Source organism: Coffea arabica, chromosome 10e, assembly GCF_036785885.1.
Source record: "Coffea arabica cultivar ET-39 chromosome 10e, Coffea Arabica ET-39 HiFi, whole genome shotgun sequence".
NCBI lineage: Eukaryota > Viridiplantae > Streptophyta > Magnoliopsida > Gentianales > Rubiaceae > Coffea > Coffea arabica.
Genome location: NC_092328.1, coordinates 7,053,471 through 7,106,319, shown reverse-complemented (window position 1 = coordinate 7,106,319; position 52,849 = coordinate 7,053,471). Strand labels below are relative to the sequence as shown.

Sequence of the window (52,849 nt, the reverse complement as noted above, 5' to 3'; positions counted from 1 at the left end):
TCTGGAGGTGCTTTCAGTGGGCATGGAAATCATTACCAGTCCTTTCCAAGTCTTTCTTTGCATAATAGAGTACGGGGTTTACTATTTAGAACCCAATGAATCATTTAAACTACCGTTTCCGGTCTGTTGACATTACAAGTTGTCAATAGCACAATAGTGGGACTGGTTACTAGCCCTATAAAGATGCGTTTGACTGGTTACTCTTTGGGTCAGTGATCACCATCAAAATTTTAAAGTTTGGTGCAGCGTGAAGTTAAGAATTCAATCCTTACCTCCTATTAATTATCACAATACATGACTTCTATAAAAAATTCAGATGGATACGTAGTGCACCCCGTCTGATTCGATTCTAATTTAATTTCCATCGGTAGGCTCAATTGGACCTTCCTTTTAGGTTAAGATAGAGTATAATTATATAGATAAAAAGTGACGATTAACAAAAATAAAAATACCGATTCTAGTCCTATCAATATGTAAATTGTATTAGTGAGTGATACCTGACGTGAGAATTGTGTTGATAAATAATCGTTACAGTTATCATTACTATATAAAAAAAGGAGTATGATGAGTTTTGGTGTGTAATTGTGTATAAGTGACTGTTGATCTAAGTTTTATGGATATTAAGATTGCCCTTAATACCAATAAATAGACAAATCACATTTTATTTTCTTAATAATTAATAAGAATTATGCTAACGGTTACAAAGAAACAATCTTTGAGTTATGTTGAATTAAGCCAACAAAAAAGAACAACTAATTCATTGCTTAGTATGACAACAATTACAAGAATGAAAAATATTCCCTTGAGTTATGGTTAATTAAAACGAAAAAAGAAGAACAAATTTTATTTATAAATTATAACAAAATATGGTGAAACATTAGTGGTTATAGTGTAAGCCAAAAAAAATGACATTAGTTTTTGCGATGTCAAAATTACACTCCTCTCTAATAAATGGATAAGCTACATTGCATTTCATTAAAAAATAATATCAAATATGCTTGCAATTACAAAAAAAAAAAATGGAAAATTTCTTACATTTTTATTTACCAAAAGAAAGAAGAACAAATTTTATTTATAAAATATCCAAGTTTAAATAATACTTCAAACATGAAACAAAACATAATAAATTGGCACTACGGATCTTTTAAAAAGTACCACGAGTATTTTTGTTTTTTGGATATAAGTAAGTTAAGCTTTAAGAGCAATTTTTTAGTATGCATATATTAGTATAGGAAATTTTAACACAAAATATATAATAAGAGATGGAGTACCAGGATAGGCAAAGAGTTTTATGTTGGAAATTTATTTATTTAAATTGCAACAAAAATTAAATTTGATGAACTTTATTAATGATATTCTAGTAAGAACTAATAGCATTAAACTACAACTAATGAATATTATATGCACCAATGTCAATCATAACAATAATTTCAAAGGTGAAACATCCCTTTGAATTATGGTGAATTAAACCAATACACACACACACACAATATCCAGTTTCAAAGAAAAAGGTGAATAGAAATACATATGAGTTCAATTTGACTATTATATAATAAATAATTTTAACGACTTATAATTTTTAATCATATAAATTTTATAATCATAAAGTATATTATCGATGAAAAATACAAATAAATTTCATCGTATCAAAACATTTATTTTTAAAGTTAAGCTATTTAAATTTTGAACAATGGAATTTCAACATATTTAAGCACTATTATAATTACAATAGCAATGTAGATTATTTTACAATCCACCATTGGCAAAAAAATAGTAATAATTAGACTTAAAAAGGAGTGATAAATTATTCATAAAATTCAAAATTTTAATTCAAATAACATAATCCAAATTTAACAGAAAAACAAAAACATTGATATCGTTACAAAATAAAAGTGCTCTTGGAACAAAAAAATATTTTATTGCTTGTGCATTTGTATTGGTCAGGAAAAACCAAGTTCACAAAATAAATAAAATAATATAAATATTAAATATCACTTTTTTTTGTCCCAATTACTTTTATTCCTTCAAAAAAACTGTTTTTCTAAAAAAAAAATTTAATGAAGAAATTTTAAATACATCATGTTCATGTGCAGGTGATCTACCGGTTTATAAAAATTCATGTAAGTGACTTATGTTTTTTGAGGCATAATCTGACCGCAACAGTGAATGGAGTTGAAACTTTCCTTTTTTTTTTTTATCAAAAAAATGTACAACAGTTTGTTACTAAGTAAATTGGAATTTGAAGCAAGGTTGGAGGGATTGTGTGTGAAAGTCATATACTACTATGCGGTGTGATGCTCTAGAACGAGGGAGAACCAAATTAATTACACCCTTTTTCTAGTTTCTTCTCCGCGCGTAAGAGGGTCCCCTGCAGGAGTGGTGCAGGGGGCAATGGAGTTCGGTAGAAGATTGTTCAGCGTGCATACGGTAGGGTGTGTTGTGGGACTGGGACCTCTCTGCTGTTTGCATAGCTGTGCCAAAAGCCAATAAGGTTCTGGTCTGGGACCATAAAATAACGTAAAAAAGCAGTGGTAGAAAAAACCACCCCATTTTCTGAATTAAATACTGTACCATTGCCGCCGATAGTAGAGTACAGCTTGGCTGCTGCTAGTCAATTGTATTGAATGCGTGGAAGAGAGAAAGAGGGCACGTGATTTGTTAGGAAATTGACTTAATTTCTTTTAGTCAAAATTTCTATTTGACATGGGAAGTAACTAATTTGTTAATTGGATTTAGTTACTTGAAGTAGTAGTCAAGTAAAGCCCTATTTAGTTAGAATTAGATGATATTTTCTACTATATATGAATTTAGGAAATAGTACTGATTTCTAATTGTTATTTGGTTTTTTGACAGTAATATTCTCTATAAATAAGTAGATTGACATACTACAGAAACATATAAGGAGACACAAGAGGCATCGTGTAACCTTATACATGGGGTGTGAGAGAGGGTTTTTGAGAGATTAGAGATGGTATACAAGGGTTGGGCTTGGGTTCAAGTTGTATTCTTGTACAGGGTTTTCCTCTCATAATAAAGAACATGTTTCTCTCCATAGACGTGGGCTCAATGATGGAGTCGAACCACGTTAAATATTATGTGTCATTTATCTTTCATGCTTATGACTTATTTGCTATTAAATTATTGTGCATTTGATATCTCAATGTTGTTTATTGCGCATTTAGATCCTAACATGATTTATGTAGCCATGGCATGACTGAAGACTGAGGACTGAACAGTTGTATGTATAGGAATGGCAATTTCCTGCTTGCATAGACTGAGAAAATCAGATGCTGAGAAAAATTAGAGCCCAGAAACCGTTGCAGTAAACGGTGCATGCAAGACTGTTATTAACAGTAGTCTAATTGTTTGTATGGTGCTGGCAATTTGGGGACCAGGTTAGACGACCGGGGGCGGGGGGGAGGGCGGTGGGTCATGGGTTGTGGGCGGTGATTTGCTGGCTTTGGCTTGGCATGGTTAGATGGAACCAGAATCAAATATTTTACTGTCAGTGGGGAAGTATTTATGTATGGTTATGATTGCTTCATTAGCTGTAGAGCAACGCAAGCAAATCCAAGTCTGCAACTGCAATAGTGCACTGCTGCAAAGCTGCACAAGGCAGTCCACACTTGTGGCTGGGGCAAATGTGAGGGTCACTGTCAGTTTCTTAGAGACAGCGACTGAGCCAGGGACTTTTTTGCATGTTGGCAAGGGAATTGAATTGCATTACTTAGATGTCTGCACCCCAAATTTCATATTGTGTTATTCTGCCTTCCCAAATTGCAAACTTATCTGAAACTGCCACTGACCATTGATCCAAATGCGGGATGCCTAATTTCTGACTCTACAACAAGCTCAGTGGCCACCAGGGAGCCCCTCCTCAACTGCAGAAAAAAAAAAAAAACGATTGTAACATTTTTTAATTCAATAGGATTTGTATATTCACTGGCCTTTAATACACAAGTCTTTTTAGATTCTTATTTTTTTTTAGATTAGGATAGAATAGATTATACAATGTATCATTGCTGGCAAAAAATAAAAATAAAAAAATAAAAAAGTCGCTCTCTTTCTTTTCCTATGTGCATTGTTGGTTGCTTGCTTAAGTAATCAAATATGTTGACACTGATCGATGACTGACCTAATTTGTAGCATTCTTGTTGATCACATGCATTAGTGCAATAATTTGATGCTCATCCAGCCCCATTGTAGATCAACAACTTCTTCCCTTGATTAAATCTCTATAGCTGTAACGTTTAGTGTTTTTGTATTGTTTTGTTTTCTTTTTTTAGACGCCTTCTAACCCCACATTTAACAGCCAGGCCCCCTCCTACAGACCGTCGTCGACAGATATACAAGACTAAAATGAAATGTTTCTATAATATTAAGGGTTAAAGCAACATGTTAACCCCATCTCAATTTCAAGATGAAGCTTAGCTGCCAAACTCCTTGCCCGATGGTCTAGGTCAAATAGACATTAACTAGTGGAGTAATGTATATTAGACGGTCACCCGATATGAAGTGGACTTGGTGTTGTTTTTTAAGATGAAAAAAGTTAGTGCAATTTAGAAAGTAGATGATGATAATTTAGACCTTTTACAGAAGGTCTGCTTCTTCTTCTTTTTTTTTTTTTTGCTCAACGTATTTGTCATGTGTCGCAAAGCAACGAAATGGAGGGGAGGGAATGAATTGAACGGCACAAGAAAGAGAAGAGGGAGTGCGATTGAGATATCTTAAATCTTTTACTTACACTTAAACAAAAAGGGCATCGAAATAGAAAAATCTTAATGTATTACTCTTTTTTTTTTCTTTGGTTTCCAATGTGTAAAAAGCTTACGTCATGTTCCGTAAAAGAACTTTCCTCACTGGCTTTTCACACCAAAAAAAAAAAAAGAACTTTTTTCCCTGATAAATGCTCAGATTGGTGTATGTAATCGACAAATATTGAGACATTGTACAACATTAATATGCATATTGAAGTACCTAAAACGGACAAACATTTTGTTACGCATCTCTAAATAACATGGTATAAATCATTTTCGATCAAATTGAGCTGAGATGTTGTAAGCTTGTAGGGAAATCTACACAATTTAACGTTATCGGGCGACCAATTTTCGAAACTTCATACAAATCCCGAGCTGTTTAGCATTTCTACTAGAAGAAAGTGTTCTTCATTAGGTCTATTTGCTGCAATTTCCAAGCGATCCCGCATGCCAAGATCTCATGTTAGCATGAAGGTTCTTACATTCTTTATGACCGTCCGCTTCGTATAGTATCATGTCTTGCCATACATATGCATTTAAATGACCAGCCAGTTCATATTTCAAGAAAAATTTGCCTACTTTTTGATTCCCTTCGTTCATGTAAGAATCAATTGTTGGCAAGGGAACTGAATTGCGTTGGGTAGTTACTCAACGCTGTCTGCTCCAATTAAATGCATTGTGTTATTCTGCCTTCCCACCAAATTGCAAAATGAAAACTTCGTCTGAAACTAAAAGCTCTACTGACCATTGATCCAAATGCGGGATGCCTAACTTCTGACTCTAGAGCTACAAGTCACCTCTCTTGTCCTATATGTATTGTTGGTTGCTGGGTGAACTAATCAAATACTACGTTGGTACTGATGGATGATTGACCTATTTCTTGTTATCATCATCGAAAAGTTGTATTAAAATAGTGGAAGAAATTGTTGCTCAGCCAGCCCCAAAGTGGATCAACAACTTCTTCCCTTAATTTCTATAGCTGTAACCTTTACATTTTTTCCCCTCTTTCTTTAAGCCCACGTTTAACAACCTGACACACTAGGCCTTAATTAAACCAAACTTCCAGCTTTCATATATAGTTTGTTTTTTCTGGGAAGTTGATAGCTCGGAAACTGTTAACAGAAGAAAATTAAAGGAGTGAAAGGGGAAAAAGATTGATTATGAAACTATATAGGAGTACGAGCATGAATAATAATTACTATAATACTCCCTCCGTCCCACTTTGATAGTCTTGTTTTCCTTTTTGGTCTGTCCCAAATTGAAGTCCACTTTCCCATTAAGAAATGTAATGATCTTTCAAATTGTCTACAATACCCTTATTAAATATCTTGTTATTAATACATTGTTATTAAATACTAACCCATTACATTGAATACATTGAGCTTTTCCAATGCACTCTTCGTTATTAGCATAAGGGTATTTTAGGAAATTATTAATCTAAATTTATGTTTCCAACCAAATTAATTACACTTTCTTAATCTGTGTGAAAAAAAAATCAAGACTAAGTAAATGGGACGGAGGGAGTACTAACTTGCCCTCAAGCTCAAGTCATATCTTGTGCAGTTTGAGAATAGAATACCCTTTGGCTTCTTGGTTTCTCTTGCATTCATGCGCCTTGGCAGTACACCAGTGACTATTTGGTCGATGGCCTTTGCTCCTATCGACCCAGTACAAGGCTGGCATTATTCCGCAGATTTAATAAAACTAGAAGGTTACAAACATTTAAGAAACTACACTGAAATAAATGTTTCCAAAGGACTAACGAACATATTAACTATCTCAAATTTCAAGATGAAGGTTAACTACCAAACGCTTCCTTGCCCCATGGTTCAAGTCAAATTCAAATCAATTGGTGGACTAATAATATACAATAGAAAATTATCAGGCATTAAGTTGTTTGGTTTATGAGTTCGGGTATTTAGGGCCCTAATAACTAGTGCACGACATGAAGTGTTGCAATATACTCCCGCTGTCCTACTTTAATAGTTCTGTTTTCCTTTTTTGTCTGTCCCAAATTGTAGTCTACTTTTCAATTGAAAAATCTAGTTGTATTTAAATTTTTCTAAAATACCCATATTTAATGTAAGTTGTTGTTACTATAAACCTACTCTATTTAATGAGAGTTTATTCTTTTTTTACCATCAATTCAAGTTCTCATAAAATTGTACTCTATTTAATGTGAGGGTATTTTAGGAAAATAGCAATCTAAATTTACTTTTCTAACAAAATTAACTACCTTTTTCTTAAACTGTGTGAAAAAAGAAACAGGACTATCAAAGTGTGACGGGGAAGTAAAGAGTAGAGGGTGTTGGTATAATAAATGAAGCTTAGCAGTTTCTATTTATTTATTTACTTACTAGTTTATTGGAGTCAGTTTTGTAACTGTTTTCATATTTACTAATTGGTATTTTAGTAGGTAATTACTTATATGATCATTTTTTAATCTCCAAGTATTGTTGGCTTAGGGTATGAGAGACGTGGGCTATTTTTATTATAGCTTGACTTTTTTTGTATTGTTTGAGATATTAATGATAGTGTGAGTTATTTACCCTTTTTCTCTCTTACATATACACTTTGCGTGATGATTTTAATTCCTCAATGCTATAACTTTGGGGAGTCAATATTATTAAAACCTTAATTTTAGGTTTTACATATGGTAATTTAGATTTTTTTTTATAGAGAATCGACCCTTTTTGGTTCATACACTCATCGTCATATGATGCAAGCACATCAAATAGAAAAACTTTAATATATTATTTTCTTTTTTTTTTTGGCTTCCAACAGTGTATAAATTAACTAAGCCATCTCATGTCAGCCTAAAAAAACTTCATTATGTGCCCTTCTTTTTCAATTTAGATATGTTCCACATGCATTAGATGGAAGAGAATGGGGAGGGGATGGGTTGAATGGTAAGATAGAAAAGATTGTAAATAAAAGATTCTGAATTTAAAACCTTTCACTCAAAAAAAAAAAGAAAGAGAATAACTAAAAGGAAGAGAATACCTAAATGCTTAGTGAGGAGGAAAAACCCTTTGACGACACGTGTCAGTGCTGAGATGTCTTGCTCGGGCGATTCCCAAACATAAGTGGAGCAACAAACATCCCAATTTGGGGCTCGCGTGATAAGGGCAGAGCTTGAATTTGATGAGGACTCTACCTCTAGTAATCTAAGAGATTCATACTCTCGAACGAGATAACTACTATGGGGTAAGAGGATAAATTTAATGCCTTCATAGCTTATTGGATAAGCTTAGAGCTGTTAAACGAACCGAACTGTTCGTTAGCTCAATTCATTTCAATTCGTTTGTGTTCGTTAAAGGCTCGTTCGAAACCTTAAACGAACCGAGTTCGAACGAAATTTTTTGTTTATTTAATAATCGAGCGAACACGAACATGTTCGCGAATTTTTACGAACGTTCGCGAACATGGATATAATTATCATTTGACAAATTTAGGGTTACTCATAAGAAATTCTAAGACTTTCCTCTTTCCAACCTCACTTTTGTTTTCATTCCCCGTTGGCCGCTGCTGTTCTAGGCTTTCTAGTTCCTATCGTCCAAAGTCCAAATTGAAACCGTTCATTTCCCGTTGGCTGCTGCTGATAAGCTATCTCCGATCACATAAGCTGCTAAGAGAGACTGGAGTTCAAGTTGCCCCAATCAACTTCTTTGGTGGCTGGCTGACTTCGGAGATCACGTGCCTCCTTCCTTTGATTCGGTATGATTTTTGACAGATCTATGAATTTGTGTTTCTCAATCTAGAATTTTTTGAATTCATTAGATTGAATTTGATTGCAAGCTTGAAGGCATCTGACTTCTTGTTACTTTAAGCTTATAATCAGCTAGCTTCTGAATATTTTGAGGTTGGAAATCACAAGAAGTTTGGAGTGAATATTGGGAAAAATGGAAAGGAAAATATTTGCAGTAGTTTCCATTTTCTTTTTTTTGTTTCTCTCCCCCAAAAAATTGTTTACTGCAAGGCAACCCAGAAAACAAAGAAAACAGAGGAATGAACCAACAAAAAATTCAACAAAATCTTCATCCTGACTTCTTGTTATCTGACCCTGGCCCAACAACCAACAACCAATAACAAGTGAAGAATCGAAAAATCTTCATACTAACTTCTTGTTCTCGGATGAAGAATCGAAACAAAATCTGGAAAAGTAGACCCAGCAACCAATAAACAAGTGAAGAAGAAACAGGGGAGTAAAGTTAGTAGCATACCTAGGAGTATTTATACGAATCACAAGCTTTTGATATTCATCTAAATAAGAAGGCCACTCCATAATTTCTTTCTCAGTAACCCTTCAAAGATTTGTCTACAAAATCTACTTTCTCTCTCTACAAAATCTGTTCAATATTTAAGCCTTCAAATGCAATTAAAGGTAATATATCATATATGTTATGTTTCTTTATTTCTACAATTTTTATAAATTCACCATTCTTACTTAATTCTAATTCATTTTTTCCTTTGGTAGGAATCATCAATTGTTGATGACTTCAAGACATATGAAGAAGTTATACTTCCAGATTGAAAGGATGTAGCTCATTGTACTCATTTTAATTTCTAAAGCTTGGTGGACAAATTACTTTGTTTTATTGGTTATTTTTATGTTAATGTTGATTATGTAGTTAATGAATAATGAAATTTAGTTATTTAGTATTTTAATTATTTTTTAGGATGATTAATGATTTGTGTTACATATTTAAGGTCTAGAATAATCTGGATTCGAACTATTTGAACGTGTTCGCGAACGGCTCGTTTATGTTAAATGAGCCGAATACGAACACGAACTCGAACGCGAACTTTTCTTAATGAGGTGAACACGAACACATGTTTGAAGTTCGAAAATTAACGAACGAACACGAACATTGTTCGAACAGTTTAACGAATAGAGCTCAAACATGAGATACTCGATTCGATTCGGTTCGTTTACAGCTCTAGATAAGTCCTATAAATTATAGAGGATTGAGCGATGGAAAGGTACACAACTGAATATATTTAACTCGTTTGAAACCCTTAAACTCTTGACTGACTTGAGCGTCAGAGTCACTACGAGGAGTTAGTACCGTGGTTCGGTTCTCTTGCAAGCCAGCCCGCTCTTTCTTAGTCGTATCACCCTATTTAGATCGCACTCGTCGATCTTAGCTTTGTATATGTGATCCACTAATAATTAGACATGTACCAAATTAATACGCAGAGGAACATTTTGTTAAGGTCCGTAAACAACATGATGTAAATCATCTTCAATCAAATTGAGCTGAGTTTGCCCTAAGCTTGCAGGGAAGTCTATACTTCCAACGTTATCGGGCAACCAACTTTCATAATCCCAATCTGTTTAGCATATCTAGTAGCTAGAAACGTGCCTCGTTTTGTCTATTCCTTAATTCTTTAATTAAGACTTGTTTGATTGTCACTTACACTAGAGCCTTCATCTCTTATTTCAAGAACGATTTGCATATCTTTTGATACTATACATTTATGTAAGCAAAAAGAATCTATGAATACATATAAAAACTAATGTGAATACCCGTGCTATGCACGTACTAATATTATTAAAAAAAATAAAAATAAAATGGTGAATTAAAAAGGTTAAAAAATTGTACCAACACGATTAAAATATAGTATCTGTCTAACAATAGTTTGAAATATGATAGAATGTGTATATTATTCAAAATTTACATTTTTTCGGAAGATAGATCCTGAAAAATAATAAAAATTTATATTAGAAAATGAATGATATATGAATAAAAATGAATGTAATTAAGTGTTGTTAAAATGAAATACTTAAAAAAATTATGCATTCGATTTGATAATTTTGTATGAATGTGCGAACATTCTTCACATCAATCAACTTTTAGAACGAAAGCTAAAATTGGTGATTTAATTAATTCTTTTAAATTTTGTGGAATGCGTATTACAAATGAAAATGCATGATCTTTGCATGAATTGATTCATTGGTTGAACAACCTATCACCATTGTCCTGAGAATTAAGTACGTGCGAAATTCAAAATTACTGTATTTTTTTTACATAATTTATAAATAGCATTATAAAAAATAAACATATATCAAGAAATTCTACCTTTTTTGTAATTCTCTGAGATAAGAAGCATCACAACTAAATACGAATCATGCATGTCTGTCATGTAGATTAAGATGCATGTTATCACTGGAATATCTGATTTGTATGTTAATATTGTACCTGTTTGACAAATAAAATGTTATATACAATACAGAAAAATTTGTTGAAGTTAAAGGTACATGAAATTAATTACCTAACAATAGTATCGACCACGTTATTACAATGCATACACACTGTTTTTGAAAAATGACCTTCACATAGTTGTTCATAATTTTTGTATAACTCATAGAACATGTTTTCTATGTTAATACTCTGAATGTAAGTAAGTATTCGAAAATATTTAACCTAGTAAGAATGAAAGAAGGTATAAGTTATGATTATAAATTTAAAAAATTTATGCAGTAATTAAATTAAATAGAATACGTTTACCGTATGCATGATTGTATATTCGGATATCCATATTCTCTTTGAATTTGCTATCAACAATACTTGTGATGTTATAAAATTACTTGACCTCAATCACGTAAATGACTTTTGAGCACATGTATCTTTTTCAAACCTATAATTTTTGAAACACATGTTGATAAGAGTATGAAACAACATTAAAAATTTAATGCAGTGTTACTGATGGAACTCACCAACTGCGCAAGTATCGAGCAAAATTTAAATTGTGATTGATATACAATTTGCCTGGTCCAATTGTACAAAGTGATGGTCCTATATAGTATGGTTATATTCGCTAAAAAACTATTCAAATTATATAGAATATAAGTAAAAACATTTGATTTACCTCTGAAATTTTGTACACAAATACCACATGCTAGTAAAATATTATTTTTTGTAGCAGACTAATATTATAGGATTTGTAGTATATTCAATAACTTCATACTCAAATCACTGATGAGGCAAAGTTTGCCTAAATAAATTTTACAGTGTCCTAACTCTTTGCAAAAGAAAAAAGACGCTAAATAGTGCTAATTGACATCGTAAGTTACGGCAACGTGCCAGTGGCATTTAGGCCTAGTTTTTTTTTTTTGGCTAAAACCTAGTCTTAATTGGTTCTGCTATTTTTGATCATGTCGTATGCCTCCGAATTAAAATTGTATTAAGATAACATGTGAATAAGTATTTGTCTTTAATTAAATAGTAAAAAGAATTTAAAATATAAACAACAAACTATAAACGGTTTATGAAATAGATTATGAAAAAAGTTTTAAATTTTAAATTTGACTGGTGATGGGGTTGGTTATAATCCACTACTTTTTATGTATTAAAATAAATACAAAAATCTATAACTCACTACTTGTTCTGTTCTTGAAATTTTTTTTAGAATTAAATATAGTAAGCCTTTCAACTTTAAATTTAGCTGCGCTTTGCTCTCTCAATTTTACATTTAATTGTACATTTGTGATTTTTTTGAAATGTGATTGTAATTGGCAAAACTCATTTGTAGGGATGGTTATAGGGTTAGTGTGGTGACAAATCTTTCTTAATTATAAAAATATAACATTGTATTAAAATAGCATGCGAATGAGTATCTATATCTATATATATTGCAGAAAGAATTTTTAGCAGAGACCCTCTCAATGGCTTTCAAATTTCTCATTCTTTTTTCTAAATTTTTGTATTTATTTTAATACATAAAAAGTAGTAGGTTAAAACCGACCTTATCACCAATCAAATTTAAAATTTAAAATATTCTCACTACCTATTTCATAAACCGTTTATAGTTTGTTATTTATACTTGAAATCCTTGTTACTCCTTAATTAAAGACAAATACTCATTCGTATGCTATGTTAATACAATGTTACATTTTTATAATTAAAAAATATTTGTCATCACACTAACCCTATAACCACCCCTACAAATGAAATTTGTAAATTATAATCACGTTTCAAAAAAATCACAAATGTGCAACTAAATGTAAAATTGAGGGGGTAAAGTGCAGCTAAATGTAAAGTTAAGGGACTTACTATATTTAACCCAAAAAAATCTAAAAAACGGAACAAGTAGTGGGATCTAGATTTTTGTATTTATTTTAATACATAAAAAGTAATGGGTTATAATCAATTCTATCACCAGTCAAATTTAAAATTTAAAACTTTTTCATAATTTATTTCATAAATCGTTTATAGTTTGTTATTTATACTTTAAATCATTTGTACTCCTTAATTAAAGATAAATGCTCTTTCACATGCTATTTTAATACAATTTTAATTCAAAACCATACAACATGATCAAGAAACAGCAGAACCAATTAGAACTAGATTTTGACCCCCAAAAAAAAATTAGGCATAGATGCCACTGACACGTTGCCATAACTTGCGATGCCAATTAGGACTATTTAGTGTGTTTTTTTTTTCATTTTTGCAAGGAGTTAAGATACTGTAAAACTTATTTAGGCAAATTTTGTCTCATCGGTGATTTGAGTATCAAGTTATTCAACATAATACAAATCCTATAATATCAGTCTTCTACAAAAAATAATATTTTACTTGCATACGAAATTTCAGAGGTAAATCAAATGTTTTTACTTATACTCTATATAATTTGAATAGTTTTTTAGCGAATATGACCATATTATGTAAGACCATCACTTTGTACAATTGGAGTTAGCAAATTATATATTAATCACAATTTAGATTTTGCTCGATACCTGCGCAGTTGGTGAGTTTCATCAGTAATACTACATCAAACTTTTAATGTTATTTCATACTCTTATTAACATGTATTTCAAAAAATTGTAAGTTTGAAAATGATACATGTACTCGAAAGTTAGTTACGTGGTTGAGATCAAGCAATTTTATAAAATCACAGGCATTGTTGATAGCAAATTCAAAAAGAATACGGATATTCGAATATACAATCATGCATACAGTAAATTTATTCTATTTAATATAATTACTGTACAAATTTTTTAAATTTATAATCATAACCTATATTTTCTTTTATTCTTATTAGGTTAAATATTTTCGAATACTTGCTTACATTTAGAACATTAACATATAAAATATTTTCTATGAGCTATGCAAAAATTGTGGATAATTATATGAAAGTCATTTTTAAAAAATAGTGTGTATGTATTGTAATGACGTGGTCAATACTGTTGTTAGATAATTAATTTCATGTACCTTTAATTTTAACAAATTTTTTTGTATTGTATATGACATTTTATTTGTCAAATAGGTACAATGTTAACATACAAATAAAAGATTCCAGTGGTAACATGCACCTTAATCTACAAGACAGACATGCACGATTCGTATTTGGCTGTGATGTTTCTTATCTTAGAGAATTACAAAGGAAGGTAGAATTTCTTGATATATGTTCATTTTTTATAATGCTATTTATAAATTATGTAAAAAAAATACACTAATTTTGAATTTTGCACGTACTTAATTCTCAGGACAATGGTGATAGATTGTTCAACCAACGAATTAATTCATGCAAAGATCATGCATTTTCATTTGTGGTACACATTCCACAAAATTCAACAGAATTAATTAAATCACCAATTTTACCTTTCGTACAAAAAGTTGATTGGTGTGAAGAATGTTCGCACCTTCGTGTAAGATTATCAAATCGAATGCATAATATTTGTAAGTATTTCATTTTAACAACATTTAATTACATTTATTGTTATTCATATATTATTCATTTTCTAATATAATTTCTATTATTTTTTCAGGATCTATCTTTCGAAAAAAGATAATTTTTGAATAATATACACATTCTATCATATGTCAAACTATTGTTAGACAGATATTATATTTTAATTGTGTTGGTGCAATTTTTTAACCTTTTTTAATTGACCCTTTTATTTTTATTTTTTCAATAATATCAGCACCGTACATAGCACGGGTATTCACACTAGTTTGTCTTTAATTAAGGAGTAAAAAGAATTTAAAGTATAAATAACAAACTATAAGTGATAACATGAAGTAAATAGTGTGAATGTTTTAAATTTTAAATTTGATTGGTGATAGGGTTGGTTATAACCCACTACATTTTATGTATTAAAATAAACACAAAAATCTAGAAAAAAAAATGAAAAGTTTGAAAGCCATTGAGAGGATCTCTGTTAGAAACCCCTTCTGCAATACATATAAACTAGTGGGAATACTCGTGCTACGCACGGTGTTGACATTATTGAAAAAAATGAAAATGAAAGGGTGGACAAATAAAGGTGAAAAAATTGTACCAATAAAATAAAAATGTAATATCTGTCTAACAATAGATTGAAATATGATAGAATGTGTATATCATTCAAGAACTGTCTTTTTTTGAAAGATGTATCCTGAAAAGGAAGCCGCTGGACTAATTTTATAGGCATGAACTAATGGACACATAAAAAAATTGAAGTGTGTGTCATCTCCCTCTTGCCAGACAATTCTAAGTCTTGATTTCGTCTGAGATAATTTAATAACAGTAATTCGTTTAAATTATGCTCTGGTTTATAGTAAATTCAAATGGTTATTTGCAGAGTAGTTTATTGAGAATTATTTATTTGTCTTTTTTTATTTTCTGATGGAGTATTCTGAATTAACTCTAGGCCGTTTTAGCATTATTTGTGGCAAGGCGAACCTCAGGAGTTGTTGTCAACATTGGTTTTAACCAAACATATGTTGTTCCAAGTAAGCTAGGCAAACTAAGTCAACTCGGCATGGAATATGGTCTAATCTGTTCAACTGATAAAGAAAACAACCGTACAACTCAGAAATGGGGCAGGAACGGTTGTCAGTGACAACCATTCTTGAAGGTTCACAGCCACGATATGGCCTCAAAAATTTATGCGGCTCAGATTACAGCATGTAACTCGATTTTCACGCTATGTGTAGAGCCCACAAAAAGTGTTATAAAATTACGTCGTGTGCAAAGTAAGTTACATCGTGTGCAATGGAAGTTACGCGCAGTGAAAAATGAATACAACCGGCACAAACGGTTGCACCGTTTGTGCCCCTTGTCCGTACAACTCATATCCAAAGCATATAAAAGAGCAGTAAATCTTACAGTACTAAAAGTGCACCAACAAAGTACATGATCAAAAGTAAGACGATGAAAACGCTAAATATTTCGAACATTTATTTTATTTTAGTCTTCATCCGTTTTAGAATTAACTCATTCTTCTAACCATGAAAGCTCTAAAACGTAAGAAAACAAAAATAAGCAGAGTGGTGAAGTGCATGGATCTTATGATCAAGGAATAAAAAATTTGGACGGTGAGATCGAATTAAAACTAATTCAATCAATATTATGAACATATTACAGTATTGAGAATAATCGAAAATAATAAAAAATACCATAGCGTAGCACGGGTATGCATGGGTTTCCCTACATAAATATATTTTGGTACACGGGCATTTCCATTGTATTTTCAAATATTATTCCCACAAACAATGTTATTGGGTCTTGCTTCTATTCCAGACTCAATGAGGTTCCCTGAACCCACTATGTTCTTGTGTGCAAGCATCCAATAGAGATTCCATGTAGAAGACTTACCAAAATGAAGTATGATTAACATCTAAAAGTATTAAGAAGCATGGGTCTCTCTATACGCAAATGGAAACACATAAATATTGACCTATCAGAACTCATATTCCCTACTACACGAAGGTATAGGATGACTTCATCCTAAGTGGCAGGACTCGAAATAACACATTGCAAATTTAAGTTTTAGAAATATGCTTTAACAATAGACATCAAAGTGGAGTAGCATCTTTGCAAAGGAATAGAGGCTTATCAAAATTGTGTTATGTTTGTCCTTATAAGTTATAACATGCATCATTAAATGTCAAATCATGTCCATGGAATCACTACGTGACAAAAAGGTTTTAATCAACTGAGAAGAATAAAAATACAAAAAATAAAAAATAAAGTAACCGCCATGATGAAATGAAGAAGGCCTGGTGGGATAGAAATCTTGGATGCGTCAAACATATCATAGAGTAACATGCATTAAGTTGGCAAGAGAGAGAAACTCTTTTATGTCACTGTTTTCATTAGCACACGAAAACTAAAAATGCATGTAAATGATAACACCTAGATTTTATCATTTAAGCAACACTACTATGGATTTTTGCACATTAATATCATGAATGCATTTTCAGGTGCATCAAAAGGTTAATAGATGGAAAGAAGCGATTCCTCTTCCTTGCATGCAAGTCATATCCTTGTGTTCAGATTTAGCCAAATTAATATCTAGTGATAGGAGGACATAAAATAACAAAAGGAAAAAAAAATTCGTACCTGAGAGAAAGAGAGAGAGAAAGAGAAAAGAAAAGAGAATGGATGTATCTTTCAAAACGTGAATATTCTTGCATGGCTGGACTCCCACATAGAAAAAGAAGAAAAGATGTCTGTAATGCAGGTTATCCAATGTATGTCACCGCTATTAGAAATCTAAGACACTACTATTGACAAAGTCATCAGTCGACCATATCAATTGGCCTAAAGAGAAACAGAACGCAACTGTTCACATGGCCTCTTTAAAGCATTGATTATGTATGCAATTAAAACCATCCGCCAGCCCCCAAAATAAAAGGTTAAAAAAAACAAAGTAAAAGGCCAAATCACCTCAAAAGAAAAGCAAAACATGACAAAAAGGAGGGGCAGAGGGGACCGACCTGGAAAATTAAGCCGGCAAGAATATATTTCCAGTTCTCTGCAAAAAGGTTGATTTCCGTTGATGTCTCTACACATAATCTTTTCCATAACTGCTCACAAAAAAAAAATAAAATCAATAGATAACCGAAAACAAAGAAAAACGACGGAGTTGAAATGAGGATGCTATGTTTGGAGGAGTTTTAATTGAGGTGAAATTCTTAATGGGAGGACTCTTAATTGGAGTGAGAAACGTGGGAGGAAACGTGAGAGGATGATTAGAGGATGGTAGATAGTGGGAAAGTTTTAAATTTTAAATTTGACTGGTGATAGAGTTAGTTATAACCCACTACTTTTTATGTATTAGAGGATTTGTAGGAGTGGTTGTAGAATGAGTTAAGAGATAGTGGGAATATTTTAAATTTAAATTTGATTGATGATAATGTTGGTTATAACCCACTACTTTTATGTATTAAAATAAATACAAAAATCTAGAAAAAAAAATGAGAAGTTTAGAAACCATTGAGAGGGTTTCTGCTAAAAACCCCTTCTAGAATACATATAGATGATCTATCGTAGTATAAATAGAAAAGATAAAAAAAAATTTTTGTTCCATTCTATGTTTCCATTTTTTTCCCACTCTTTTATTTGTTAAATCTCACAACTCTAGTATTTTGTAAAGGAACATAGAATAAACTCTCACATTCATTAGTAATAATGGATACGTCAGAAATTATACCTATTGTCCTTTTTTGTTCCCTCCCATTTCTTTCCAACTATGGAAGTAAAGCTATTTTAAGTTTGGAAGCAATTTGGCCTTCTTCCTCGATTTAACTCGCAAAGGAGAGATAAATGATTACTGAATCTTTTCTCTTGCCCCCTATTCTCACTTCCCAAGCAAGGTGTCAAAAGTGACCATAATCAAAAATCAAATTCCAAATTCACACGTTGTGGTGAATGGCATCTGGTTGGGGATTATTAAATGGCATAACCTAATTCCAGTACCAAATTTATGAAAATAAAGTAAAACAAGCCCATTACTTGAATTTTGCAAACAAAAAATTTTTTTTTAATGAGGGTAAAAGGAAAGCAAGAAATTGATGTAAATTGAGACGGGCCAAGTCCCAAATGGATCCAATACCATATATATACACGCACACAAATATTGTCTCAAAAGTGGACTTCAAGCCCACTTTGACAAGGCCTACCAAAAAATAACTGATAAAAGTCAACAACTTTAATTCCAGCAAAGAAAAGCAAATCTAGATTCTAGCCTACGAAGTAACTTTAGAAAAAGAAGCAGCCGTAGTACTACTGCTTTACACTAACTCAGTCCTCACACACACGAGCGTAGCCACAGACCCAGGGCAGCAGCGGCCAGAAACGGGAAAAGGAAAAGAGGGAAACAAAATTAAAAGAAGAAGAAAAAAAAAGGAGGAAAGAGAAGATGAAACTACTGGGATGGTGGTTAATGTTAGTGGGTTCACTTCGGTTGGCATCGGTATGGTTCGGATTCGTGGATATTTGGGCTCTACGCCTCGCCGTTTTCTCTCAGACAACCAGTTAAGCAAATAGCATAGCGCCACTCTTGTTCTTTACTTACTTTGTCATTTACACATTTCACAAGAGATCCCACTTGTGATTCCCATTTATTGGGATCGTGCAAACTGTAGTGTACATTTTGGTCAGCATGATTTCGTGAATCATATAATACTAGTGCTTGAATTTACGTACAAATTCAGCTCCTTCTTGGGATTGTGATGTGATTTCGTTTTGGGAAATTAAAGAACCCGTGACAGTAGTATATTTTTCCTTGAGATCCCAAAACAGTCAAATCCCTTCAGTTACGCCTTGTGTAGGGAGTGAATGTTTCCTCCGTGCTAAAAGCTTCTTGATTCTGTACTGGGATTTCTTTTCCTTCATTTGCTTTTGCTGATTTACCGGGATTTTGTTTCCCCTCGTAATGGAATAGGACTACTACTTGCTGGAAGAATTATGTTGTATCAGCGGCTTTCATTCAAAGGATTGATCTTCACTGGAAAATTATATTTTGAACGTTTTTCTGGGCTTCACTAATTTCCCTATGCAGTGAAATTGTGTGAACCAAATTGGTTTTTGTGCGTCTATTTCTTAGTTCATGATCCGTCTTAGTCTAATCCTAGAGGGACAAATGATTGATTTACTTTAAGATAGTGGATGAATGGATGGTATTGTGACGATTGGTTTTAACCATAAGATGTCTGATGTTGACGAAATTAAAATGCTAGAGAGTTTTTGTAATACTTAAAAAAGGGCTATTGAGATAGAGCATGGAGTGGTGCCAGAAACTTAATTGAGTCATGGACGATGGACTTAATTATTTGATTTGAAAGAATGCCAATGCTTTTGTTCAATGTCACGTAGTCTAAGAAGAATACAATCACTTCCTTGAGTACAACAATTCAGTTTTGGTAGGACAACAGAATTTGAGCTCTGACTGCAACATTTGGCAACTTTGTATGGGTTTCAATATGGAATGCAGGTCTGAACAAAGAAAAAGGCTTTTTGTAAATGGTCTGCTGTCACTGTAAACTTATATGCTTAAGCATTAGGTTAGCAGTCTACTAGAAATTCTCTAGGAGATGGACCTGTTAACCAGCAAATTGAAATGTTTTTATATTCACATGCTTTTCTTGATGTGATTGGTAATATGCTATATTTCGAAAGATTTATATGAAAATGTGTACTTTTGTGAGTGGTTTGAAGTTAGAGCATCTTCCTAATTAAAATGTAAAATGTCTTGTATTCTTCTGTAGTGACTGAAGTTCATGGAAGGACATTTGGGATTTGGACACTATTGACTTGCACCCTGTGCATTCTTTGTGCATTTAACCTTGACAATAAGCCTTTGTATTTGGCAACATTCTTATCCTTCATCTATGCCTTTGGTCATTTCTTGACCGAGTACCTGATATATCATACCATGGCCATTGGGAACCTTACAACTGTTGGCATCTTTGCAGGTACTTCTGGCTATACAATGCTCGTCTGAAATATCATCAATTTCTGCTTGATCTTCTATGCAATTGCTATTTTGCTTGAAATATTCTGCAATCTTGGTATTTTTGCTTCTTCAATAACTTTAAATCGTGTAAATTTTTTTTTTGAATCTTTTTAGTTTCCCCTAGGAGGCCATAATTTTGAAGTTTGAGAAGATTGAAATAGGTTATTTTCGGGATTCTATAACTTCTTCTGAATGTTTATACTCCATTATCTGTGAACAATGGTAACCAGAGAAATTATTGAATGAAATTACTTGAGGTCCTTCGCTCCATTTTCACCATCTCGATAAAAATTTGCCTTTTGTTTGACATGTTGAGATTTAAGTCGGATTCCGCTTCATTAATCCTCTATTCCACAGAAGAAGATTTGAAGAATGTTCTGCCTGTCCTATCCCTCAAAGGAATGAGCAACAGATTCATTTCTCATTATACCGCTAACTATTTGTTCAAAATACCATATTTTGTCACCACTACATTTTGTTTTCAATGTATTTTGTATGTGACCTGAAACTGAGCAGAATGGAACAAGAAATTAAGCTTGTGTCTGCCTTGGATGTGGAATAGCGCTTCCCATAATTGTAACTGAATGTTGTGTATCCTCATTCTTGTTTCGGAAACTCATATAAAACATCTTTGCTTGCCTATTTAATTCTGCTGGTCTGACAAGTATTGGTAGGATGAGCTGGCTGCTGCTGCTCAAGTGACTTATTTCTGCTGTTCCAGCATGAATGACGATTTCTATAAAAAAGGAAAATGATGTAACAAGAAATGATAATGCCAAGCATAGGCCTAATAGAGATTCAGATTCTTTCTGAGGCTATTTGAAACACATTTTCTGTGAGCATTATGTGATAACTTCTTCGTGCAGGATGGTTTCATTTCTTGAAATAGTTACAGTTGATCATTTTTCCAATCAGCATGCTAGTATTTCAATTGCTTGTCAAGTTGATTCACCTGATGTACTTGTAGCGCTAGTTTTCTCAAACTGAAGTTGTTCTGTTATTACAGGCACATCCATAATATGGATGCTATTGCAATGGAATGCACATCAGCCGGTGAAGACTAAGAATAAGTAGGGCTGTAAAGCATCAGAAGCTATTATTCTGCACATGAAGCAGATGAGTTCAAGTTAGTTGCTCTGTGCTTTATCTTAGTTGCTGAAGGAAATTCGTCATGGCTATGGCTGGGTAAACTAGCTTTGATGGTTCAGCTCTCAAAGAACCTTTGATATTGGGTGTTTCTTGGCATTAAGCTTTCAATCTCATCATCTTTTTGCACCCCTTCTTTGGATAACCTTGTTGGCGTTAATTATTCTTTCTGTACTTTTTTTTCTGATATCTTGCTACAATTGGGGGCCCTATTGTTCTTTAGTCAAACATTGATGGGCGTTAATCAAGTAGGGAATCATGATTTGTGTTGGTGGTAGTTGATGAATTTGCAGCTTATGAACTCTGTAGATCTCCAATGCCTTCATCATGATTTCATCTCACAAGTCTACCATCAAGTCTGGATCAGATTCTTGGGCTTGGGCTTGTGCCGAAGTGTATTATTTTGAAGCCCAAGGACACTCCCGGCAGCAGGGTAATAAATATGTTTAAGGGGATAAACTAATCAAAGATCATGATTTTATGCTGCATGAATGTATGGAATATAACCAGGACAGGACGTTGCAATCCTTTTAGACTAATATAAAAGGATTATAATGATGATCCACTTTAAATTAGCAAGCAATCCTATCTAGAGATGTTTCATTTCTTAAACTGTACATTCAGCCGCTCAAAATTGTTGACAAAGTTAAAAACGTCAAATCTGCTCTTGGGCGTGAAATCAGGAAAATGTCGTCGTTCCATGGATTACCTTTTCATGCATTATTGATGGCGTAGTGAATATATATATTTTTTATACTAACAAGTTTGGATACATATCACGTGTATAATTTGAATTTATGTTACGTGATATAATCTAAATTTGTTTGTGTAATATATATACACACACTAACGATGTATAAAAAAGTTATCCTAATTTGATTGATACCAAAAATCTACAAAAGTTTGATATCGAAAATCCATGGAAATTTTCTTGTCTTGTGTGGAGGTGTGTATGCTCGTGCAGTTGAGTCTAATTTTACACATTACAGAACCGTCCATTGAGCACAAATTAAAATTTGTAAAACCCCCCAGCTTTATAACTCTTTGTTGAAAATTTTCATGCCACTCGTTTTTGGGCAGCCTTCTGTATCGGAGGCCATTTTGGTTTTAGTTTTTTTTTTTTTTTTTAATCTTTATTGTGATTATCACTATTTTTACTAAAAGGAGGAGAAGAAGAAGAAGAAGGTAGTTGTCCCTGGTAATGGTATATCACATTCTATATATTCAAAAGTGATCTGCCATCTTCTTTTCTCCTGATCCACAAATTCTTTTTTATATTTTCTGTGGTTTATCCGGTAGGATGAGCCACCTGAAATCAAGACACTTTCTGTCGAGATGACAAATAAGCAAACACAATTTGAAGTCTAAAGAAGACAATTTCATGTCGTTTCAAGGACACAAGGACGCTTTATGTTGGTAACTTGGAATATGAAGTTGAGCTCTGCTACTTTATTCTTCTCTGAGAACCTCAATTCTAATATTTACTATCTCAAGCCGCCTTCTCTACATTATACAACACCAATGCACTTTTAATAACAAGAAGGTAATCCTAAATATTCAGTAGTGATCCAACTGTAAGATTCCCAAACACCACAGCTCAAAGCCACAAGAGGGTTCAAGAAGTATCTACGCTGAATCTTACCTCCATTTAGGTGCAGGGCTCTGGAGTCTGGAGTATTATGATATCTTCTCGTGGAAAGTTCTAAAAGAGATGGTATTATAACACGGTGGACTGGTTGGCAATTGCAAGTTGAAAGAGAGGACAGCGTATCTTCTGGTGCAGTCAGATCTTTTCCCATTCCCACTTGTGTTTTATGATGTATCCCTCCTGTTTCTGCTGATATATTAACTGATGAACAGCTGTAAGGATAAATGGATTCTGGATTCCTTCCATTGGCATGTTGTTTGTCAGCAAGTGCAACTTTCACATAGCTCTTTATTCCAAACTTTATATCAGAGCCCGGATCTTGTTGTTGCAATATTTTTCCAGCTAATTATTGATTCTTCCAAATTTTTTTCGTACCTAACTTCTTCCTCTACTAAAGCTACTGTTTCTTTTTTTGATGTTGAACCTCAAAAGATACCTGCATTTGGAACCATTTGATGTTTCTGCTTTATTCTCTAATCAAGCTTTCAAGCATAATCACTTCATTCCAAGATATATAGGTATACTATAATTCCGTTTACATGCAACCTTTTAGTCACTTCCAAGACTAGCCTATTCCTCCTTGTCATCTTCATCAATCAAATCCTCTAATTGCTCATGCTCTCCTTCTTCAATCTTCTCCTGGCTGGTAACACCCATGTCACCGTTTCCACCTGCAATCTCATCTTCCTCATTCCCCTGGAGCTTGTTTTCTTCATCCTCAAATTCGAGCTCATCATCCTGATTTCTCCGAAACTCTGCAGCTAGTTCGTCTAGTCTAGGATTAAGATTCTTCCTCCCCATCTTCAATAATGGATACCCTATTTTCCCTTCTTCAGCTGCAACTTCGGCGCTCTCCACCAAAGCTACCTTCCTGGTATTGAATTGCTTGGCTTGATAAAGCAACCAAATGCATATGGCAAGCAGTAAACATATCTGAAGAGCTAGCTTCAATTTGGACCCTTTCACTCTTTGGTTTCTACTAGATGATTGCTTCAACATTATCAACTTAATACTTCCACCTTAACCTAGAACATTTGATTTGCCGGAGTTTCCCCTGTATCACCACCCAAATATACTACATCCAGTTAGTGGAAATGTGTCAAGAAAACATATAGACTATAATCAGAAACTGGCATACAATTATTATTATTATTATTATTTTTTTGACGATATCTAAGTAGTACGGAATTCATAAAAGTATTGTAAAACATCAAAGAAACTCCCCCGCCCCCCTTTTTCTTTGGGTACAAGCACATTCTTCTCAACTAATTGATGCACATCACAAGCAGGGAAGAGGTTGGAGAAAAATTTGTCAATTGCAATGTAAACCTTAGCTGGAAACTTAATTTGACATAGATAGCCACCAACCAGACCTCAGTCAAATTCAGTGCTTGCTGCAGAATCCGGGGGGTGGTTAAATACCAATCACAACAACTAACTATCGATTCATGCATTTATGCAGTAATGCTACCAGAGAAACAAGGTCCATTGAAATCCTCTTCAAAACAAAAATGAATGCAACTGGCAAGGAACAAAAAAGCACACAACTTACACAAACTTCATTGGAGAGATAGAGAAACTAATTGACCAGATCAACAAAGATTTACATTCCTAGCCAGGCAACAATCTTATAAAGTTCTTGATAAGCAGATTCCGGAGATGCCGCCCTACCTCAAGAAGGATTGCTTCAAAGAACTCCAACCATCCCAAAAAAACAGCAACTAGCCACTAAGGGTTCCATATATAACAAAGCAAGATTACGATAAACTACTGTAAACCAAATAAACTGCTACGAAAGAACATACCAGTAAAGCAACTAGGCTGTTGCACTTGCAGGCGAGTGAGAATGCGTGTGGAAAATAATACTACTAATGATACTTTTAATTAAGTTGCAGTCACATGTGTTGGATTCAGAATATCATGAATTTATGAGATATTTTGGTAAGGAGTTAATAAGGTGATGGAGGACGGATGTGTCGGTGACGTTTTTATTGCTATCATTATTTATGGTGGCCAAGGTAAAAAACAAATATACTAACCACCTAGTTTTGGTCATTCAATGACCACCAAAAAAGGTATTTACGCTTTAGGTGAAACGTTATAACCCCATCTATCCATCCAGATACTTACTAATTCCCATTCAAAAAACTCTATGATTTAGAGGCAGATGTATATACCTGTTAGTCTTTTTTTTTTTTTTTTTTTTTTATAAAAAAATATAGATTAAATTATAAAAATATTATCATTACGAAAAAAAAAAAATCTTTCAGATTTGATCGAATTTGTATACATGCTAGCTTCTCTCTATAGAATAAGAGATAAGAGTCCGGCTTGGACGAGGGGCCTGGACGGTTGTCAGAAACAACCGTCCCAGGCCGTGACAACCGTCTCAGGCAGTTCACGGCCTGGATGAGACCTCAAAAATTTGTGCGGTCCAAATCACGTCTTGTAACTTGATTTTCACGTTGTGTGGAACCCACAAAAATGTTGTTCTAGTATTATTCATTGTTATTCTATTGTTACACTTTGTACAGATGATGTTATATCATGTATAAATGATGTTACACCTTCGGAGCGATTGTTCTCCAGCCCTGCGTCCGCCTTGTTATGGTTCCGACACAAAAAAGGTACAATACAAGTTTGCTAGCAGTAGCAGGAAGACAAAACCAATGCAGCTCAGCTTTATCCATCCGTGTCGATCATAGAGCACCTACAGTAATCAACGATAGAGAAAGCTCTCAATAAATGTACGTGGAAAAATGGCTTCTTTCCATTTGGCCATTAGCGCATCTTGTAACAAACCGCCCAACAAAATGCTTAAGCCGTGGGGTTTATGATTAGGCATTGGGAATCGTAGGATTCTGCTTTACCGACTCACCACCAGTTGCACACACACACACACACACTTATAGTATAGTTTAGCAAATTAAATTAGGCTGTCTTTTGCTATCCAGCCCCAAGTGTTGTACTAGTACCAATATTTTGTTGTCGAGTTCATTTCAGTTATTGTCCCGAGCAATGCGTAGCGACCAAGGTGAGTGACTAGTGACCATATTTTTTTGGTTTAGTGAGTGCTTGGATGGGATGGATTGGTTTGATATAATTTGTTGAACCATAAACATGCCTTACATTTACTTGAATTTAATGTAATTCGTAGTATGAGACTTTGAGGTGCCTTTTTTTTTTAATATATATATATATGATTTTTTTTTACCTTCCATCCTCTCTCTGGCGTCTTTCTTACCTCTAATTCGAATCCTAAATCTGATAGTGAGAAGAATTTTAAAAACCCTCTTCTTATCGTTAAACCAATTCCACTAGATCAACCTCGGTGGCTCTGAGAGACTTTGAGATGTCATTCATTGTAAAGGTGTATAAGTAGTATGGCTTTCTATGATTTTTTTTTCTCTTTTGGATATTTGGAGACCTTTTTTTTTTTAAAAAAAAAATCACTTCTCTAGAATCTTGTGGCAAAATGGTTGGTGAGGCGAATTGAGGGATTTATGAAGGATTTTATATCCTTCCAAATATGTTTATACATAGTGTTTGGATTACTTAGGAGATATTTTCAAGATCTTTCTTACCTCGGTGGCTCTATTCTTTCAACGAGATATTTTCAATTCAAAGTTAGCAATTTTATGTGCTTTAGAAGAAGGATGGTATCATGGTGCAAATGAAAATTTATTTTAAGACAAAGAAAGATCTCTTAGCCATTGCACTTTGGCTTTTTGCAATTTTTTTTTTTTTTGGGATTGGTTTGCCTTTCAAGTACATCTTCTTCTTCTTCTTCTTCTTCTCTCTCTCTCTCTCTGTACATTTTTTTCAAGTACGTAGTCACCCAAAGTGCAAATTGAATCAGGCTGGAACTATCCATAACGGAGTCCAAATCGGAGCAACCCACTTTTGAATCCTGGGCTGACTAATGTTGCCCAATGAGTTGAAATTTGGGCCCATCTTTCCTTAACCATCTATTGTTCTCTTTCAGTCCAATCCAATTCAATATTTATATTTCTTCAAACCTGTGTCACGACCCTTTCACAAATTTTTCTTTTTTTTTTTTAAGTTTCACTGCCTCGCTTTTGAGAAGGATAACTGGAAAATTAGCAACTTCTATAGTGATAATGGGGTCGATTGTCTACTTTTTTTATCTTCCCATATTCTCTCCTCAGTCATGAATCATTTATATGAGAAGAACTGTACAGGCGCAGCTGTGAGCTTCCCTGACGGGGGCCCAAGAAGTTGGTAGCTGGATCAGGATTCAACTAAAACCGGGCATTCATGAGTTGATTCGATCAAACCTTGAATTGAATTTGGTCAATATCGAACTCAAGTTAAGTTCGAGCGGATCAAGTCGAGTTAGAACTTGAAGTTAAACAAAGAAAAATTCAATTCATTAACTCACGAGCCACTTGATTATATATATATATATATATATATTTTTTTTAATTTTAATAGTAAAGTTACATATATATTTATAATATTTTATTATTCATTAAGGAAAAATTACTATTTTATTCTTTTTTAAAAAATAATTTTTTATTTTTTTAAGCTCAAATATGCTCAAATTCAAACTCGACTTAACTCAAATTTGAAGTCGAATTCAAACTCAAACTTTATATTAAGTGTTCATTGATAATAGCTAAATTATCGAAATCACCATTAGTTTTAGTGCCAAACCTTAGTTAGGATCAAACTATCCTTAGAATTTATCGAGTCGATCTTGAGTATGAATATGGTCACAAAGTACAAAAGCAATTACATAGGTAACGATAATTAGTAACATTGATGCGTCAAAAATTGTATTAGGTGCCTAAATTCCCCCACTAATTAGGATCAATAGGATATAATACTTTATAGTACTGTTTTAGAAATACTACGAGTGTAACTAACTTTACTATCCTTTCATATACAAGGGTTGGATTATGCAGTAAGTAAGATGGAAGGAATTGTAACTAAGAGATATTATATTTAAATTCTCTCACTTACCTAACATATATATACATATAGCAATTGCGGAACTAGCTAAATGTTGTCCCTCCTATTCTTTTTTTTTTTTTTTTTGTATAAGTTGCAGGTGTCCATCTATTTTACTTTCAGTTTGCGACTAATTTTGTTCGAATCAAATATTTTGTTCGAATCAAATTAAACCCCTTATATAGGAGAAGTTCTCCCATTATTCTTTTCATTGTAATAGGTTTCGAACCAAGACATTGTCGAGGACGTAAATTCCTTCCACTTGCGCCAACATCCATTGGGGTGTCCCTTCTATCCACAAGCCAAACTGTGAAATTCACTCTTATAGTAATCATGTAGGGTGTCAAGAAAAACTGTAGTGATAGGAATAATATATCAAAGAAGGAAATGAGGCAGTAGCAGTAAGAGCAGCTAGCATCCAAGCAGACCCATAGATTTATCCATTCGAGGAGGCCTGCAGGAGAGGACTCAGAACTCAGGAGCTCTTTTTCTGAATTCTGATGCAAAAAATATTTATATATGAAAATCTTGTATGATACGAAAACAGGACTGCAAAACTGACATGGTCGATACTCTCACATCTCTATCGCATTAAAAATAGTACCAAATCTCCATTTCAATTCCAATATCCTCACATTCCCCTCCATTCTTGATTGTACTAATCATCTTGATTAAGATGTTAATAATATATATCAAACAAAACTCCCCTTCCCCACCCCCCCCCCACCACAAAAAAGAAAAAAAGAAATGCCCCTTCCTCAGAGTCCTATGCCTCGTTCTTTTCCTTTTACAGCTCCCAAAAAGTAGTTCCATTTGTACTGGGACAATGGCCCATTTGGCAATTATCCACTATTAATTACTTGGGGAATCATGATCAATTCTCTAATCATTAAGAATAATGATCTTGTCATGATGTTTAACGTTCACTTGAGACAAATATTTGAGAATCATCAACTTTTGATCACGCGTGAATTTGGATGATTCAACACGTGCATGTGGGATTCACAAATTGGTGATCATGCTTGAAGTTCAGGAATATGAATAGAAATTGCAAGGAAAAAGTGCATGTATGGTTGGATAAGGTAGCAATAGTTCTTGCCATTAATATTTAACAGATAAAAAGGAGATTAATGGCTCCTAAAACACTTGCAAAGCTATGTATACTAGTACTCCTGACTGTCTGGAGTTTGACAAGAATGTAACAACAAAGTGCATTTATGGTTGGATATGTAGGAAATAGATCTTGACATTAATAATTAAAAGATAAATGGACATTAATGAATCCTAAAACACTTACAAAACTAGATATACAAATTGATATAAGCTTGGGAACAATGCATATTAGAGGCCGGAACTAAATATTTTTGTCCAAGACTACATATATAGACAAGTGAAGAAACTTATTTTCTTCATACAAAAGGCTTGCCTTGTGGGTCCTTTTTTTTTTTTTTTTTTTGGTCTAATAATTGAAAAATACAATCAAGGATTGAAAATGAAGTTGCCACATTTACACTTCCAACACATAGGCTTATAGTTGGAGATATCATCACCTCTTGAATAAGCTATAGTAGGTGTTGCAAAGAACTGATTGCTCCTTATTTTTTGGTGCTTTAGACTGGGAACAATTGGAACTTGAACTGCTTCACAGTGCCCACAAGACATGCATCTTCTCTCACATCTTGGTGGCCTTGATCCTATCAAAGACCTCACCATGACAACCTTCTCTTCAACTCTCTTCTGCCACCACCATCCACAATTTTCGACAAACACAAGAAAATTGTCAGAATTGTTTAAGACCTTAATGATCACAAAAACAAACAACAAATTACTTTCCACTAATTAAGAATCCACTCTGGATTTTTTTGAATGAAAATTGGATATAGTTTTGTTCTCATTTTTAACAGTTTTAAGACGAGGGTTCGATTCTAAACGTTCATTTCACCCTTCTGCAGAACCAGTAAAAGAAGAAAAAGCTCAGTACCTGATTAGCTTCAAGGCTCTGAACCTGCAATTTAGGAGTTGCTCTGCCTATAAAGTGAATGATAGCAGAGACTTCAGTAATAAATTCACTTGAAAATACTAACGTTGAGAGGGTTTTAAAAGAATTGGAGAAATGTTAAAGTAGGAACTTACCTTCAGCAATGATTTTAAAAGGGTTCGATCTTGTAATCAGAAGAAAGAGCACAAAAGTGAGGAGATGTCGATTTCTATAGTGAAAAATGCGGCCACCTCCTGAACCCATTGAGCTAAAAAGGTGAAAAGAGTTGGGGAAAGAGGGAGAGAGCAAGTCGGGAAGTCAGAAAGATGGAATATATATTGAGGTAAAAGAAGAAAGATTGGTCAATCAGAAGTGACTGCATGGCATCGCTGCCACCTGCTCTCCATTACTCTCAAAAGCTTCTATGCAGTTTGCAACTTTGTACACACCAGTTTTCTACAACTAGCAGTCCTTTTCTTGACAAAATAATAATAGAATGTGGAGTGCAAAGTTTTACCAAATGGAAGAAAAATACTTGAGAGACAAAAGTGTTTTGAAAGGGAAAGATCTCGAACCTCTTTAAATGAGCCCGAGACTCAGAAGCTCTGAGACTCTGATCCAGAAGGGGAAAAAGACCCAATTTTTATTACTAGTCTTATGGGACCAGGGGGAGAGGGGCGAAAAAAAAATTTAAAAACTAAAAAAGGGAACTCCAAACAAAATTTAGGATAGAGAGACTGAAGGTGGGAGAGAATTCAGATTTCAGAATGAGATTACTAGTATTTGCCTATTTGGAATGATGTGCAGTGCTGCTGAAAGGAACAAGGGAAGGTAGTTTACCAATTATTTGCACGCAGCGCGCACACAACTAAAGCACTCATAGCCGGTATGTATGATACGTGACGATGGATAAAAGGGATTTGGCAAAAAGGACATTTGATATCAGACATGAGAACCACAAAGAATGTGGCTTTATGGGCTTTCCTTTTCCTTCATTTTCACTCATTTTGCCCCCTTCATTTATGCGTATATCGTAGGATCACTGTTTCGCTTGGCTATTGAGCAGCTCATTTATTATTAAATACTACTACTGCTTGTAGTAGATTTTGATTATTTAGAGGCCAATCAGCCATGCACGGTAAACTTCAATGGCGATCTCTAGCCTCTACTTTATGTATTTAACACGCAAAATTCTCTCGTCTTCTCCCCTCAGAACAGTATATCGAGTTTCCAAGAAAGATTATAGGTTAGGGCAGGTGGATACTACTATAGAGATGAGTCTTAGTAGATTTGATGTAGCTATGCATATAGCTAGCTTTGTGTCTGTGTCTCTGCAAGTAAACTATGATAATGATTCATGAATTTGATGAGAAAATTTTACCTCCGAATCCACGCAAACTCTTTTGTTTACGGGATCGTTATAGTGTAGGGTGATCCGATCTAGTGGTGGCATTGACGCCTATGGTCACATCACAGCCTCAAATCAATTTCTGTCTAGTCTTGTGATGAAAAAAAGGAAATGTGTAGTGGTGATCAAAAGTAGGAATGATGGAAGTCGTAAACAGACACTACTGTAGTATTATCAAATTGATTGACCAATTTTTCTTCTCTTCTTATAATTACCATACCAAGAAGTACTCTGAAACAAATTATTATATTATTGTAAATCTTGGAATTTTGAATATATTTTCCTAATTCTCTTATTTGTGTGAACTTGTATGTAGGAATTAGAAAGAGGAACCGACAAGCCATTTTAATGTGACAAAAAGATGGAACAAGAATTACTTCTTTGATCACTTCACCTCAAATGTCTGCTGTTCTTTTGGCCTAGAAGTGGAAAATATGCTGAAACTTGAGTTGCATAAAGAAATTTGACCTTCTTTTTTTTGTTTCTTTTTTTTTTTTAAATACTTATCTGTGTGCTTGAGGGACAATTGATATCCTTTATCATGTATAATTTGAGAAATTCATGAATAAAGAATTGGACTCGTCTGGTTGAAACTGACTTGCAAATGTTGCAAATATGTATAGTATCTATCATTGGCGGCATTGGGTATGTCATAGAAAAAAAAAAATTTTTTGGGGGGGGGCGGTAAGTGTGGCAGGCACAGAATTGTTTTGTACCGATTCTTTTCTTCCTTGATTTTCCTTCTCAGAGAACGCAGAGCAATTATTGCAATTCTCCATAGGAGTAGATGAAAAGGTCATTTTCAAAGTTTGATTTTTGGGCTTTTGTGAAACCACTCGTGCGTCTATGACCCTTTTTTTTTGTTTTTTTTTCCCTCTACTATCTGAAAGGAGTATTTGAAAGCCAGATGCTCCTCAATGTTCCTATTGTATGCAATCTAATAGAGAGAATCATGTGGGGATTGATCATCTATGTTTTGGCACATCAGAGGTAGAAGAAGTGGAGTTCCCATCATCTTTACTGTTTTCCCCAGAGAAAGTTGATTGCAACGGGCCAATGCCTCGGCCAGTTTGCTATGGTGTTTTGCTAGCTGTTTTTTTTTCTCTCTCAATAGTAATGTAGTGATTTCAGATCCTTTGAACTTAAAAAGTACTAACAAATACAGGGCATTGGATTTTGTCAAATTTCAATTAAACTCACTCACAAATTATGCAAAGGTACAATGATGAAAACTAAAAAGGGCTATTTCTACATTTTATTGAGCTGCTAACTACACCATGGTACTGTAAAACGGGCAGTTTCAGTTTGCCCTGCTGCAGATTCATCTTAGTTACTTCTACTACTCGTAGCATCCTTACGCCATCGTGATTCAACCAACTTCTGCAGAATTTAATTATCAAATCACCGAGTTAATAATGGAGATCCGGGGACAGTGGACACCTACCTACCCATAATTCTGTCAGCAGTGCTTCCTGCTGCAGGTACGTACCCTGCAAGGCTTTGTCCACATTGGCAATTTGGACACCAGTAGTAGATAAGGTCCCATCTCCCCACCATAGGCTTTACCCGTTTTCACCTGCTTTGGGGCACAGAGGACTCCATGTGGGAGCTTCACCTATGCTCAACTTTATGCATTTTCATTTTCTTCCTCGTGCCAACTGTGACAACAGTATCTACTCCTATTTAGGTAGGTACATATTGTACAGGGTGGCCAGAAAGAAACAATAATTGTACATGATCCACCTGATTATTTTCTCAAACAATCTAGTGAAAAAGAAAGGGATTTATGTAGTATACACAATCAAAAGAGTAGATTACAGTAGTGGAATACCACCTCAAAGAATTAATGAAGTATGTACATATCGGACCTCTGATTTTTTGTTTGTGTTGCTGGCTCTTCTGGAATAAGACAATAAACAGCAAAAATTTGACTCCTCTAAATCCAGTTCCAAAAGGGTACATGGGTTGATACTGGTGCAAGACAGCAGGATTCTCAAGAATACGGTATATATGATGATATATCTAAGATATGTGCAGTGATAAGAATACAAAATTTCGACTTCTACAGCTGGAAATTGTCAATCATATGCTGTATTACATCGGCACCATCAGAATTCATACAGTGGCTCTGTACCTGGAGAAAAGGTAACCGTAAGTCTTTTAGTTTATTATATGAAGATGAAGAGTAAGACCTTGAATCGGCAAATTCTACAACATAAAGAAACTGTAAACCAGGTCTTGTATAACATCGGCACCATCAGAATTAGTGCGCCAATATATTACCCGCACAAGTAGGAAAACAAGAATAGTTTCTTGAACCACAGAACTTGCAGCGGTGGCAGAAAATAATTATATTAGCTGATTGCACCGTAGCAGCATTCAGCGTCATCCTAGATGGTTAACACCTCTAACATCATCATAAACAAGAAGATAGATGATGCCATTGTCAAGTGTTTTATCAGTAAGGCAGTAAGCATCTAACTACGGACTCAGAGCAATGGAAGAGATTTGTGTAAACTGGAATTCTAGTGCTTGGATGTTCATTTATTTGGCTGTTCAATGGAGAAACTCAAATTGGTAACTTTCACGCGTCTAACGTAAATGAGACAAAAATGACAGAATAAAAGACCTAAGCAAGCAAAAAACACATGATTTGGAAGTTCCTGCAGCGAGCAAAGGCATTATTGACTCGTTATGGAGCTCGGGGTTGAATACATGCCTGAATGGTGGTGTGAGCAAAATATCTCTGTTTACTTCCTTTGAAACTGACGTCAACACGTTCCCAGCTCAATTTTGTTAAACTTCTCAGCATGACCTCTAAGATTTCGAGAATAGAGATTAAATGAATGAATCAAACATCACACGAAATTAAAATGGATGAACAATCAGCGAAAAATATTTAAGCAGATGCAAACAGCTCAATGCTAAGAAAATCGACAAACGAGCGTGTCAATAAAATAATTGGCATATAATTCCAGATGTATATATTCTCATGACATCATGCCGTGTTTTGGGTCCTGATGTCACCAAAAGAAGTGGCTGTAGTTGTAAAGAACTAAAGTAGTTCATATGGTCCTCCACCATAGGATTAAGTTTAATTTCTGAATATTTGACCATACGATTGAAAGAAGATAACATGGCCTGTAAAATGGTCCGGTCCAACTTCCCACCAAAAGAATTTAAATTGTCCAACAATTGATAAGCCCACATTTTGACACACAACTTCATTTTATCCAAGTCTGGTAAAACACAGGATTAAAATGGAACTCTCAGTTGCATGAAGACTTCAGCAATCTCTAATCTCTTCTGAAATTTCCAAAATCCTTTCTAAGAACCTTGAATTGCCTTTGCATTCGACATCAATAGCATCATCTACTCTCTCATCGGACTATAATATTCAGCCCGATTGGCAGTTCGGCACTGCCTAAAGACACATGGAGTTTATTTACCAGCTCAAGAATACAGAGAAGCCACTTAAAACATCATTTTTAAACAGTTTAATTTACAATAACATGAGATGGATTCGATAAATATAAATCACCGATCTGCATATAGGATGCTTTAAACTTAGTTCTCTCAATGTCACTGAGTGTACAGCCCACTGTTGAGATGTGTCAAATTACCAAAATCTGGAAGTTTTCTCATGCCACTAACATACAGATAGGATTAATGTTCTGGATAGTTTAATAAGAGGGATTATGTTTTCCACCAAGAGTTCATAAAATTGATTTACTCAGACCAGCTTACACTTCAAAGTCACATTTAATTGCTCATGCAATATTGCATATGATTGGCTCTCAATCCTGGTCTGAAAAGCTACATGGAAACTACTACTTGTGTATCATCATGATGTGTAACCATCACTTTAGACCAAAATCATCAACATATTTCCACCAAAACTTAACTATTTACACTTTGCAGGATCAACACCATTATCTAATGATAAATGGATTGCAGGTCAAACTCCCTATTGAAGAGCTCTGATAAAAAAGAGACTTTATCGGTTAAGGGAGGAATAGGAAAAAACAAACCTTCCATGTCCGCAATCCTAAATCCCTCGACTCGAACATCCGTCTCTTCTTGTGAAATGGCTGTTTTTGCAGTCTCTACGTTCACGATATGTGGGTACTTATCATTTTTTAACAGATTGCGCCGCTGAAAATATAATTAAACAGTCAGAAAATCATTTTATATGAAAACATCTTTCCAAGTTTAAATGCTAAATGTTTACCTTTGGAAGCTCATTCCGACGTCGCAAAGATGATGTACTCCACCCAACAAGATCTGCACTTAGTTAAGTTCTTCAAGTATGGCAGAGATTTTAAAACAAATGAAAGTAATTAAACCTGCAGCAATGTTATTCTTCAATATCTGTAACTTAAACAGTTTCTTGACTGCATAAGATATCTAATAATTTCTACTAAAGTGGAAAAGCTCCATCAATTCAAGGGTATAACAGGATACGGTCATATCGTACATTTGCATAGGCCACGCGTTGCTTAAATGATTGCAATGCGGATCTGCAAATCCAGGAACAAGAAATAAATGGTAAAGAAATAGAAGAAAATTTTCAGATATTCTGTTGGACACATGAAAAAAGAAGTAATAAAAAGTTTATTCTTCTTTGTTTAATTCTTTGGGACAATAAGTTCATTCATGTTTGCTCACATAAATTGAAGATCTTCAGAATCATTGACCATTTGAAACAGAAGTGGAGGTTTCCCATCATGACCGTCAGTCAGAAATAAATGCTTTCCGGTTCTTCCAAGTATCCCTGCTGTATGTGATGCTACTTTCTCCAAGGTGTACAATCCACAGAACAAAGGGACCTGTAAGTTCATGAAATGATAAAAGAATCATTACTAGAGTACTGGAGTGCAAGAACACACAAAAGCAATGCATGCAACCTATGAAAGTTCCAATTGTTGGCTACTAGGTACTGCTACATTACCTTTAAACTAGGAGATATAATTCTAACAACATATGATAGAAATATTAAAGAACAAACCAGCAGATAAATCTCAGGTCTTAAACCAGAAACACTGCAGCCATGATGGCACTGCTACATTGTTGGAGTGGTTATGTAAAACAGAAGGTGCACACAGAAAAGGTTCATAATGTAGTATATGAGCACTTCTCCCTGCTCGTCATTTGTACGCACATATAATGCTGTATCTGTTAGAGGTGGTAATCACCAAAATCAAAATCCAGGAAATTGATGCTAGCAATTATTCACCTGTTTATGGCCCCTTGAACCAAGGTGAGGAGTTGCAGAGGTTATAAAATTCACAGGGTCCAGTCCAGCAATTTTGCCTTTATATTTGTCTTCAGATAATGATTCTTTGGATTCGTCAAGCTTACAATCTCCATTTTCTTCGTGGGATTTTCTGGTAAAATCTTTTCCATAAAGCACAGCTATAGCATACCTTGTTACCAGGCCACCAAGCGAATGACCTAGAAAAGATATCTTCTGAAGGTTTGGATGCTTTTGAACAACGGATAACACCTGAAAATTTGGATAGATTTTGGTAATTAGCCCGATAATGAATTGCAAAAGCAATAGTTAAGCGCTAAGACAAAAGCCATGAACAACAAACCTCATCAGCCAGCCTCTTTCCCATTACATCAACCCCATCAAATGTCAGCATTGCTGAGTTAGACTCACTGCCTGAAAATAACACGTTAATTCGACATCATTTGTATGATTGTATAATGCATCTACACTGACTTGCTCCAGCTGAATTAAAATCAAATCAGATGTTCGACAAAATTAAATTTAAGCTCATGTAGCTTAGTAAGTCACCATAACAAACAATGCAAATTTATCTAAGCACTACATTTATTGAAGATACAACTTACAATGCACTAGAACATCCTTGGGATATGCCTTCACAAACTGTTTTGCAACATACCTCCAATTCTGTGCACTGCGATACAAAAGGATCACAAATAAAAATCCAAGTGCAAAACACTAACACTAAGGCGCGCGCCGCCCAAAAAAAAAAAAAAAAAGAAGAAGAAAAAAGCCTAGAGCTAAACATTAATTTTAGTTAACATTTAATACTTTGCCAATTTAATTTAATTCTTTGAAACTTTTAAACTTATGAATAACAACGCACCAAATATATGAAAAACTGAAGTACCAAAAAAAAAAAAACAAAAAACTAACCTTCCAATAATACCGTTAACCATAACAATTAAGTGAGTCGGTGTACGATCCGTAACAGCCTGCATATTAAAACTTCCCTCGCCAGTCGGTTCATCAACCGTCGGATATTCATCGTCCATTCTGATACAACTGAATCTTCGCAGAATAAAATTTCGCCTCTGTTTCAACTTCTTCTTCCTTTTATCCTTGTTTCCTTTCTTCTGCATTTCTGCTCTGTTCTCCTTCTTTTCTGAACCCATTTCAAGGTTGCTATCTTCAACAGCTTTAGAATCTTCCTTCATCTCCTCCTCCACAGAACCCATCTCGCAATACCTCAAATATCGATCGACAATCTGTTCAATTAGTTTGATTGTAATAGAAGGTGCGGAGCTACTGTGTGACTACGTGTAAACGAGACGACTAATGGAGGAACGAATGAAATGTCAGCAGAAAGGGGCTCATTAAGTCAGGACTCAAGACTCATGTTTGGAATATGAGTATGCTGTCTGTTTCAGTTTGTTTTCGCCGGTGTGTAGTTAAAAAGGTTGGGACCACACGCCTCGTCCTTCTTGTATTCATTTACCCGCAAAAACTTTTGTTCAAACAACAAATTTAATGGCATAACAAATTTTTTTATACTATCTTTCAATTTTAATTCAAGATGGGAATGATTTATCGAAAAGACAGATTTAATACTAATTGAGGTAAAATTTGCTGTGTCATTATTGAAATCCTAAATACCAATTTCCCACAAAAAAAAAAGCAAAATTATACATATTTACAAAAAAACGTAAAGTTTGATTGAACCTATTTCAATTGCTATTTTTTTTGCCAAATGCTAAATTCGGCGCCTTTTGCAGGGTTGTAAAGTTCGAAGATGCTTCCAGATTCAGAATATTTCATTATATTTGGGAACTGGGAGCTTGTGCATGGCAACTATTGCCAAATGCTACAATTTGTACAGTCAAAATAATAAGGCGGACAATTCGTAATAATTACGGTTAATTGCACTTTGTATCCTTTAACTGGACCTGAATTCTCATTTTGGTTCCTAAACTTTAGAATGATTATAAAATTTGTCATACTTTAGTCCCTATAATATAAAACTTGTTCATTTTAGTTCCTAGAATATAAAATTTGTCTCAATCTAGTCCTCAAAATGTACTCACTTAGACATAAAATCTGTCTCACTTCCTTAATCATGTTATTTAAGTGAGACAAATTTTATAGTTTAAAAACTAAAGAGTCTCATTTTAAAGTTAAAGGACCAAAGCAAAAATTTGAATATAGTTGAAGGGTGCAAAATGGAGTTAATCCTAATAATTAAGTACTACTAGATTTATTTTTTTTATACTATAACAAGAATAATGCTGTGTGTATGGAGAGAGATGAGTTAGATGGTCCAAATGAGAAAGTGTAAAACCCTATTTGATAACCTAATTCATCACTTAAATTAATGGATTCAAATCTTAACATGTTCGGACATGTTTGATAATAAAAAAAAATTGAACATTTGAATTAATTAAATGACACTGAATTTTCTAGACAAAATTCGCACTTATCACTTAATGTGATATACACTCAAATATATCATATTTAGTATTTAACAATTTAACAGTTTAATGGATTTAAACTTCAGATTTCATATCTCAATTTTCAAATTTCAGTTTTATCAAACTCACATTCCTAATTTCGAGACTTCCTGTTTATTCTTAAAAAAAAAAATTTAACTACTGTATAATTAAATGCTTTTGGTTTAGCTTTCCACTTTGGGCTGATCCGTTTTCTTTTTCACCTAATTTTTTGGAGTCTTTCGAAATGCCATGTGGTATATTTGTTCAGATCCAGTTTTTCCTTTAGCAAAAAGGGCAAAAAGGGAAACGTCAATTTTGCAGGGCAGGTGCAAGTTTGAAGATGCTTTGAGAATCAGAAGAATAATGGTCGACAATCTTTTTATTTGGTCCAACTAATGAAATGGAGAGTTAAATATAATTAGTACCCTCACTTAATTTAATAAAATATAATACTGGTAGTAATGTGCTTGGTTTCTAGAATACGACAAAGTCAAAGGTTGGCTATTTTTGGTAGTCCGTTGAATTTTCAACTGTTGAACTATACTTCCAAGTCTTTGGAGCTGCCGTCATGGGATTTGACTACTAATCCATTTGTTGGCCATAAAATTGCGTTGCTATCCTGCTACCATTTTCTTAATAGTTGTTTTTTTTTTTGTCACATGAGATTAGAGGAAGGAAACCACTGGGTCATTGGCTCAGTGGCCACCACCTAGTTAGGCCTGTCAACGGTCCCGGTCTAGACCCGGACCCGATCCGAATCAGTAAAATTATTGCGGGTATGGGTAGGGATTTAATTCCGTTATTCGGACCCGGATTCGGATCCGTTTTGTCAAACAAAAAAATGTGTCGGATACGGAATATAGTATTCTGACCCGTATTAGACCTGGATTCGGATATAAATGGATTAATAATTTAAAATATATATATTTATCAATATAATTTGATTAGGGTGATGTATTTGAGTAAAGTCAATTTGATTTATTTTTTTATTTGGTTTTTTTTTGTATTAGTTAGAAATTAGCGTACAAATATAATTTTTTCTCATTTTTATTAGAAATTGTAAATTTTCATAATTTTTTTTGGATAGACCCGGATCCGGATCCGGAACATAGAGTAGAAGAACCGTCAGATAAACGGATCGAATCCGGATCCGATTTGGTATGCTGTGTCCGGGTCCGGAATAATGAATTTTGACCCAAACTTGGCTCGTTGACAGGCCTACACCTAGTTGGGTAGGATGGGAGGCACAGTTTGAAACCCTGCCTCCCGTCAAAATGCCACACTTAAGTGGTTTGTTTTCAAAAAAATTCAGGTAGATGTGCTGTGCATCCGTCTGGTTTGGTGATGGTTCAGTTCTCTCCGGATTATCCCTGGATCTCCTTAGATCCGCCCCCTTCCTCTTAGTGTAGGATAGATTAGATTTATCGTCTCCGAATCAGAGGAAAGAGAAAAAGAAGTGAGCGAGGAGACGAAAATTGAATTGCGCGCCATGATTTCTTTTAGTCATCTTATTCATTGGACCATGAAAACTTGATTGACACGATTAGGTTTGCTGTTAATGTAAATTGAATAATTGTTTTTTTGTTCATTAATGGAACCAAAAGAAATAGAAGCAAATTTATATATGGAATTTTGGAATCCTTACCTCAAAATTCCACTGTGGAGTTGATGATGGGAATGTTGTCTCAAAATTCTATTGTTGAATCAATCTAAGGTCTCATTTGGGATTATGACGGCTTATAAAGAAGTCTTTCTGAAACAAGTGTTTTTAATAAAAAGTACTTTTAAGTTATCAAAATTTGAGCCACTTAAGATACGGAAAATTAATTACCAAAAACACTATAAGAACTTTTAATAGCATTTATTCTAGCACCTCTAATTGATCAACATCCACAGGCTATTTTATGGGTCATTTGGGAAAGCTATTTTGTTTATCAAATTGATGAATTTGAATCTTAATCGGATTGGATTGAACATTAATCCAAGAGGCTGGTGGTTTCAATTAGTTTTAGCCAAATTCAAGAATGTTATGTTCTATTCATAATTAATTTGTATTTGAATTCGATGTTAAAATAGTTTTATCTCTCGTGACTTTGTCAAGTAAATCGTGATGGATGATTTTCAACTATCTCATTAATAAAATTGCTATTATTCTATCCCCAGAGAGAGAGAGAGAGAGAGAGAGAGGTGGTTTTATCCCCTAATTTTAAGAATTTCAAAATTCACGTTGTTATTGTATAAAAATGAGGGTGAGAATGGGAAAGCAGAACAAAATTATCAAACAATATAAATTGTTGAACTTTGTATATCAGAGTTGCTCTGATAAAGGGAAGAGAGAATAGGTTCCAGGAACATTCAAGAACTCCAACTCAATGGTCTCAGGAATATTGAATTTTTGTATGTTTTCCTGCTCTAGAATTGTTTGGTATTGTTGAAAGTCTATTTTTTACAAAATTTTGTTATTCAGCTTTTCTAAAACATATGCTGTGCAATCTAGTTTTATATAAGCCATCAAATGTTCAAAAAAAATTTCTTGTTTTTGGTTTTATTTTTGGCTTTGAAAGGAAACGGGTCCAAAAACTGCAGTCCTAACTTCTCAAACTTAATTAAATTGACATATAATTTTATTGTTTTCCTAGTACCTTTCCTTCAAAAATAGAAAGAAAAAAGAAAGAAAAAAAAAATCTGGGTTTGCATCTAGTTAAGAAGCAAACTCTTTCCTTTGAGTTGTGAGGAATTTGTTTCCTAAAAAGTTTGTGTTTTATTTTTTACAAACACTCTTCTATAACCTTAAATATTTTTCCATGAAGTTTAATCCAACACTAAGTTTAATTAAGTCAGTTAATAATCCTACAAATAGATGTGTGAGACTTCCGAGTGTTTTGATTCCTTCTCTAATATTGAATAATCTCCGAATATGTTCAAAGCCTTGTCCCATCCTAGAAAATCACTTCTCTGATATTGAATAATATTATCTGAATATGATCAAAGTCTTTGTCTCATCTCACCGTGAACACGTTCTCGTGAAAGCAACATCACTGTGCCTAGACATTTTGGGTTTGTTTGGACAGGAGGATATTTGAAATATTTATTTGAGATAATTACTGTATCACTTTTTGTGATGTGATGTATGTGAGATAAAAAAAAAGTGATTGAAAATTATGTGTATGATGCAAGCAAAACAGAATTTGAAAAAATTGAAATTGTTTTTTTAGACCAGTTTTCTTTCTTAGTTCTGATTCGTTTAATTCTTGGCTACATGATCAGAATACGATTGGTCTAATTGAAATTATAATTGGTCTAATATGAAATGTGTGACTAGTTGTAACTCATAAGGTCTGTATTTCTTGAAACCTAAGGGGTTATAATCCTATATGCCCTCTCCACTGCCTCTTGAAATTCTTACATTTTTAACTCGCACAAATTATTCGTAGGTCATTTTATGTGTATTTAGTTCTACAAGACTAGGTGCCTGTTTGATAACATAAAAAAATGCTGAAACTGAATTCATTCAGACATTCAGATATTGTGGGTGTTTGATAAATAAAAATTCACCTGCTGAACTTATTAAGTGATACTGAATTTGTATGTGTTTTTTTCAGCACAAGAATCGTAGCTGAATGTTTAATTTGATAAGAATCAAGAGATTTACTTCAACTACTTTATCTTATCTACCAAATATATCCCTATTTGTTAATTACATTCAAAATCCTTATCTAATTAAACAACATAATATTCCCTATTTAAAATCCTTATCTAATTAAACAAAACAACTTGATATTCTCCATTCAAAATTTTTTTTAACAATAGTATTTTTTTGCAGTAATTTTCATCCACAAACATTTATATTTTGATATAAATATTTTTTGTGCAGATAAATATTATTTATGTAATGCAACTTATTCACACACACGTGGCTTTATGACACCATATCGAAATATTAAATATTGATTGTCTGATTTTCGAAATGCTTTTCGTCCAAGATCAAAACAAGAACGCTTTAACCAAGCACATGCAAGATTGATATATGTAATTGAACGTGTTTTTGGAGTATTAAAAGCTCGTTTTCCCATTCTCAAAACGATGAAACCATACCCTTTTCTCACACAAAGAAACATTGTCATTGTATGCATTGCTCTTCACAATCATTGTCATTTTCATATCTAACAATTTTAAGTTAATTAAATCATAGGTTCTATTTCCTTTTTGAATTAAAAGATAGAAGGGCAAAATTGTACAATTTAGCTTCTTAAGCATTAAGTTGTAAATATTTATCAAACAGTATAAATAGATTCAACATTAAGATTCAGACATTCATATATCTCTTTTCAATTCTTAAAATTCAGTAAATTAATTATTTCGGTATTCAGAATTCAGATTCAGTGTTATCAAACGGAGCCTAGGACCTTATCTTCCAAAACTAGAAGAATGATGCACCTTCTAAATGAGATGCTCAATTACAATAAGAACACTGAACACTTGTCTTTCAACTAACTATTTTATTATTTATGTATATACTTTTTAAGAACGTCAACTATGCAGCTCAAAAAAAAAAAAAAAGAGGGAACAAAAAAGAATGGGTTTGTTTGGATAGAGAGTATTATTTGATTTTTTATAATGTGATGTACATGAGATAAAAATTTTTTTGAGAATATAAAAAGATAGGTTGAAAAATATGTTTATGATGCAGGCCAAATATTATTTGACAAAATAGAGCTATCCAATATGTTAACTAAGCCAACATAAACCAGGCAGCGGAATGCTTTTCAAATAACATTTGCAATTTGCAAACAATTAATGAGTCAATAACAGGAGACAAGACCAAGTTTATAAAATTGGCAATAACAGATTTTTACCTATTTGCTATCTTTGTTCTTTTTTTTCGATACAATAATTTTTAGGGTAAAAAACAAAAAAGCTCCCTGTGGTAAGGCTAATACACAGAAAAGCCTCTTATGGTTCCAAAATATATAACACGGCACCTCATACTTTGAACTAAATTGTAAATGTGACGGAATCCGTTAAATTTAACGGAAATGATTTATTGGAACCTAAAAAAAATTTTTTATACCTAATTTTTATCCAATATACCTATTCTACCCCTTAACCCTCAATTCTCTCTATTTAGAGAATAAAACAAATAATTTTTTTGAGTTGTCTTTTGCTTTATTATATCAGGGCATTTTGGTCATTTTGTTCATTTCCGTTAAGTTTAACGGATTCCGTCACCTTTACAATTTAGTTCAAAACATGAGAGGTCGTGTTGTATATTTTGAAACCATGAGGGCCTTTTTTGCGTATTAGGTTTATCACAGGTGGCTTTTTTATTTTTTACCCTAATTTTTATTATACATTAAGTGAAAAAGGTGGATCTAAAAGAGTCAATGAAAGGTTTAGAAAGAATTAAATCGCAACTGGAACAAGCGGAATACTTTCAAAAGAGTCTGAAAAAAATACAAATTAAGAGATTTGATTTCTTGCCTCACATCTAATCCAGTAAGAGCTTTAAATCTTTCTTTGTGACTTGCTCGCAATCTTTATTAATCTTCGCTCAAGGAGTGCTTTTAAGTAGTAGTAGTATATCTTATCTTTGTCCGCTCATTCACAATCCATTTAAACGTCTTCCATGGGTCAACGTGTGCAGAAATCGTTCCTTCCCTTCCTAGGCTGACTAGACCAGGTCGTTAATGCCGACTCGTGTTAACTCGTTATTGACTATTAGCGACGACTTGTCGCAGTCTAGTTCCCGGGGCTTCAGGTGACTATAGAACATGCAAAAATGAAGAACAACGAATACATTCTCAAATCGACGGCTTTTTTGAAGCAATCAGATTAAAATTCAAATGGCCGCTTCCCAAAACGCCTTTTACATATTCTTCACCCAGAAAAGAAGTTTTTTCAAGGAAAACCAGGATATATTCCCCTTCGCTTTTTTTTTAAAAAAAAATCTCCGTAAAGGAGTAAGCCTTAGGTAGCACCTCAAATTTGACGCACAACACCTTGCTATCTTCTTTTGAAAATTTGCGGCAAAAAGGAGTCCCTTGAGTAACATGATTATACGTGTCATCAGAATAAGGAAAAGGAAAGGAGCAAGAGTCTAGCAAATAACAATTTCATGAAGGCACTGCTGCAGGTACAGCTGAGAAATATGAAAATTATTCATGCTTCTAGTGTTCTGGATTATTCTGCACCAAGTTCAGAAGGAAATTGTACTGCACACATAAATTCTCAGATGTATATAAAATAGATGGCAGTAAAATGGTTTATCAGCAGATCAGGGCAGTCCTTTAGTTACCCATGTTGATATAAAATCAGATGCTGTTATTGTCAATGAGAAGTTCAACAAGCGGTCCTATCATGAACCGAGTTCTACATATGTACAAATTTACATGTAATATGAAATGGAAACCATTGACAAATTAGTAGATCATTCACTACTGTCAAGTCAAATTTTTGAATGAAGAATTTGGAGAACTAAAATAACTGAACTCACAACTAGGTAATACAATTGCGGAGCGGACTCTGCGCAGGCACCAAGATGAGTACTTAGATTACATGACAAGACTAATGGGGAGTGGTTTCAACCAACTCCACTCCTCCAAATAAGTGGAGTTCAAAGACCACAATCGGCAGTTGGGAACTTGGTATCTGCAAATCTTCTTTTCAAATTGTGGGGGCTTTATTAACGGTTTTCTTTTCAATGGCCAGCTAAAACAAATTCATCAAAGCAGGAAAGCCTTGATGAAATAGTTAATTCCTTGAATATCACCACATTGATGTCTTCTTCAACTTAGACCAACCCACTTTTTGAAATTCAAAGCTGCTTCTCTTCTTTTCATTTGGGATTCTGTCTGAAACTTTGGAGCCTTGCCCTTGTATAGTGTTTTATGGTACTTCAGGAACAGGGTTCGGTATCTATATTTGTCAATGAACAAGTTTCCCCTCTCAAGCATGTCAACAACTTCATTGGCTCGAACGAAGAACCCACCCCTCACAAATGTATAAAGCACAGCATCCAATAGTTCCTGATCAAACTTCATCTTGCTGGAAAAGGCAAGAGCCTTCATCTGACCCCATAATTCTGTAACCTCTGTATATTTTGTCCCAATAGCAGCATAGCCCATTACAAGAGAGTGGAAAGTTTGTGCATTCGGGGAGTGACCCAAGCTTTTCATTTTCTTATATGCATTTTCAGCATCCTGCATCAGCCTCTTCTTGCAGAAAAAGTGAATAACATTATTCCAGGCATGAACTCCACAATCAATTTTATGCCCTTCCTTAATTTCCTGCAAGAGTTTTGACATTAGATCAGTTTCACCACTCTCACTACATCCTTTAACCAGCATCTCAAAATCTTGATGACCACCTCTGCGTATTTTAGCCTCTTTCATCTCTTTGAACAGAAAAAAGGCCCCTTGAGTATCCTTTTGGAGCACCTGTGACTCGATCAATGCTTCATAGCAGCTTGCATCTAGCTGTATTCCAGCTTTACGGGCATCCCTAAGCAATGATGTTACCTCTCCTGCTCGATTTTCTTTACAATATGCTTTTAGGAGGTCGGCATATACAGAAGAACCAGTTCTAATACCTGCCAAGCGCATTTCATCAAGCAGATCATGAGCCTGGTCTAACCATCCAAGGGATATGCATGATTTTATGACATGTATTAAGGTAGACTTATCTGCAGAAACTGGAGAACCTTCTTTCTCGGCTTTGATTAGAAACTCTGCCAAATCTTTTGTCCTCTGTGATTCCAAGAAAGCCTTAACCAATTTCACATACAATCTCTCTGTTGGCTGGAGAATACCATGTTCAGTAGATATTAATTCTACTTGTCTCTGTACCTTGAAAACCAAAACATCAAGTAATTCTTTGGCCTCTGCCTCAAGTTTCAAAAACTTCCTGTCTCTAGAGAAATTTTCAAAAGACAAAAGAGGGCGTAGTGTAGGATATTCCACTCCATCTGGTTCTCTGCAGTCTAAATCCTCTTTAGAAACATGTCCAGAGGATGATCTATTACCATTTGCTACCATTTTGAATGCTGAAGTGGTTGCCCCAAAAGAACTTTGCGCTTTCTTTGCCCTCTGAAGCATTTCCAGCACCATTTGAGATGCAGAATCTAGATCCCCGACTTTTAGATGACTTGAGAGTAAGCAATTATGAAACTGGAGAAACTGTAAGTCACTTACACCATAAGATTCGTCAATTTGCCTCTGAAGCTTCTTCAGCTCTTCTGTTCGTCCGTTATTTTCATACACATGAGCCAAAATGATCAACAAGGTAGCATCCACTTTTAAACCGATCCGAGGCACCATGTCAAGTAGTTGCTCGGCTTTCCTAGCAGAATTGAATAGAAGACAACCCGCCAAAGCAATGCTAAATGCAGTTGTATTGGGTTTCATGGCTATCAATGGTGCATTGACCTTTTTACGTGGGTCCACCCTTCCATCCTGGAATAAATAACCAATCTCAAGAACCAACTCAGCTGCAATGTATGCTCCAGGAGAGGTCTGTGACATATATGCCAGGATTGTAGCCCAAGCATTAATGGGTGGAAATTGCTCCATCTCAATAAGCTTTCTCAGAATAGTTGATGAAGGAACAGGCAGTCCACATCTAGCAAGTCCCAAAGAGAGATAAATTAGAGTCTCCTTTTCAAAAAGGTTCTGCTTGTGCTCTTCTGAGGCTTGTTCAAACAATGCATAAGCCTTCTCCAGCCATTGAACATCTAAACTTTCTACCAACGAAGCTACAAGCACATTGACAATTGATTTCCTAGGAAATCCCTCCATATGCATGTATTGCTTGTATAAATTCCAAGCATCACTTAGTCTGAGTTCCTCGATTGCAACTTCTAACTCCTGGCACAGTTTGCCTGGGTCTCGAGCCTGGACAAGAATTGTTCCTGCAACAGTAGAAAAAGGTAGTGAAGAACGAGTAAAGCCTGTCCGGAAATCCAAACAATTGCTTTTCTCTATTAAGTTGGTTGATTTTAATTCCCTGATCAGGGTGGAAGGCCTGCAACTCCATTCTGCTACTGAAAATTTCTCATAAGTCCTCAAACCACCAGTAGCAAGTGATTGAAGTAATGCAGAAGATAGTCTTGGAGTATGGTAGGCCAGTTTCCGCAAAGATATCATTTCTCCATGTAGCATAGTTCATCTACTCAAATTGATTAGAAATCAGACCATAATCCTTTCCAAGAATGAGATGATTCAGCAATCCACATAGCATTCTAATTCCAATTCTGGCAGCTATTCAGCAGCAATATTATAACCATGAAACGAGGGATGGCAACCACAGAATGCAAACCTGAAAAAGAATAAAGGTGCAATTTAATCAAAAACTCACCATCACGCAAATACACGAGAATTATGACATTGCAGAAGCCAGAGGGGTCTAAGCTGAAAAATGCTAAGCACAAAAAGAAAGTGATATTTTGTTAAGAAAATGTAATTAACAAATAAAATTCAATACGAACACCCTGTCCATCATTTCAGTATCAGAATTGGGAGAATCTACTACAAAAACTTAATCCAAGAAAGAATAATGAAATAAAATTTTCTGATTCCTGAATATGTCGAGCTTTCTAGTAACCGTAAGTACCAGAAAGCCATGACCACGATGTTTTCTTTTTTCCAATTTCAGCTAAATTTCTTCTTCGCTAATAACAAGGTTTTATGAAGCTAACATGAAAAGGATGCATCTAAACGCAGACTAGTTGTTCAGACAAATGCGCAAACACTTCATCGGCATGGCATATTCACAAAATCACGAGTACCATCAAACTTGCAACCAAAGACCAGCTCCAAATCACACAACAACAATGCTGACATCCATCTAGTCCTCAAGCGCATATAAAACAAGTTGGTGCTAAGGAAAATGGTGGAGATATTCTTGTTGTCAATCCTGAATACTAGTGTATTATTCGTCGAGAATCATATGTTTCGACTGAGCCACAATATTCCAGCTGCGATTGAAAGAATACATGGAAAGAAACGGAGAGATGGTTAGAATCCACATTCCAGACAGGTGCCAGCGAATTGAAGGAAGGATCTTAAATGACTCAGTATCCTGAAGAAAATTTGAATTAAACTACTTTTCGAGTCCCACAAGGCAAATTTAAACCAACATCTTGGCAAGTGTAGGTTTGTTTTTGACGAATCTCACGCTGTCAATTGGCCAAACAAGGGCTGGCCAATTATCTTATTTAGATTGTATTTTACGGAGAATTTACGAACTTTTCAATAATGTTATTTGGAGCACTTTTACTGGTTAAAGATCAATTACTTCTCATGACAAATTATACGGTTTGAATTAGTTATTTTTGGGGTATTTTTGAAATATTTTATTATATTCATATAGGTGAAAAACTTTTATTGTAGATGAAATTATTTTTTATTTTTATTTTTTTAGGTTATTTTTTGTGTTTTTGAGGTTATTTTTGATATTTTTAATGTTGTTTTTGATATTATTTTTATTTGTGTATTACTGTAGTATTGTATATAAAATTGGAGTTTTTAAAAAAAGATCAATCCAAACGGAGCTAAATTTCTCGGCAACGGACCATCTTGAGTTAATTATAAAGAAATTGGGTAAAATCATTAAGAAACTCTCAAATAATAATAGTTAATTTTCGTGGCATTAGCATAGATTATGGAGTTATCTATTAAGTTCAAAAAACATGTAAAATGTACAAGAAGTAAGCATACAAAATCCTATGCAAAAGTGCAAAAACTGCTTTGTAGCCTAATGTACTTTTGCAATTATTTTAGTTGTATCTAAATTGGTACAACTAAAATTTTCCGTTTGGATTATAAGTTTTTGAAGTTTATATAAAAAATACAATGATGATACGATGTACGTAAGATGAAAAAATAATTAAGAATGTGTGATAGGAATGTTCCCAAAATTTTTTGGCGAAAATTCATAATCCAAACCCCTTAGATTTTCTCTAGTCTCCTTCCTTGGTTTACTTTTTACCATATTGAAGGCCATGACCACGTCTAGAAACCTTGGAATCCCAATCCTAAATTTGCCACATCAGGCTCAAGCCAATAACAGCCGTCACAAAGAAGAAAAATACTACACATATTCTTTTTTTTTTTTAATTAATACTAAACATTTTCTTAATAATATATAGATTATGAAAGAATTTATCTTCTCAAGGCTGATTCGACTCCTTGAAATCTGCTCATTGGTTGATTTAACTTCAAACAATGGCAAACTATCGTAGGCTTCTTTACGGCACCGTAGCACTGCACTAAGCTAACTATTCAGAAATCATCTGCTACATCCAAAACCAAGCCAAAGTAATGCTATCAAAGGATCCCAAAAGTTAATGAATTTTTCAATCCAATTTAAGCCCAAGTGGAAGAGATGAAGGGAAAAAAAAAAACCAATTTTGGAAACTAAATTTGCAAATTTGCAAGTCAGGAGAACCAAAGAAACAAAAATGCTAGGTTTGTGAGTAAGATACTTGTCCCGCATTAGTTTGGGAAAGGAAAAACGAGTACTTAATACATAGGTAAAGATTCAAGACCTCTTATAACTTAAAATTTTGAAGTGAAATATGAGTTTGGACTTATCTATTGGGTCTCAACTTTCTTGTGTTTTGTCCTCGCAAGATCTTGGACAAAAGATATTTGTACTAAAAATATATGCTGTGATGCTCCGTCTTTGGATTACCAAGATAAAAACAGCAAAGAGTTGCATGCAAGATCTTCATCCAAGGGCATTGTAGAATCAATGGACAACATATTTGTATAAATAAACCTACCGCTGTCATGCACGGTTCTTGGATTTCCGAGACAAAATGTCGAAAGCAGCAAAGAGTTGCATGTGACATCCCGCGCTTGGCGTCTAGTTAACTTGCAAAACTTCCAAACCCTCCAACAATCTTCATCACGGCTAGCTATAAATGAATCGCCATCCTGCATGTTGCTTCTTACGCCGAGTCTTAGATTCTTCGAGCACTTTTCACAGCAGAGTCATTGATTTGCAGGTATGTGTTAGTCTTCAGAGTCTGTAGTATTAAGGCTGCTTGTTTATCTTATTATCCAAATTTTCAGGAGGGCATATGGAGAACCCATCAACGAGCAATGTCCACCGTGATGGCTTTGATCAACCTGAGCAGACATCGGAGATTTTCCTTGAGAGTTTTCCTCCGGCTGGGATTTTCTATTGGCCTGATTTTCATCTTATACTGAACAAAGAAACAATGTGGTTGATTATCAGATGGTTTGCTTACATTGTTTTAGCATTCAGGCTTACAATCCATACTCTAGCAAAGTTCATTGAAATAGTCCAACAGCTGGAGAAATGCTACATTTAATTTGAAAAGCAAATGGTACACATGGTCACTAAAGTATTTAAAATTTTATATCTCGGTCACTGAGGAAATAGTAATTCGGCTAATTAAAAGCATATATCGATTAGCCGTTCAACCAAACAATGTACAGTTTTATTAGTTGAGTGAAAAAAAAATTACGTTTTTTAGCTGAAGAATGACGGTGACCATTTTGATTAACGAAAAAGTTTAGTTACTGTGGAGGCCAATTGTATATTTGTCTGCCTCGGCACCGTCCTAAGCTAGGGCCGTGGTAGTGCTTGGAGGGGGGGCCTCCTCAGGATTCGATCCCTGGTCCTTTGGATAAAGGGTCTTGGGGATGCTTCCTGATACCACTTGAGCTACCGGCCTTTTTGTGGAGGCCAATTGTGTATTTGTCCGTCTCGGCATCGTCTTAGGCTAGGTAGCTCAAGTGGTACCAGGAAGCATCCCCAAGACCCTTTATCCAAAGGATCAGGGATCGTATCTTGGGGAGGCCCCCCTCCAAGCACTACCACGGCCCTAGCCTAAGACGGTGCCGAGGCGGACAAATACACAATTGGCCTCCACAGTTACCAAAATGAGGAATTTTAAATAGTTTAACCACCATAGACAGTAACTACTATATGCTCTAATTTGGAGCAATTGTCACCATTCTAGTGTACAATCAGGAGATATCAATATGTTACTCGGGCTTTACAGTAACTAGGAGGATAACACCGCGCGATGCGCGGTGTAACTTTTAGACTTGCCCAGAAATATCCAATTATTCAAATTTAGATAATAAGCATGAAAAGTTATATAAAGGTGCACCAAAATCTTTAGGATTAGGTTTTTGTAAATTTATTAAGCAGCGAAAATAAGCCACAATTTTAACTTAGTGACTAAGTTACGAAAAGTCATTTTTTGCTTTACCTACTAATTGAATAGGATTGGCAATGTCATAAATTTCAAAGTAATATATACCATGTAATGTCATCTTGCATCGACTAACTGTATTTGCCATGATTTGATGTGCATAAAAAATGTGTCATTCATGAACAAATTCAAGAGGAAGCTCAACGTTTTGAGAGCAATACTCAAATATGTCGGATAAGAAGCCTATTTAATTGTAAAATATAGAAACGACCACATAATAGCAAGAGAAATAGGATTCAACAC

At 34.4% G+C, this 52,849-nt stretch overlaps 4 protein-coding genes and 2 long non-coding RNA genes across 7 annotated transcripts; 2 read left to right on the top strand and 4 right to left on the bottom strand.

The window, feature by feature from the left end:
- Window positions 1-7,597: 7,597 nt before the first annotated feature.
- Window positions 7,598-9,425, top strand: LOC140014952 (uncharacterized). Its single transcript, XR_011821706.1, has 2 exons — window positions 7,598-8,474; window positions 9,235-9,425. It is a non-coding gene; the product is annotated as an uncharacterized lncRNA (long non-coding RNA).
- Window positions 9,426-18,747: 9,322 nt separating this feature from the next.
- On the top strand, window positions 18,748-21,907 carry LOC113711140 (ergosterol biosynthetic protein 28). The gene is made up of 3 exons (XM_027234313.2): window positions 18,748-19,003; window positions 20,237-20,443; window positions 21,491-21,907. Exons 1-3 carry the CDS (start codon window positions 18,889-18,891, stop codon window positions 21,556-21,558), a joined length of 390 nt encoding a protein of 129 aa, XP_027090114.1. The 5' UTR covers window positions 18,748-18,888; the 3' UTR covers window positions 21,559-21,907.
- Window positions 21,908-22,966: 1,059 nt separating this feature from the next.
- LOC113711082 (uncharacterized) lies at window positions 22,967-25,418 on the bottom strand. Its single transcript, XR_011822180.1, has 2 exons — window positions 25,084-25,418; window positions 22,967-24,332 (listed from the first exon to the last, which is right to left on the bottom strand). It is a non-coding gene; the product is annotated as an uncharacterized lncRNA (long non-coding RNA).
- Window positions 25,419-29,495: 4,077 nt separating this feature from the next.
- Window positions 29,496-30,883, bottom strand: LOC113713007 (EPIDERMAL PATTERNING FACTOR-like protein 2). The gene is made up of 3 exons (XM_027236695.2): window positions 30,386-30,883; window positions 30,234-30,280; window positions 29,496-29,989 (listed from the first exon to the last, which is right to left on the bottom strand). The coding sequence occupies exons 1-3, from the start codon at window positions 30,492-30,494 to the stop codon at window positions 29,732-29,734; spliced, it is 414 nt and encodes a 137-aa protein (XP_027092496.1). The 5' UTR covers window positions 30,495-30,883; the 3' UTR covers window positions 29,496-29,731.
- A 2,523-nt stretch (window positions 30,884-33,406) lies between these two features.
- LOC113711756 (putative lipase ROG1) lies at window positions 33,407-38,308 on the bottom strand. Its single transcript, XM_027234949.2, has 10 exons — window positions 37,808-38,308; window positions 37,498-37,565; window positions 37,236-37,306; window positions 36,875-37,144; window positions 36,307-36,467; window positions 36,103-36,158; window positions 35,870-35,922; window positions 35,670-35,793; window positions 34,358-34,455; window positions 33,407-33,772 (listed from the first exon to the last, which is right to left on the bottom strand). Exons 1-10 carry the CDS (start codon window positions 38,107-38,109, stop codon window positions 33,701-33,703), a joined length of 1,275 nt encoding a protein of 424 aa, XP_027090750.1. The 5' UTR covers window positions 38,110-38,308; the 3' UTR covers window positions 33,407-33,700.
- A 7,352-nt stretch (window positions 38,309-45,660) lies between these two features.
- LOC113710900 (pentatricopeptide repeat-containing protein At1g03100, mitochondrial) lies at window positions 45,661-49,575 on the bottom strand. Of its 2 annotated transcripts, none has more exons than XM_027233964.2 (2): window positions 49,052-49,575; window positions 45,661-48,672 (listed from the first exon to the last, which is right to left on the bottom strand). In XM_027233964.2, the coding sequence occupies exon 2, from the start codon at window positions 48,513-48,515 to the stop codon at window positions 46,146-46,148; it is 2,370 nt and encodes a 789-aa protein (XP_027089765.1). In that variant the 5' UTR covers window positions 48,516-48,672; window positions 49,052-49,575; the 3' UTR covers window positions 45,661-46,145. The 2 variants fall into 2 exon arrangements, with proteins under 2 accessions (XP_027089765.1, XP_027089764.1); XM_027233963.2 differs by having other exon boundaries at window positions 49,142-49,575.
- Window positions 49,576-52,849: the final 3,274 nt, after the last annotated feature.

Coding starts and splice junctions, on each gene's coding strand:
- LOC113711140 (XM_027234313.2), top strand. CDS start 18,889: ATGAAACTACTGGGATGGTGGTTAATGTTAGTGGGTTCACTTCGGTTG. Junction 19,004..20,236: donor CGTTTTCTCTCAGACAACCA/GTTAAGCAAATA, acceptor ATTCTTCTGTAG/TGACTGAAGTTCATGGAAGG. Junction 20,444..21,490: donor AACTGTTGGCATCTTTGCAG/GTACTTCTGGCT, acceptor CTGTTATTACAG/GCACATCCATAATATGGATG.
- LOC113713007 (XM_027236695.2), bottom strand. CDS start 30,494: ATGGGTTCAGGAGGTGGCCGCATTTTTCACTATAGAAATCGACATCTC. Junction 30,281..30,385: donor TTTTAAAATCATTGCTGAAG/GTAAGTTCCTAC, acceptor TTCACTTTATAG/GCAGAGCAACTCCTAAATTG. Junction 29,990..30,233: donor AGAGCCTTGAAGCTAATCAG/GTACTGAGCTTT, acceptor TGGTGGTGGCAG/AAGAGAGTTGAAGAGAAGGT.
- LOC113711756 (XM_027234949.2), bottom strand. CDS start 38,109: ATGGGTTCTGTGGAGGAGGAGATGAAGGAAGATTCTAAAGCTGTTGAA. Junction 34,456..35,669: donor TAGGATTGCGGACATGGAAG/GTTTGTTTTTTC, acceptor TCGAAATCTTAG/AGGTCATGCTGAGAAGTTTA. Junction 33,773..34,357: donor TTGCTCACACCACCATTCAG/GCATGTATTCAA, acceptor CCTTTTCTCCAG/GTACAGAGCCACTGTATGAA.
- LOC113710900 (XM_027233964.2), bottom strand. CDS start 48,515: ATGCTACATGGAGAAATGATATCTTTGCGGAAACTGGCCTACCATACT.